The sequence below is a fragment of the Syzygium oleosum genome, unplaced genomic scaffold (genome assembly GCF_021117445.2).
Source record: "Syzygium oleosum isolate NSW1041296 unplaced genomic scaffold, Sole_v2.1 Sole_v2.01, whole genome shotgun sequence".
Classification (NCBI taxonomy): domain Eukaryota; kingdom Viridiplantae; phylum Streptophyta; class Magnoliopsida; order Myrtales; family Myrtaceae; genus Syzygium; species Syzygium oleosum.
In genome coordinates this window covers 24,803,761-24,873,279 of record NW_026607485.1, presented here as the reverse complement: position 1 = coordinate 24,873,279, position 69,519 = coordinate 24,803,761, and the positions used below count along the sequence as shown (strand labels likewise).

At 41.6% G+C, this 69,519-nt stretch overlaps 8 protein-coding genes, 1 long non-coding RNA gene and 2 pseudogenes across 14 annotated transcripts; 3 read left to right on the top strand and 8 right to left on the bottom strand.

Annotated features, from left to right (window-relative positions):
- LOC115663035 (peroxidase 5-like) overlaps nt 1–3,642 on the bottom strand; it is a 6,545-nt pseudogene extending 2,903 nt beyond the window's left edge.
- An 8,802-nt stretch (nt 3,643–12,444) lies between these two features.
- LOC115675973 (peroxidase 5-like) lies at nt 12,445–13,998 on the bottom strand (annotated as a pseudogene).
- A 1,842-nt stretch (nt 13,999–15,840) lies between these two features.
- On the bottom strand, nt 15,841–16,192 carry LOC115676255 (uncharacterized). The gene is made up of 2 exons (XR_008816358.1): nt 16,058–16,192; nt 15,841–15,979 (listed from the first exon to the last, which is right to left on the bottom strand). It is a non-coding gene; the product is annotated as an uncharacterized LOC115676255 (long non-coding RNA).
- An 809-nt stretch (nt 16,193–17,001) lies between these two features.
- On the bottom strand, nt 17,002–22,468 carry LOC115676169 (uncharacterized). The gene is made up of 3 exons (XM_056308267.1): nt 22,311–22,468; nt 19,469–19,692; nt 17,002–17,522 (listed from the first exon to the last, which is right to left on the bottom strand). Exons 1-3 carry the CDS (start codon nt 22,466–22,468, stop codon nt 17,095–17,097), a joined length of 810 nt encoding a protein of 269 aa, XP_056164242.1. The 3' UTR covers nt 17,002–17,094.
- A 2,512-nt stretch (nt 22,469–24,980) lies between these two features.
- On the top strand, nt 24,981–28,552 carry LOC115676241 (uncharacterized). Its single transcript, XM_030599114.2, has 9 exons — nt 24,981–25,140; nt 25,234–25,299; nt 25,442–25,774; nt 25,849–26,107; nt 26,229–26,286; nt 27,109–27,195; nt 27,333–27,455; nt 27,550–27,688; nt 27,811–28,552. Exons 1-9 carry the CDS (start codon nt 25,067–25,069, stop codon nt 28,037–28,039), a joined length of 1,368 nt encoding a protein of 455 aa, XP_030454974.2. The 5' UTR covers nt 24,981–25,066; the 3' UTR covers nt 28,040–28,552.
- A 1,005-nt stretch (nt 28,553–29,557) lies between these two features.
- On the top strand, nt 29,558–31,624 carry LOC115676127 (uncharacterized). Its single transcript, XM_030599001.2, has one exon. It carries the CDS (start codon nt 29,623–29,625, stop codon nt 31,615–31,617), a length of 1,995 nt encoding a protein of 664 aa, XP_030454861.2. The 5' UTR covers nt 29,558–29,622; the 3' UTR covers nt 31,618–31,624.
- A 6,082-nt stretch (nt 31,625–37,706) lies between these two features.
- Nucleotides 37,707–41,703, bottom strand: LOC115676137 (putative protein FAR1-RELATED SEQUENCE 10). Of its 3 annotated transcripts, none has more exons than XM_056312928.1 (4): nt 41,039–41,703; nt 39,358–40,449; nt 38,836–39,279; nt 37,707–38,746 (listed from the first exon to the last, which is right to left on the bottom strand). In XM_056312928.1, exons 2-4 carry the CDS (start codon nt 40,378–40,380, stop codon nt 38,132–38,134), a joined length of 2,082 nt encoding a protein of 693 aa, XP_056168903.1. In that variant the 5' UTR covers nt 40,381–40,449; nt 41,039–41,703; the 3' UTR covers nt 37,707–38,131. The 3 variants fall into 3 exon arrangements, with proteins under 3 accessions (XP_056168903.1, XP_030454876.1, XP_030454875.1); XM_030599016.2 differs by having other exon boundaries at nt 41,302–41,703; XM_030599015.2 differs by having other exon boundaries at nt 41,372–41,703.
- A 480-nt stretch (nt 41,704–42,183) lies between these two features.
- LOC115676275 (putative pentatricopeptide repeat-containing protein At5g09950) lies at nt 42,184–45,825 on the bottom strand. The gene has a single exon (XM_030599160.2). It carries the CDS (start codon nt 45,787–45,789, stop codon nt 42,571–42,573), a length of 3,219 nt encoding a protein of 1,072 aa, XP_030455020.2. The 5' UTR covers nt 45,790–45,825; the 3' UTR covers nt 42,184–42,570.
- Nucleotides 45,826–48,041: 2,216 nt separating this feature from the next.
- On the bottom strand, nt 48,042–50,166 carry LOC115676098 (alpha-1,6-mannosyl-glycoprotein 2-beta-N-acetylglucosaminyltransferase). Its single transcript, XM_056316193.1, has one exon. The coding sequence runs from the start codon at nt 49,483–49,485 to the stop codon at nt 48,199–48,201; it is 1,287 nt and encodes a 428-aa protein (XP_056172168.1). The 5' UTR covers nt 49,486–50,166; the 3' UTR covers nt 48,042–48,198.
- A 2,906-nt stretch (nt 50,167–53,072) lies between these two features.
- On the top strand, nt 53,073–54,154 carry LOC115676087 (uncharacterized). The gene is made up of 3 exons (XM_030598955.2): nt 53,073–53,422; nt 53,532–53,601; nt 53,705–54,154. Exons 1-3 carry the CDS (start codon nt 53,272–53,274, stop codon nt 53,847–53,849), a joined length of 366 nt encoding a protein of 121 aa, XP_030454815.1. The 5' UTR covers nt 53,073–53,271; the 3' UTR covers nt 53,850–54,154.
- A 373-nt stretch (nt 54,155–54,527) lies between these two features.
- Nucleotides 54,528–59,081, bottom strand: LOC115676085 (SNF1-related protein kinase regulatory subunit beta-2-like). Of its 4 annotated transcripts, XM_056316497.1 has the most exons (6): nt 58,892–59,081; nt 58,393–58,499; nt 58,106–58,201; nt 57,296–57,474; nt 57,041–57,203; nt 54,528–55,084 (listed from the first exon to the last, which is right to left on the bottom strand). In XM_056316497.1, the coding sequence occupies exons 1-6, from the start codon at nt 58,893–58,895 to the stop codon at nt 54,749–54,751; spliced, it is 885 nt and encodes a 294-aa protein (XP_056172472.1). In that variant the 5' UTR covers nt 58,896–59,081; the 3' UTR covers nt 54,528–54,748. The 4 variants fall into 4 exon arrangements, with proteins under 4 accessions (XP_056172472.1, XP_030454813.1, XP_030454814.1 ...); XM_030598953.2 differs by lacking the exon at nt 58,106–58,201 and having other exon boundaries at nt 58,892–59,078; XM_030598954.2 differs by lacking the exons at nt 58,106–58,201; nt 58,393–58,499 and having other exon boundaries at nt 58,892–59,077.
- Nucleotides 59,082–69,519: the final 10,438 nt, after the last annotated feature.

The window sequence follows — 69,519 nt, the reverse complement described above, 5'->3', positions numbered from 1 at the left end:
TTCAACATTAATCTAAAACCGAGTCTAGAATCAAGATTACATCTCCCACAAACACAACATCGCTTTCTTGTTATTTCCCACAGTGAGTCTTGACTCATCCCGATTTGGCTTCCTCCGGTTTATGAATCCTGTATGGTAAACGCAACATGATTAGTTGCACCGCTATCGAGCCACCAAGAACTGGATGGTGCTTCGATAGGTTGGATTCACAAACAAGTGCCAAAGAATCATTACACTGTAGGCTCACGTTTGGACAACCAAGCTTTAAACTTTCCACAGTCCTTCTTTATGTGACCTTTCTTCTTACAAAAGAAGCAAGTGGCCACCATCCCTTTGAAGGATGTTTTCTTTGGACCCATATTGTCGATTGACCGGTAGTTTCATGAGTACCTTTATGAGTACGATTTCCGAACTTCTTATCCTTCTTTTTGTGGGAACCGAAACATATAAGGCTAGATGCCCTTTTTCCTTCTTAAGTTTCTCTTCCTCGCCACCACCCTTGCTATCAAGTCATTCATCGACTGTCTCATCTTGGGAATTATAATTTGTCTTTATAATCCCAAAATCGATGGAAGGGTATTCAAGGCTTGATGCACAATACAAGCATCGGAATGGAAACATTAAGAGCTTGAAGCTTCGTCTTTAGGTCTACCATCCTAAGGACATAATCTCTAACCCCAAGAAGCATCCATCATACTTCATATTGAAGAGCTTTTTGAAGAAGTGTACCAACCTCGATTAGATGAAATGCGGTTTCTAGCCTCTAAGGCCGCCATCATTTCCTTAGCAAGATGGGGCCACCGGCAAACCACTTTTCAAGTGTTCTTGAATGGATTTCTTCATTGTCAATAAGCAAATCCGATTGCTCTTTTCCCAGCAAAGATAGTCTCGTTTTCTCGCCTGATCTTGGTGGCCATGATATCTGCCGCTTATCCTTTGTAAGAGCAATGTGAACATCCGCCGACTCCATTCCAAATAGAAAATCCTCTTTCCATTTCTTAAAGTTCAAACCAAGAAGGACCTCAATGGAAATGGAATTGCCGTTCTAAAAGGTGACTGGAAAACAAACAAACAATACAATCAAGCATCATGTGAGTACTTATACAGAGAGTTACATACATCATCACATAATCACCTTTGGGCGAAAAATATGACATGCGGTTGTACACTCTCCACATGACAATGCCATGAGAACATATTCTAATCTTTCGTAAAATCACCACCTTTGGGTGTATGAACCACTAAGATCAGTCATTTTTCAAGCACATGCTATACATGTACCCTCCATGAACTAGTACGGATCACCTCCTTTGGGAGTATGATCACGCAATAGAACAGGAGACATCCCACCACAATATGAGACCGATATTTCTCAAACCCAATCAAGTGTGCCACTTTGGCGGTCACAACCCAACCGAATTCTTGAAAATCTCTCATACCAGGGATATGAGCTTTATGTATCACATTTACTATATGCATGTAATGCCGACGTAAAGACAGGGGCGTATGTCTTTGAAATTACATGCCATGCTAATTATACTGTTCCATTCATTGATAGACAATGAATTACACTCTACACATCCTTATGTGGTGATATATATGTGAGCTACCATATGTATTTCCGAAACCATAGAGAAATACAAGAAAATACGCAAAATACCCTAAAAATACGCGTATATAGGGTTCTATACGTATTTTCACATCTGTAAAAGCTTCAAACATGCAAAATAAATACACCACAATGTAGAGCATCTCGATACGAGCGCGTCGGTACTCAAGATCGTCCAAAACGGACATCGGACACGCCCGCACGCGCCGTCGGAAGACGCGGCGCGTGCGCGCGTGTCAAAACCGGTCACACCGGCCGCCAAGCCGGTCCGACCGGCGACCGGTCCAACCGGTCAACGGTCAACGTACCGGTCCGACCGGTCACGGTCAACGGAGATCCGACCGGTTGACCGGCCGGGTCGAGATCCGGGTCGGGTCAACGGTCGGGTCGGGACCCGGTCAAGCCGGATCCGCGCCTCGCGACGTCATGCCGACGCCATGCGGTTTACGGCGGAAAGACGCGCCGGTTGGCACGACGCGTGTCAGCCGTCACGCGCGCCGCGCCTAGGGCGCGTGAAGGCGCGTGAAGGCGCGTCCGGCTCGTCCGGCGACGTTCCGCCCACCATTTTCTCGCCTCGACGAGTAGATTCCAAATATATAATAAAATTTAAATTTCATCCGACAAAAATTTTCGAACCTGGGCAAAAACCTCTCGGACAAAACGAAAACGGTCTTAATCCGCATGTTTCGCTAATCTATATGGCTCGATACCACATGTAGGCCATGAAAATGGCATGCCCAGGGATCACCATAATCGAAACCGAAACACGATAATGGAGAAATTGTCGGTTCGCGTACAGTTTGGAATCCATCGGACTTGACGCGAATTGGCGACGGTTTCCGAACACGAACTCAAGATCTTCTCCCTATACCCTTCGTTAGAACACCGGCCTAATGAGATTGCCACTCACGAGAAGAAATTTCTCTCTAGATCCGTATGTGAGTCAAATTGTGCATCATCGGTTAGGGGAGGACTTGAGCGCTATTTATAGAGTCTTCGACCACGGCCCTCTCATTACGGGCCGGGCCGTACTCGGCCCACACCAGCCAGCCCCATATTAGACTTATTAAGAACCCATATATCTTACCTTTATTAGACCAAACTAATTCAGTTAATTTCAATTAATGAAGCCCACATTAGGAAATTCTTACAGAATATGCCCCCGGTCTTGTGGGCACTGTCACGGGCTGCAAAAGCGATGATGTCGGCGCACGAGACAGTCATGGGGCACAAGGCTTCGAGCCGGGCCTTGGCCTGATTGATGATTTCAAACCCTCGGAGGCTAGGGTTGTTTGCGGGGTGATCTCTTTCCGCCGGGTTTCCTGGGGTTGATTTTAAGAGCACTGAAGCATCACAGCCCTGAGATAAGTCTAATGAGTCAGTAATAGTATAGAAATCACAAAATGACTATCAACTTACCTAAAAGCAAAAACCTATATATGTCACTTGGTATAATATTCGAATGCTCGAACAAATAGAAAGATAAGTTCAAAAAAGAACAAATACAAAGAAAATACACTGAAGCATGAATTTCGGATTTTAAAAGCTAAATCAATAAGACTAATTGTGTAGCTAACATCTCTTATTACGTATACACAATACAAAAGAAACTATAAGCCTCATTATAGAAAACTTACATTTCCAATACATATTTTATGAGCCTTAGCAAATTCTCTTAGCACACCTTTAGCATTTTCCTTTTAATCATTGCAAGTAGGAAGCAAAGGGAATTACTGAAAAGAGAAGAGCTGGAAATTTAAAGAAAGCGAAATAAGTTGATCAAGCCTAAACTTTTGAGCATAAACACTTCGTCGTACCCTAACGAAGCAGTCGTGAAAATGCATGCGAACCAGACCGGCCGCCATCCCAGGGTTCCTCGAGACGGCATCGGACACAGTTTTGCTGATGATAAGCTCTGCCAACGGGCAAGTATATAGGTAGTATCCCACCTTTAGGGGCGGAGCCGCCATTGCAGAAACCGATACAAAGAGAACCAACGCGAGTGCATGAAACCCTGCCGCAACGGAAGCCATGTTGCTGGAGAGGGGCAGAGTTGAAGCAGTTTAATTGAAATGGAGATGTTTCTGACGGAGTACTTAATATGATGAGGGGTAGAAGGAGAGATATGCAGAGATGATGAGAATCCGTATAGTTCTGTGCCAGTATTTATAGATGAGTTGACGGAGTGTGTATAAGCAAAAGGTTTGACTTCTGTTATTCGGAAGACAAAGGAATGTGTGGCGCTGCACTATGGAAGACTACACGTTCTTTTTTGTTTTCTCGTTTATTTCTATAAAGAGATGCGTATATATTGTGACAAGATTATGCTGAACAGTTCATGCAGGAATAGTTCTTTCTTTGCTCCGCTCACGTTGTTTCCCCCCTTCCATTTGTAGTTGCTCTTTTCCCAGCTCACTTCCTTCCTAATTCTTCCGTCGTTCTTCGACTTTTCTCGTAGGGTCAGCTTTTGCCAAGTCAGAAGCTAATAATGACAAATCTACCACTATCTTTTCTTTTCTTTTTGGCATTAAAAACGCTAATAATGCCCACTGTCACATATTTACCCTAAACTTTTTTTTTGTGACGTAAAACACCTCAAACTTATACATATGTGACACATTTACCTTCGGTCAAAATTCCATTAGATGATTTTTCAGCCGAAATAATGTCGTTTTTATTTCTCTTAAGCCACGTAGGCACTATATCAATACTGTTTGCTTTTTAATTTTCATGTAAGCAGATTTTTGACAATTCTCATTAATAGAATTTTGATATGGGATAAATGTATCACACAAGTACAAGTTTGGAATTTTTAGTATCACAGAAAAAATTTATGATAAATATATTACAGTAGGTATAATTTAAAGTGTTTTGTGGCTTTTTCCCTTTTAATAATTTGGAGAAAATTTAATTGGCTGATGTGGGAACACAACCGTCCAAGCATCCTCGTCTTGCTCCTGTTTGTCCTTGAGCAGCACATGGGCTTAAACAAGCTTAATAGGGATATGGTACGGCAAATCAAAACCTGGTAAAAGATCCGATACTTGTTATTTTGTTAATGATTTGACAACTAAATCAAATTTTATACGCAACAAAATCATTGAGATAATATAGCAAAATGAAGCCCCTTCGCGGTCTCTCTTCTTCCGCGTACCATTCATGAAGACTAGTTCAAAGTTTGAATAAGCTCGATTATTGTCAAGGAGATACCAATTTTTTATTATCATTTAAGACGAAAGCGATAGCTCATTGGGCAAAAGTACACCACAAGTGCCATAACTTGTGTACGGCGATCACTTTGATGCCATAACTTTTTTTCGGATCACTTTGGTGCCAACTTTTTTGAAAATCGATCACTTTAGTGTCAATGCTGACGTGGCTCACCGGAAATCCGATATGGCGCTGACACGGCTCGCCGGAGAGGTCCAGTCAGCATTAAAAACAAAAAACGACGCCGTTTAGCCCGCTGACGTGTATTTTTTAAAAATATTATATTATATTTAATTAATTAATTCAAAAAAAAAGCCCTGCAGCAGCGACGAGGGAGCCCTCGCCGCCAAGCCACCACCGCCGGGAAGGGCCGGCGGTGGTGGGCGCAGTGGTCGGTGAGGTCGCCGGCCCCTGCCCGGGGCCCGATAACCCTCGCCGACCCCCGGCGACCCTCGCCTCGCCTGGCGAGGGCCGGATCCGGCGAGGCAAGACCTCGCCGTCGCCCGGGTCGCGACGGCGAGGTCTCGCCTCACCCGGCGAAAGGCGAGGCCGCGCCTCACCGATGGGGCGAGGCCGCGCCGCCGTCGCGACCCAGCGACGGCGAGGTCGGCCTCGCCTTCACCGGGCGAGGCGGGACCTCGCCGTCGCAACCCAGAGATGGCGAGGTCCGCCTCGCCGTCCGCGACCCCAAGCGACGGCAAGGTCCGGCCTCGCCTTCGCCGGGCGAGGCGGGACCTCGCACGGGTCGCGACGGCGAGGTCTCGCCTTGCCTGGAAGGTGAGGCGGACCTGCCGTCGCCTCAGGTTCGACGGCGGCGCGGCCTCGCCCAGCGAAGGCGAGGCGGGGCCTCGCCGTCGCGACCCAGGCGACGGCGAGGTCTCGCCTCGCCGGATCCGACCCTCGCCGGGCGAGAAGAGGGTCGCCGGGCCCCGGCCAAGGGCCGGCGACCCTTGCCGACCACTGCGCCCACCACCGCCGGCCCTTCCCGGCGGTGGTGGCTTGGCGGCAGCAGCGGCGAGCCGCTGTTGCAACACCTTTTTTGTTTTTTTGTAAATTATTTTAATTATTATTTTTTTTCTAAAAATTAAAAAATTCGAAAAAAAGCCACGTAATTTCCACCATGTACAAGTCAGACCATTTTTTTTAATATAAATGTCATGTCAGCTTTTTGGCCGGAGTCACTAAAGTGATCGATTTTCCTCCGACTTGGCACCAAAGTGATCCGAAAAAAAGTTGTGGCACCAAAGTGATCGCCGTACACAAGTTATGGCACTTGTGGTGTACTTTTGCCTAGCTCATTGATAAAAGTCAATTACTTTTCCTGAAACTTTATTTGCTTCGTCAAAAACATTTTTCAAAAAAACGTTTTCCTCGTTTTTCGGTATTTGCTTCACTTAGGAAAATAAGTCAATGAAAAATATTTTTCTAATCAACGGAGAAATTATACTTAAATTCAGAAAAATAATTTTCTCTTTAAAAAATCGAAAATCATTTTCCAAAATATGACTAGGTATCGCCGCTTAGACCCGCAACTTTACGCTTTAGCACAGAAACCTCAACGATGGTTCCCAAGTCCTTGGCGTCTAGGACTAGGTTTCCAGCACTTGGGCCCAGGTCCATCGAGACTGGGCCCGTGACCCCAGTGCCCATGCTCGAACCACGGCGCCCGTGCTCGAGTCCACCGAGGTCGACCCCGATGCCCATGCCCGGGCCCTCGACACCAACACTTGGGTCCATCGAGGCTGAACCCGATGCCTCAATGCTGTGCCTGACGCCTTAATACCCGAGCCCGGGTCTACAAAGACCAAGTGCGGTATTCCGGTACTCGAGTTTGGATCCCCAACATTTGGGACTAGGTTCATAAAGGCCGTGCCTGGGTCATTGATGCTCAAGCTCTCATCCCCGGCACTTGGGCTTGGGTCCACAAAGGCCTTGTCCTAAGTCCTTGGCATTTGAGCTTGGGTCCCTAGTGCTTGAGCCAAGGTCTATCGAGGCTGAGGCCAAGACCTCGGTGCCCGTGCTCAAGTCCATCAAGGCTGGGCTCGGGACCTTGATACCCACGCTCAAGTCATCAAAGTTGGGCCCGATACCCCGGCACTCACGCCTGAGTCCATCAAGGCCGAGCCTGTGACCTAAGTGCCCGTGCCTTAATCCCTGGTGCTTAGGTCGAGGTTCAACAAGGCTGGACTCGGTGCCCTTACCTAGTTCCCCAACTACCATGCGCAAATTGCTAGCACCCGAATAGTGTATGTCTATTACAGAAAATCAAATCGGATTTTCCATATTAAACGACAGAATACCATACAAGCTGCAGGTCTTGAACATGTTTGTAAATCAGCATATAGTCACTTGTCCTCTTTAAATACCTCAAAATCTTCTTGGCAGCAACCCAGTAATCTTGTCCTGTATTTGACTGATATATACCTAGAAGTCATGTTGCAAAAGTCGTGTCTGGTCTGGTGTAAGCATGAGCATACATAATACTTTCGAGTGCACTAGCATAAGGTATATCTTTCATTTGAGCTTTCTCAATATCTTAATGAAGACACTGTGACAGACTCAATTTATCACCTTCATGACAGGAACAATTCATGCCGTGCAATGCTGCATACTGAATCTTTTCAAAATACGATCAATACATGCCCTTTGAGACAAACCCAATACACGGCGATAACGATCTCTATGGATCTCAATGCCAACGACTAAAGACGCCTCACCAAGGTCCTTCATATCAAAATTCTTTGACAACATCCACTTTGTCTTATGTAGTAATCCAATATCACTGCTTGCAAGCAAGATATCGTCTACCTAGAGTACAAGAAAAATAAATTTCCTCCCACTGACCTTGCCGTATATATATCTTAATCGACGTTATTCTTAACAAAATTGAATGAAGTGACAACACTATGAAACTTCAAGTACCATTGTCTATGTAACATCCGGAAATCTCGTAATAATATGTATGTGACGTTAGAAGTTTTTCATGTTCGAAAATGATACTGAGATAATAAAGCTAAGTATTATTTAAGTTAGTATTCGTGCGGACGCGTAGAAATCGTTGTTGGACCATAAATTGCGAGACGCGAATTCGGGAACGTAATCGTTCCGAGCTCGACGTGTTTAAAATTGTAAACGTTGCTGTGTACATTAATAGTAGTGCGGTATTAATTAATTTACCGTTATCTCGGTAATTAGTGAGTAATATTATTGGTTGATTTTTGGTTAAGTAGTGTTAATCATTTTATTAATTTCTAAATTGTGTTAAAAAGGGGGGAGATATTCTCACCAAAATATCTCTTTAGACTCTCCTCTCACGTGGCTTATGAAGGAGTAAGCTTGGCCGCATGCCACTTGTCCTCATAAGCCAAGCTTCTTATTCTAGTTTAACACCTAACTTTAAGCAATCATTTTCCTTGGCCGTCACTCCTTCCGATTAAGCTCTTGATTTCTTACACCTGGCCATGATGGAAAGAGTAAGTGCCACCTATGAGTGCAATGTATTTGTTCAGCTCAACGTCTACTCCTCTGGCTCATTTTCATCTTAGTAAATACCGAAGGGAATTTTCACCCAAACCCAAACCGTAATTCCCTTCTTCACTTTCTACTTTCACCATCACCGATCCAAAATCTACGGAAGAGCTTTAATTTTTGGGTGTTCAGATTTTACACAAGGTAAGTGAAGACTCTAGAGTTATGCTAGTTAAATCTACTTGACACTTTTTAACTTAGTTGCTTGAGAAATGCTTTTTCTGATGTGTGATAATAATGAAGATATGATGATGGTTGGATATGCTTTACTGGTTCTGTACATGTTCAAATGGATGTGATTTGTTTCCTTAAAGTGTGTTGAAAATCGGCAAGTGCAATGGTTAAATCTGAACTTGTAAATGTCATCTTTGTGGTGATTGTGGAAATTGTCTTGCTAGTTTTATGTATATTTTAAAAGGGTAGAAGATCGGTTTACTCAAAGTGGAGTCTATTAGGTGAGTGTAAATGATGATTCTATTTACTTCTGAACTGAACAGATTTTAAACTCAAATTTTGATTCTGTTTACTTTTGAGCTGAACAGATTTTAAACTCAAATTCTGATTCTATTTACTTCTGAATTGAGCAGATTTTAGCCTCAAATTCTGGTTCCGACTACTTTTAAAACTACATAGATTTTATGGTCAGAATCTGGACAAGTCTATTTTTAAAACTATTCAGAACTTACTTTCAAAGTCTGGACATATGTATTTTGAATCCGAGTAGACTTTATTTCCAAAGTTTGAACGTATGTATTTCTGAACCCGAGTAGACTTTATTTCAAAGTCTGAACGTATGTATTCCTGAACCCGAGTAGTCTTTATTTTCAAAGTCTGAATATATGTGTACTTTCTGAACTTGAGTAGACTTTGGCCTTTTGAGTCAGAATCCGTATTGCTTCATACTTATTTGCTTGAATGATGTATTTCATTTCTTTAAAGGATATGTGATGTGAAAAGAATGTGAGTATATGCATGCAAACACTTGGTTGTCATGGCTTGCATGAGAATAATATAAATTCCGTCACCCACAATTCAACGGTGACAATGCCCCATGTGTCAGGATGCCTCGGGAGTGTTCGGGATGCCTCGGTAGTCAAGATGCCCCGTTGATGAGGATGCCCTGGAGGATGTACCGGGATGCCTCAGAGTTGGGATGTCTCGTTGGTCGAGATGCTCCGGGAGTGTTCGGGAGAAGAAGTAATGAACCTAACGCATGAGCATGAATGTTTTACATCATATGCTTGCGTATGAGTAAAGTATTGTGAAATGTTGAATTGCTCAAATTTTGTAGCACATCCAGATGGAGAAAGGTATAACATTTATTCAAGTTTTATGCATATTGTTTGTTATGCATGTATGTTGTTTGTACCAAGTAAAGTGGTAAGTTAATTTTCCTAACTTAAAATTAGAGATTTCAATTACTGAGCCTCGACTCATTTCTTTATTTTCCAGACATATAGGATGGATGTTCCACGGCCTCTGCATTTTGGAGTTCCCATGTATCATGAAACTATCTATGAAAATGTGTTTGTGCATGAGTCTGAAGCAGTATATACTAAATGTAGCTCTACAGTCTGGGTTAACGTGGGTTTGGCAGAATGGGTTCCTTATATTTTTGTTGCATGGTACTTTAACCTTGAAGGCGAGTTAGTTGGCCCGTTGAGGGGCTTCGACTTAGATGATAGTGGTTCCGCAACGGAGGGTGAAGTCATCGATCCATGACGTCACCAGACTTTTGTTCAGACAGACTTTTGGGGTATAGTCTAGTATGGAGATAGGCAACCTCGACTTACCCAGAATTTTATTTTTTGTACTTATATGATGTTTTGTCTAGGCTTGTAAATCTGACAAGTGTTGTTAACAATAAGCATAAGTTTGTTGAAAACTTGTTTAGACTTTAACTTTCGCTAGCCAAATTATTAATAAAGATTAGTAACAATAAAAGACTCGTGTCACGCGTGACATTCTGGGGCGTCACAGTCTAAAAGCTTGCTTGAGGCCATAAATTGACTTTTTTAGTCTATACACAAGCTTACGTAAATCATCTGTTGTAAGGCCTTCGAGTTCCACCATATGGACATCTTCATCAAGGTCTTTATTTAGAAAGGCAGTTTTAACATCCATCTAGTGCAACTCCATATCAAAATGAGCTACTTATACCATGATCACTCTCAAAGAATCTTTAGAATAGACTAGGAAAAATATTGCTTCATAGTTTACTCCTTCTCTTTGAGTGAAACCATTGGCTATCGGTCTAGTTTTAAACTTCTCAATCTTTCCTTTGGAGTCTTTTTTAGTCTTATAAACCAATTTGCAGCTGATGGGCTTGTAATCTTCAGGCAATTCAACAAGCTCCCTAATATCATTATGTTTCATAAACTGCATCTTGTCTTTCATTACATCCAACCACATATCTAATTGAGGACAAGAAACAACATTTGCATAAGTTGATGGATCAACCACACAGCTGATATCATAATCATGCTCGTCCAGATAGACTATATAGTCTGGTGGTATAGCTAATCGTTTCTCCCTGATGGATATCCTGAGTGGAGCTTCTACAACCGCATCGTACAATTGAGGGGCTTGAGGAACTTCATCAGGAACTACCTCAACAATAAGATCCTAGACCTCAATAGGCTTTGTCTATGGTGTAGGAAACACCACAATCATTTGTATAGGTAGAGAAAAAGACATAGTGGTCCCCACCGTGCCGTTATTCTTAATAGTTTGTGCGTAGCTACCCTTTTCAACCACATTAAACTTCAGAAACTTCGCTATCTGTGATTCCACAATTCATGTTCCCTTCATTGGGATTATAAAACTGATACCCCTTCGAATAATTTGGGTAAGATACGGAGTAATACCAAGTAGTTCTTGAGTCCAACTTACTTAATGTTGGAAAGGTTTAGGACTCAGTTGGCAAAATTGAAATGTATAGAGCTGAATTAGCAAAAGTACAATAGGTTCAAGACTTTTTAGGCAATTTTCCCCTGCACTTCCTCCCCATTGTCGGGTCTTTGTGTCTCTCCATCGTCGAATTCAATTTGTTGCGGGGGCAGAGCCGGCATGTATACGTTGTTGTCGGGGAACTCACCGAACAAGACCTATATCAAACGCACGATGAAGTCCAGATTGAATTGGGATGATTGGACATAATAGTCATTACATTTTTTTCTCTTTTGCGATATTTAGAACTCGATTGAATCATTGTGAGGAGAATGGAAATAATTGAAGCGATTTAGAAGAGTAAGAGCATTTGGAAGCATACGTGAGTGAAGATTAAGATTCGATGAAAAATGAGAGAAGGGGCCTATTTATAGAGGTAAAAAAAAAATGGCCCGGTGATATGTAGTTTTATAGTTAGGGCCCAAAGGTCGACCATTGAGCCGAATTGGATCACTGGATCAGTGAACCACATGGACTCAACCATTGTCTTGTCGGAGTCGATCTATGTCAGAATTGAGAAATTTGATGAGGTTCAATGCAATTGCCAAAGTGGGTCTACTTCTAATGCTTCAAACAAAGCATTCTTGGTGGTTTCGGCCTTGATGCAAAATCTGTATGCGAGTGAACCTGGTGATTCAACCTGCCATGCCGAATCTACCGCATCCCTACCATTTGGATCTGACCTTCTGTGTTAAGGATGAGTGGGCAATGAAGGGAGGCAATTGCTAGAAGGTGAGGCATTGTTCATCGCGGGAAAAGCTTGCGCAATCGAGTTATTCACCTAATGTGTTGGCCCCGTGTGCAAGTGTCTGGGCAATTCTTGGCCTCGTGCTCGATCCTGATGTGTTCGGACCTGTGCTCGGCTTTGTATTTCGGAAGAGCTCAGGATTGTTTTTGGAACGAGAAATCTTGTATTGTTTGCTCCTCATAGACACCAACGCACAAATGCTTACGGGTCACAATACCTTTTCACTCGATTATTTCCGTCCCTTTGGATACATCACAATAAATTACAATCAAGAAACCTTCGAAATCACAAGCACCCGATTCGGAATAACCTCACAAGTTCAGAAACAAATGAAACAACTGACTCTGCGCGACATGGAAAAGTAGGCATGCATGGAGGAAGCCACTTCGCTTGCATTATCTCAGTTCACCACACTACACAGCTTCCTGATCTCTCCCTGTGCACCGGGGAGCAAGTCGAGCGAGCCCATCTTCACCATCGCCTCGGCAAACTTCGCTCTCCAAGCAGTGCCATTCACCACATTGTTCACGACCATCCAGGAAGTCGAGGGACTTGTGTACAGCGTCTCGTCGGAAGCCAACACGCCACGGAGCTTCAACTGCTGAAGGTAGTACTGGTTGTCCAAAGTGTCGGGCGTGATGCTATCAAGCGGCACCGTTGGGTCTGCTTTAGTCACATTGCTTGGGGGTGGGCATTTGGTCTTCAAGAAGGCGGCATACGCCGGATCCAATGAAGGATCTTGGGCAAGCGTGGCATTGAACGCGTAGAGCCGGGGCGAGAAGGACAAGCAGTGCGAGATGCCGATGGAGTGCGCTCCTGAGAGGGTCACCATCTCATCCGCCGATGGCCCTTTCCTGGCAAAATTAGTGATCAATTGTTGGGCGTTGAAGTTAGGTGGCGGGAGGTTTTGGGTCACTTGGGGGAGGCGAAAGACTCGGCCGTCGCGGTGGCTGGCAGGGACGTCGTAGTATATGCCTCCGGCTTTGTAGATGCTGTCGCGGGCCGCGAAGCGACAATGTCGGCACACGAGACCGTCTTGGGACACACAGCCTCGAGTCGGGCCTTGGCCTGGTCGATGATCTCGAAGCCTCTCAAGCAAGGGTTATTGACCGGATGGTCTCTCTCTGCCGGGTTTTGGGGAGTCCATTTCAAGAGCACCAAAGAATCGCAACCATAATCAAAATTCAATGGTCAGAAATAGAAACATTTCTCAATAATATTATAATATCTGAAAAAGTTAGCTTAACGATATCCGACCCGGATTTTCTTCTTCTTTTTCAAATTTCGACTTGTTAAATTTACTTAACTAAGTCTCCTGTTTCATTATTTAATGGTTTTTTTTTATAATCTAGGCCATGAGTGCAGAGACCCTGCTGCCTTTGAATCACGTGGAATGCCCTACAAGCCCAATGAACCTATTAAGTCTAGGCATTTGGTCTATACAGATGATCCTACCCTGAGTAATTTGCACTTAAGTTATAAAGTTTGAATAGATGATCTTCAGTTGTGGACCTGAAAAAACCCCAACGCTCCAACCAATTGTGTCAACCCTGAGGTGTTGAATAATTATGGAGCTTCCAAATGGATGGTGAATGACAAAGTATACGTGTTGAAGTACGCATGCGCACGGCCACACACACGTATATGTATAGTGAAACAAGCTAGTAAATTAAAGGAGTTGTCAAAAGGAGCTAGAGATGTGTTCATGTACCCGAGCAAAGCAATCGTGAAAATGCATGCGGAGGAGTCCTGCCGCCATTCCCGGATTCTTGGAGACGGCGTCAAACACAGTCTTCCTAACGATAGACTCCACAGTTGGACAGGTGTTCTTGTAGAATCCGACCTTGAACTTGGACGATGTCGAGCACGGCTTCGCAGCCACAGTAGACACGACGCTGCAGGCTAGAATTAAGACGAAAGCCCATGCAACATCTCGGAACATCGAAGCCGCCATTGCCAATTAGTGTCGCACTTTGGCTACTTGATTCGATTTCTGTTTTGTGCTATTTTCCTTGTAGAGTTGAGTTTGAAGTTGGGGATGTATTTATAGGCAAAGCATGAGCCCATAGAAAATTGGAAGTGTAATTATTAATCTTGTTTTGGAACAAGAACGTGAGTAGATGTAAGAAGAGAACATTGCTGCATCCCTGAAGGTCTCTTAACGTGGAGGAGTTCATTTACTCCAATTCTTTATTTACATGATTAGCAATTAATTATTTTCTTAAGATCCATAAAGAGACGAGAAAATTAACAAAATTTGGCAGAACTCCTTAACAAAATTTATACACTAGTCTAATTGGTTGATGGTCAAGCACCACCATCCCATCATGTTGTTTTTTTATCAGGTGAATTTATTCCTTTGGCGGTGGATATGCCCAGAAATTGTCTTCTTGATATGACAAATTGCCAAAAAAAGAAAGGAGTGTTGACGAAGGCCCCGTTTAGTTCAGCATTTGGGAAAAGTCTTTGGCTAAATGCAAAGGCCTTTAGCTTAAAGGACTTTGGGAAAATGTAAGACTGTTTGGTAAACTGTAACTGAAAAGTGTTTTGAGGAAATGCTAGACTGTTTGGTAAACATAAATTTGTAAAGCTTTTTGGTGTGACCAAATTAAATTTTTAATTTTAATATTTTTAATATTGAAAAAAAGAAACAATGACCGTAACTTTGAGTTGGGCTTGACATTTTGCACGATCTGTACCCCATCAGGTTTCAAACGTATGTAGGCTTACATTTTGCGAATGGGCAGAGGGATTATGAATCATCCCAAGCCTTAAAGGTTTCTACGGATTTGAATGGCGAGAGGAGTGGAGCACTTTCAAAATCAAATTTCTTTGATATGGAGCACTTTCTGTTCATCAATTTATTTGCAGATTTCGTATGCTATCTGACCTTTTATGCATACATGCGTATTTTTCAATTGTGTATATTTGGCTGAATGTTTATCTTCTCCATTCTCGGGATATCATACGTCTTCCTAGGCTATTCCGATTCTTACATTGACCCCTTGCGCAGCTAATATCTGTAATCTGGGGCTCCCAAAAGTAGAGAATGATATGCTGCCATCGGAGGCGGCTCACCTTTGCGTAAAATAACTGATGAGCTGGTAAAGTAGTGTACTGCATGCCTTTTTCAGTCTTGTTATGTGCCTAATATCTCTTTCAAAGATGTTATCTACTTTCTTCTTTCTATATATACTGCATTAAAATGATATCTTTAGTTTACATAGCTAGGTGTGAATGTTATGTCGCACTTTTTGCAGGCACAGGCACTCAAAGGGGCTTTGGAAGCAAAGAACATGTCTGCAAATGTCTATGTTGGCATGCGCTATTGGTATCCCTTCACCGAGGAGGCAGCTCAGCAGGTTGTTGCCAATTCTTAAGAGGATATCTAACATTCTTAAGAGGTTATCATTTCACTATAATAAATATGGTCACATATGTCCGCAAAAAAGAAGTACGTTATCCTTAATATTATAAATCTCCTCAATGACTTTGTAAGCTCATGGCTATTTCATCACGTAAACGCGTCATGTCGGAAGATGCATTATTGTTTGAAGCACCGACCCCCTCACTTGAATCATCATGGTCAACTGAATATCCATAATCGAGATCTAATTTTGCTTGTTCAAAATCCATATCAGTCACAGCATTTCTTCATATATAATTGTGCAAAGCCATTGTCGCTGCAACAATTTGAACTTGCTTTTCATATGGATAACTGGGCATACGAGTTAGAATTCCCCACTTCTGTTTTAATACTCCAAAGGCTCGCTCAATTGTTGAGCGTAGTGAGGAATGGGCACGATTGAATACTTCTCGATAACCCGTAGGCAAAGAACCTTCTTGAAATTCTGGTAAATTATATCTAACTTCTTTATATGGCCCCAAATAACCCATGTGATTTGGATATCCAGCATTTACCAAGTAATATTTACCTACACCAATATATTGTAAATCTAATCAACATATGCCACATAGATATATGGATGTAACTAAACCATTAAATAACAAACCTGGAGGAGGATGGGGAAAATGTGCATAAGGTCTTCCAATGGCTTCATAGAAGATGCATGTATTATGAGCTTGTCCCTCCCAACCGGCCCAAACATAGACAAATTCCATATTAAAATTACATATGGCTATCACATTTTGAGTCGTCATTCCTTTTCGACCAATAAAATGAATTTGATCGTACATAGGTACCATCGCTGGGATATGTGTACCATCAATAGCTCCAATGCAATCCTTAAAATATAGAAAAAATCGTCAATCTTTCTTGATTTTCTCTAGAACTTCCCAATACTGTCGATCGGTTGGTTGGATCAAATCTTTTCCCATATCACATACTTTATCTAAAACTAAGCTAAAGTGTCTACTTATGGTTTCCCCAGATCGCTGAAAGCGCTCTTGTGCTAACCTATTGCCTATACTGTGTCCCAAAATATAAAGAAACATACCAACCATTTCTGCAACATCAGTATTCCTAGATCCTTCAAGACCATAACGTGTTACTAATTCACAGGTTAAATTATTAAATACAACCTTATACATTCTAAACATACTATAGCACCTTATAGGATTGGCATCTTCGCCCATTAACTCTTTTAATCATGCATAACCTGTATATGTCGAGGTCATGCAAGGTTGTCTTCAAAGGTATGTTGCTTGATAAAAAAATTGCAATTCCTGTGATTGACACAAGATCCCAGTAGTCATTTTCCTCTTGTTCACGATTTTCCCTTGCATGTGAATCATCCATAACTGCTTCAAGTAACAAAATATAAAGGCTGTAAGAGAAATAATGAATAAGCTTGATCATCCATCGAGAGAAACAATGTAATAACCACATAAAGAGAACACCAACTGAAAACAATTCTCACATTAAAACATTAATAGAAATTGGGTTCACAGGAATGCAAATCAAGATCCATCAATAGAAACAAAGTAACATCACACTCATCAACAGAAACAAAGTAACATTACTCTCTTCAAATAGGAAAAAAAGTAGCATGACTCCGTTCAAACATAAAAACAATAAGATGCCAACATCTTATCTACGAAAACCTGACTCTCTTCCAAACTCATACTTGAGATACTTGACTCCTTTTGCATCATCCTTTAAGCTCATAAAAACCTGTCTATTGTCAATCTTTTCCTTCAAATGAGAGATTGCAAAATAGTACAACATTTCGTCTTCCACAATCTCAAGTATGGTATCCAATATATCTATGAGGTCCTTGTAAGGACCGACTACATTGGTGGTTGCTTGAGATGTGGCTGTGGCATTGCCCCTACTTTCAACAGCTGCAACTAGCCTGTTAATTTGTGTCCCAAGCTCTTCTCTTGTGCTCAATTTCTTATCTTTTTTTCCTCGAGCTTGCCTCGTTGAAGTTTGCGCGGCTCTTTTCCGGCTTTGAGTTCCAATTGGTTCAACAATGGTTTCATCTACATGACACTCCAAATTTTCATCAACAGACCCTGCAACATCATCGATAACAAGTTGTGTGACCTAAACATCATTATTAATACATAAGCCTTGCTGAGGATTCCATGTAACTCCCCCAGTAGCAACTGTATCTCTAAACATCATATCTAACTTCTCTCCAAGATCAGGATGCATGCCTTTCGTTCTAAAAGCCTTAAACTTTGGATTGACCTGTTATAATAAAGCATTTGTGTAAGTTATATCATTGAGGGTGATCCTAACGCAAAAGTAAAAAAAAGAAGTGATGAAAACCTGAATTTTATTCTCCCACCATTCGTCACTCGCATCAATGGTTTTCTTCCTTGAATCCCAACCTAGCCCTATTTCATTATAAAGCAATGACTTCCATCTTTTCCATTCTTCCTTGAGATTATCCCACTTACTCTTCATTTTATTCTTATCATACTTTTTTCTTGTTAGCTCCTCAAACTTGTTAATTATGACTATCCATCCATCCCTTTTGTTGCTTGCAGGACGATTGCCTTTTTCAATTTGTTCAATGCACAACTTACAAAAGGTTTCTACATCTTTAGAGCTCCAAAATGCTTTTTCCTTTGATGAACTTGCCATCTGCTAGTATAGTAACATGAACAAATTTAGGAAGCAAAAACAAATAAGATTAACCATGAACAAATTCGAATGAAGACATACATTTCGTAACACACAGATAACCAATCAACTCCCATATGTTCATTACATAACTAATTGAACATAATTAGTGAATAACATAACCAATTGAACAAAAAAAGGCAACATGCTGTGTTATTCATACTCAGAGGGATTACTCTCGCTATGAATCCAACTGTAATGAATGCAACTGTAAATCACAAAAAAAAGGTCAATGACTACAAGAAACAATCATACTTTTCGACAAATTTACACCTATTGAATTTGTTCTGTTATGAGTACAACCCCAAATACTGTGTTATGAGAGTCGAGTCATTATGAACTTTGAGAATAAAATCCTGGATCAATTAGCAAAAGAAATAGAAGACAAAATCTTGGTGGTACAACATAACTGCCCTAATCTAGGAAATGCGAGAAACAAGCCACTATACATCCACTAGATATGCCCCCAAGTGCATGCTTTGTTCTGGGTAAGGCCCATACTCTGTTCAGAGAGCCGAGTCATCATGGACATCGAGAACAAAAACCTGGATCAATTCACAAAAAGCAAAAAAGAACAAAGGAAAAAATTTGGATAGCAAAATTGGTGTTCCAATCTGACTCTCACAATTGGGCTCTGGGCTCTTAAGTGGGGAACAACACAAATTCAGAATGCCGTAACAAGTTTGCCCACAAAATGCGAAAATCAAATGCTTATGTTGAAAATTCTCTCTGCTAATTAATAAAACTAATTTATGAGTCAAGTGACTTGAGGTGGAAATAGACATTAAACCCAGCAAGATCATACTGATAATAGGATGCTTGTGTTGTAATTATTAATTTTTCCCCCCAAAACCCAGCAAAATCATACTAAAAATAGGATGCTTGTGCTCTAATTATTAATTTTTCCCCCAAAAACCCAGCAAAAAATATTCAAATTGAAGCTAAAATGAGGGCAGCTTTCAAGAGAGAGATCACCAAAGGAACAAGAAGCACTACAAACAAGTCGTACATAAACCCCTTGAGCGACCGCACGTATAATCAAGTGTTCAGGGACAAAGAAAACATTTTCGAAATGAATAAGAAGCAATGCATAACAGTATATGAGTACTCCTTATCTAAGAATTGAATGTGCCTCAAATTACCTCTTTGGCAAAACAAAACAGAAAAGCCTAAAAACATATTTAAGACGATACAAGCACCAAAATCACGAAATGCACAAATTCCATGGTGAAATCACCATGGAAGAAAGGATAAAACCTCAAGGATGACCACAAAATGCACAGATTTAAGCAATCAAAAGCACATCCACCGGGGAGAGAGAGAGACGAACTTGTAGTTGAGCGAGGGAACGAGCGAAGCGAACCACCGAAGCGAACGAGCGAGCGATTTGTCCGAAAGAGAGCGAAGCAACCAAAGCGAGCGAGAGAGGCGAGCGATCTGTCCGAAGGAAAGCGAAGCAACTGAAGCGAATGAGAGAGGCGAGCAATTCCGCACGAGAGTGAGACAACAGTCGAGAGCGACGAAAGGAAAATGGGACAGCGAAGAAGCGGAACGCTAGAGATAGTGTTTTGTGTTTTTTAAATGGGCAAAATTGGACTTTCAACAAAATTTTGAGGGCAAAATAGGCAACTGACCAAAATTCATTAACGAAGGAAGTAGCATCCCGAAAATGCTGAAAAGCCCAAAACACCTCCCCATCTGCTTTGGGCTTTCAGCATCCCAAATGCTAGCTTTGGGCTTTCCGCATCCTAAAAGCACTTGCCAAACGGTTTAGCATTTTGGGAAGGGGCTTTCGGCCTCGAAAGCCCCTTCCCAAAGTTGAACCAAACGGGGCCGAAATCCAATCATACGCTGCCCATACGAATGGGCGTACTCTCCACCCACCTTTTGGTCGTGGGGACAACAAGTACATAACCTATTAGGGGTGAGTATGATCTGAGTAGGCGGTTCCCACCATGAAACCGGGAACCGCCCATTAAAGACCGGTTCCAAAAAATTAGAACCGGGAATAGCATGTTGGTTCCATGGATTCATTCGAGAATCAGTCTGCCGGTCTGGTCCGATTTCCGAATGGGTCCATGAAACCGATCCCACCAAGTTTCACGTAAATGGAGGTGACTGAGAGCGAGAGAGGGAGGCAATGAATAGCCGAAGGTACGGCCGTGAGTCGATGGACGCTGAGCTTGAGAGTCGAGACCTTGAGCGAGAGATAAAGAGACGACTCAAACAAGGTGAGAGTGAGATGAGACGAGCACTCAGTTGATGAGCGTTGAGCTTCAAATTAGGGATTTTAGGATTTTCATTTTTCTTAAATTTTTTTTTGATTGGAAGTTTTTCTTAAAAATTATATATATAAATATATATATTACCGGTCCGGTCCTGTTCCGAGCGGTCCGGGCGGTTCCCAGTTCCTTTACACACTCCTATTGCCTATGGCGTTGAAGAAGTCCATCTTTATTATAATCATAATAGGGAAAATAGATTATGTTGAAAGAGTTGTATCAAAGTTTTGGTCCTAAGCAAGATCTTAAATTGCTTCGTCCAAAGTTTCATCCGGACCTCAGGATCCTCCGGATGTAAAGTAATTAAAGGGTATTCCCTTCTTCTGGAGAAGACAAAAATATAAAGGGAAATTAGGGGATGCGAGCCGTGTGGATCCCACTACGTTAAAATAAGGTATGGATCTGTAGAGCCCGTCACCTCTCGAAGAAGTGGATAAGCCGCAGAGGCCCTCATAGGGAAGCTTGTTTCCCCTCTCTTTGGTGAGGAGCCTTGGAAACAGCTCCAAGGATCCAAGGAGAGTCCCCGATAATTTCTCTCGGTTGATACGAAATTGAGACTCATCTCCACCAAGTGGAGTGCTGTAAAAAGAAATCGATCTTCTGAGAATTACACCGAGTCATCGTCATTTCTTATAATTGAACATTCTCAGTCACGTAGAGATGACTCTTTGTTAATCTGTATAAGACTATTCTAATTGTCTGTCGGGTACAAATTTCCCGTTGAAATTTCAGTTATGAGAAGGGGTGTTGCTACTTTTAAAGGGTGTTTAGCGAGTACCTTTTAGGCGCAAAAGATACACTACACAGCAGCTTCATGTCAATTAATTTTAAGAAGCTAGCCATTCCAATTTTTAGGTGATTAGACTTTGAAATATATATTATTAAACACACAACTCACGACACTACACAATACAGCCACGTCACAACATATTTATAGATCGGTCACAATGATACCAAACTCGGTCCCAATCTGTATGACATGTCTAGATTGAGGATTTACGCTTAGGGGCGTCAAAATTGCTCTCTTTGAAAGGAATTCCTAGTTGGTATAAAAACTGCTATAATCAGAATAAGTTGTTCTAACAATACCATTAAACAGATCTTGCAAACATATCAGATTGTGACAGTTGATCAGGTGATCTTCCTTGCATCAAGTCATCGAAAGTTTGGCAATGCTGAGGCTTGGAAGCTTGTTTGTAGACAGGGGATTAAGGGTTTTGCTGGCACAAATCAGTGGGGTTCAACCTCAATGTCCCAAAACTTGCTTTCGTTGTGTGGTTATGTCTTCATTATAGGTTGCAGACGTTTGAAAGATCAAAGATATGGTGTGACATTGATACTGCTAGTCTACTGTGAGGTCAACAAGTGGAGTCTCGTAGTCATCTCTTTTTACTTCGCTCATTATCGAGTCAAGTTCGGACAAGAATTGTTTCAGATTTGCTGCAGCTCGGGATCGAGAATTTTCATGGTGTTTACGTAGTCTCAAGGGTTGCAGCTTATGGATAAGAATGATGAGGCTTGCCTAGAATGCCTCTATCTTAGCATATTTGGAAAGAAAGGAATCGTGTCTTGCATGATAATGTTCTCCTCTGGCTAATAGAGTTATAGTTGATGTTATGTTTGCTGTTGAGATTGCTTCTGAGGCACTTCTTTGCAATGGAAAGAGAGTCCTATCAGCTGAAGTTCAAGCTTCATTTCAGCACATAAATAGCATGAATCTTTAGAAAAGGTGGCAATGCCATCAAACAGTCAACACCAAATCAGGCATACCAAATTAGCAAAGCCTCTGAAATCAATTTCAAAGCAATGAAACAATTTGGCTTTGACTCCATGTGATAATGGCAAGAAGAAATAGAGGCCAGCCACTTTTAGGCTTCAACAGAGGCCAACTTCATCACTTGTGTCTGCATCTCATCGTTCACGACACTGCACAACTTCCTGATCTCTCCCTTGTTTACCAGGGTAGCACGTCCATCGTGCCTGTCTTCAGTCACCTTAGTGAACTTTGCGCGCCACATGACGCCATTCTTTGCGTTTTTCATGACCATCCGCGAAATCCTCGGGCTTGCGTACAACGTTTCGTCCGAGGACAACAAGCCACGGAACCTCAACAACCGGATGCAGTACGGATGCTATCAAGTGATCCTATTGGGTCTACTTCAGCAGTCATATTACTCGGTGTCAGGGTGGACTTGGCCCTCAGGAAAGCCGCATATGCAAGGTGGAGCGACGGGTCTCGAGCCAGCGTGGCGCTGAATGTGTAGAGCCGGCGGCGCCCGAGGAATGAGAACTGCGAGATGCTGATGGAGAGAAGGAAACTTGCAGATGAGCTAAAAATGAACACTTTAGATGTTGAAGTGCACATGTGAGTTGTGTTAAAAAAGTTCAACAGCAGATAAGTGGTGTGGTGTGGAGCAATTAAATAACCAAGTTGGCCCATTAACTCATTAGCTTAAACTTTTGAGTGAAAGTGGTTCCAACTGGATATAATAACGGGCTCAAACTTGGGCTCTCTCTTGGCGATCTTTCCAAATGAAGGTATCAGGCTTCTGCTGTCTAAATTAAGGAGGAGCAGACCTAACACTAAGCTCACATGTGATAAGGCTGCGTTTGGTCGTCCGGATTTCTAAATAGAATAGGACTGGATAGGATAGGATAAGAAATCCTTGGATTTTTTCATATCCTTTCCACTGTTTGGTGGACTACGGATTTAAAGTCGGATAGGATAATTTTTATTTTTATTTTTTGCTATTCATGGGTCCGGAGGAGTCAGTGAAGGAAAAAAAGCCGAGAAATTTTTTTGATGAAAGCGCACAAGGTGTGGGGATGAAGATGACGGCGAGTGGAGTGTAGGGTTTCTTGAAAAATAGGCACTAGAAATCCTATCCAGGTCTATCCCACCCCCTCCCCCGGATTTTTTTATCCGGGCTATATCCGATCTATATCCGACCTTATCCTATACCAAACACAGGATAGGATAAAACATATCCTATCCTGATTTTTATCCAGTCGACCAAACGCAGCCTAAGTGGTGTGGAGCAATTAATATATCCAAGTTTGCTCATAACTCATTTGGCAACCTCCCCGGATGAAAGTATCGAACTTCTGGTGTGTGCTCCCAACAACAGAGGAAGAAATTTTGAAGGACAAATGACACAGATAGACTGGGAATTTTAACCCAACGTGTGATGTCATCTTTGAACTTTTAATTTGTTCAACATGGTACATGAATTATTGGTAAATGTTCAACGTAGTCATTCCGTTTGCTCGAACAATAAATTAGACATTGTTTATTGATGTTGATTATTATATACTAAGTTGTACTTCTGAAAATGATGAGTTAACATGTCTATTTTTTTATCGATCTATTTTAGAAAAGAAAAAAAATTAGGACGCTAATGTGTAGATAATTATTTGATGACATGAATTATTATATCATAATTTGAAATGAATATCTTACTTGGATAATCTAAGTGTAACTTTTTTTTGTTGCCCACCGTTTAAACTTAACAAATTGGAAGTCACATCAGCATATTCCGTTAACTTAAATTAACGGAAATATGACATTGATCAATTTCATATAATTTAGAAACTAGATTGAACATTTACTAATAATTTAGGGACGATCTTAAATAAATTAAAAGTTCAGGAAAAACATTATACATTTGATCAAAGTTTAAAGACTGTTTGTATTATTTTTCCAAATTTGAATTATTTTATGTTTTGATTTTGAATTTTTTGAAAAGTAAGATTATGGTATGCCCAATGACATGATTAAGTTGTCGATTGATTTTTTTTTCCAAAGTTGTCTATTGATTTATATTACCATTTTGTCCATTATTTGGTATTGTATGATTATTATTTTTCTTTCAATTTTTAAATTTTTACAAGAATTTTGACAATGCTTATAGGAAAGACACATGGTTGAAGTGACTAATAAAAATAGGGAAATGACACAAATGGTCCATAAATTTTGACTCAATGTGCAATGTGATACCCGAACTTTTAATTTGTTCAATGTGGTCCTTGAACTTTTGGTATATGTTCAATTTAATTCTTGGACTATGTGATAATAAAAGGACAATATTGAATATTTTCATGCTATATTCAAAACAAGATTTTAACAAATGCAGGTATTTAGTCCCATCGTGATGTCTCTCTTAGGCCTTACCTTGTAGGGACCGACTTTGAACATTTAACTAAACCCTTATTTCGAACATAAGGCCTTCTGGCCCTCAGTTTTTTACGCACAAGATCTTCGTAGAGGCGAGTACATAGCATACTACTAAGATAAGGTGCTATTTTACCATTTAAAATTCACGGATCATATTAAATAAATTAAAAGTTTAGGGATCACATCACAGATTGAGATAAAGTTCAAGGATAGTATTGAATAAATTAAAAGTTCATGGACCATATTGCATATTGAACAAAAATTCGTGGATAATTTGTGTCGCACACGTAGCGCCAAATAGCACGAAATTTACATAACGAGCGAAATGGTAATTGAGTGTTTACCTTCGTCATGTAACTAAAGCGTGTTTTACCCACAGCACAAGATGCTTCCTTCAAATCGGGAGCTTAAATGACGCAGGGGACTCGCTAAACTATCCCGAGAGTCGCCGAAACCCACCCAGAAAGCTCCGATGGAGGCTCGCTGCAAGTTCTGGCTGCCCAAGAAGAGCAGATTCTGCGCCAACTCCCCTCTCCACGATTCACCGTGAGCTCAGAATCTTCTTTTCTTTGTTGGGTTTCTCTTCAATTTGAACTACTTTTTGTTAGATTGAACTCGCCAAGAAATGCTCGTCACCAGGTTCTGCGGCAATCACACCCCGAGGTCTGATGCTCAGTGGGTACCGTGCCCCCTCGACCCATCTCAGTAAATCTTCCATACCCTTTTGCCCTTTTGTGTCGTTGCGACGAGTGTATGTGCAAGTTCTCCTTTTTTGTGTTTTCGGCTTTTGATTCTTGTTTGGGTTTGTTTTCGCTTTCTTTCTTGTGTCTGTGCTTGGTTTGAGAAGCTCTGTGCTTCAAGATAACTTGGAAGGGCACGTGAAGAGATGCCCACTTCTCAAACAAACGCAGTCCTTGTCCCTCCAGCCTTTTTACCAGAAGGGTATCAATGCTGGTCACGAGGACGAGGATGGTGTGCCGTTGAGTAATTTGCCGCCGGGGTTTCCGGATAATGTTACGTCGGAGATGAAGAGGAATGCGGTGTATGGTCTGAGTGTGCCAGAGTTTTGTAGTCTGATCGACAGGATCAAGTCTGTGCACGAGTCGATGTGCGGGGATATTAGAGACTCATTCAAGGTTACGGATGTTTGTGACATCTGGATTAAGGGACAAGTTGATAGGTATCTTAAGATGTTCCAAGTGATTTTTGTTATCGTACGTGTGCTCCGTTGGTGATAGGAGTTGTTGTTTGCAGTAAATTGCCATTTCAGGAGAAACATGTGATGCAACAGGCATCGATTCTGGGGAACATGGAAGAACATGGGGTTTTGAAGAGATTTGATATGAGGGAGAAGTCTGATAATGAGGGACAATGTGTGGATGATGAAAATAAGAATGATGTTCCTGCCGTTGTTGAGTTTGGAGCAGGGAGAGGTTATTTGACACAAATGCTTGCGGACTGTTATGGGATCAAGAGAGTCTTCTTGGTGGAGCGGAAGTCTTACAAGCTTAAGGTGAGTATTGAGTTTTAGAACAATACATTGTCCATTGAAACTTAACTAACTTTTTTCAGATTCTGCCTAGTCTTGAGCTGCATTTTGTTTATTGTTTATGTCATTCAAATGCCACTCGTAGGCTGATCGATCCTTGCGACAAAAAGAGAGCTTGTTATTAGAGCGCTTGAGAATTGACAGTAAGGTTTTCAAGTTCTTCAGTATTCTGGATTGCATTATTCAAATTGTGCTTTCATGTTTTGGTCGGGTAGGAATACTGATTCATTAAAAGTGTTATTAAAGTGTAGTGTTTCATATATGTAGCGGAGCATCAAATTCTCTCTTGATATACACTTTGCTCGTATAGAAGCCAAAACTTAAAGCATGTAAATTGCAAATCTATTCTTTCATGACAGGGAGATGTCTTCATATCGTGAGGGATTGTTTTGCTTCGTTAACGTTTGCTAGATAGGATATAGCCAATGTTGGTGACGGTGAGATGTCCACAAATTGTGAGGGATTGTTGTGCTTCTTTAGCCTTTGCTAGTTAGGCTATAGCTATGGAAAGACATGTTCCTGCTGGCAAATGTTACCTTCATTGAAGAAGTATTACACTCTAAGGCTACGGGGAAGTTCTGTTGAGAAGGACTTCAAGTTGAAGTCTGCCATATATTTTTCTGCACCTAACTCTAGAGTGGTAGTAGTTCTGGTCCGGGCTGATTTACAAGAGATGATAATTATCTACCAGTCAGAAAGGAGAGGCCTCTACCATTCTGTAGTTCATTTTAGAGAGACAAGGGCCAATTCTGAATGCTAATAATGTGACGAGAGTTGTTTCGTTGTTAACTTGCTAAGATTCTGTGACCTAGTATAGGACTCTACAGACATGATGACCATGTAGGCAATTTCTTAAATTTTCAGTGTGTAGTTTGAGAGAGATGTAAAATTTAGCTTCAATTGTCGTTAATAGTGCATTGAAATGTGAACTGGAAAAGGCTACATTGGAGTTGCTCCTTTTGCAGTTGAGGATCTAAATTTGCATGCTGTTGAGTCTTTACGAGGATCTCCATTCTTGGCTGTTGGCAAGCATCTCTGCGGTCCGGCAACAGGTGATTAGAACGCTTGCTCAGATTATGCCAGCCCAAGAAACGTGAAGATGGATTCACAGTCACTTTTCATCTTTATCAGCTTCTTTTAAAGGAAACAACGTTTCTACACAATAAACCCGAGCTAACTCTTGGTGCAGATTTGACTCTAAGATGTTGCTTATCAGAAAGAACTATTGTTGATGATGTTCAGAAATGCCCTATACAAGGCCTAGCTATTGCAACATGTTGCCATCATATTTGCCAGTGGAAACACTACATAAGTAATCTATCATCCTGCTTCAGATCGTTCATTTTTAAGAAGGTTGTTTTTGCACGACGACCAGTTGAAGCTGACCTTGCAATTTTTCTCTCCAGATAAGAAATATTTCTCGAATTTGGGTATCAAGAAGGAAGAATTCCATGCCATCACGTGGTTTACCAGCTGGGCAGTGGATGCTGATCATGGTTCAGATCTTTCTGATGTCAAGGATCCAGGATCGCATCTTCCAACTATGTAATCATCTAAAACTCTTACCTTTCAATTGCTCAATTGTGATTAAAAAACATCCTTGATTGTGACATTGACCCCATGAATCCGATGCTCTCGTTTTGAACGTCACTTTACATCTGCCTCAGTGAGAAGGAAGAAGATGGAGAGGATGCGACCCCTGTTAAAGACATTATCGGAAATATGGAAGCAGTAGAAAGGGCTGTGTTGGGCTTTATGTGCAAGCAGATCATCGACATCGGGAGACTGATGTGGCTTAAGGAACACAGACTGGACGCACAACTTGTCAAATACGTTCCCCCAAGCATCTCGCCGGAAAACCATCTGTTGATTGCCAAGAGGGAAACTCGATTATGATAAAGTCCTGTCTGCATCTCAATTTTGGAAACACGGTAGTATCTTCTACATCTTCATTTTGGTCGAGGGATTTGCGTGGATTTGCCGGGGAACGTGTGAACTTTTGGTCTGAGAATAGATACTGTTAGAGTTTGAAGTTTTGAATGTGAACGTGGTTTCAAGGAGATAGATGCCCTCCCTGATACTGAGTGTGATGGACCAGTGTATCTGGGGTCAAGTCCAACTTGAACACCTCAGCTTAGACTAAGTGGAGGGTAATCCTAGGTTTGAGCAATGGATCTTCAGACACAGAAATGCAAGGAAAAAGAACAGGTGCTCCCTTTGTACTTGATGGGTATCATGTTTCTCGTTGGTAACAAAGGAGATTCACTTGGTCCTCAGGATAACTTTCTCAACGTTTTTAACTGCTGGGGATAGTTTTATGTTCTTCCGGGGACGCATCTTCCGATCATAATTTGTCGTAACTGCCTTACATTTTTTCGTAAATTCAAAGGCTTTATGATTATCGAGCGAGATTTACTCTATTTTTTTGTCCGACAATCATTAAGGAGTTTGGAGATCCGTTGCCTGAAAATCCATTAGAAACTCCTTGAAGAGCAAGGTACAATTCCAATTTAAAAGTGCATAATCTATTGACTTGCTTTTTCATTCTTTTCGCAATCGGTACTAAAGCAAAAAAGCAAACATCAATCATATTGTCCCACGACACGATCAATCTCCCACAAATCATTTCGCCCCACAATCTAATCTCGAGTGCCCATGTGATTTTTTACCTTTTAAAGTACATACCGGACCACCAAATCGCGAAGTAATATACCATCATCTGGTTACACTTTATTTTAAAACTAGAATAGAAATGTACACCGTACATTCGGTGCAATGTAATATGATTCCTCGAATCGTGTAGATCCGACGTGGATCCAATCCGGCCCACATTACCCAACGGATCACGTAAACCGAGCCGATATGGCTTTGGACGCAAGTAATACTTCTCCCTCGTCAAGATCGCGTTACGGCCGCCAGTGCTTCTTTTTTTCAATTTAGCGGTTAGGTGATGCTCAGACCAAGACTCGGGTAGGCTCGTTCCGCCTACCGGAGATTCAAACGACGCCGCTTTCCCAACTTGGGTAGGCTCCAACGCATCCCTGGAGTGTGAACTCGACAAGATTCCTTGGCCAACAGCAGCTCTATCTCCCCTCTCTTGTCCGTAAATCTTTCCCAAGAAACGCTTGCAGACAGCAGATGCAGGGTCCGACCATAATCACAATACCATCTGTTTCTTGTATCCTAGTCCGATTTTGCTTTCCCCAGATCATTAAACTATACGATAAGATCTTCATTTCTTTTGGATTTGATCAAACCCCAAGGTCTCCCGAGTGACGCAGATCGCGTCAAACAGAGCCATGTCATGATCAAACCTATCCACTATCCTTTCACTGTCGCCACTCCTTTATGTGCCCTCCCCTCCACCACCAGGTCCACCACCACCATCTTCACTGCTTTCCTTTTTCTTTACTCGCTCTCTCGCTCGATCGCTTTGCTTGCTCCCTCGTTGATTCCGTCAGCTCGCCTTGCTCCGTCGGATGGACGAGCCCAGAGGAACCGTCCTCTTCACCACCGTCGGCCGCCCCTACTACGGCTTCGACGTGTTCTCCCTCGACCTGAACTCCCGCCGCGAGCGCCGCCTCACCGACGGCCTCTCCATCAACTTCAACGCCCAGTTCGCATCCGCCACCGCCGCCGGCGAGGGCGACGGAGGCGACGACCCGGAAGCCGTCGTCTTCGTCTCCGAGCGGACCGGCTGCCCCCGGGTCTACCTCGCCCGGTCCGGCTCCTCCCGGCCCGACCCGCTGCCTTCCGCGCCGGGCAGCCTCTTCCACGACCGGCCCGTCCTCAGGAACGGCCGGCTCTACTTCGTCTCGGCTCACGAGGACCCGGGCCGGCCGTTCGCGAGCTGGTCCGCTCTCTACTCGGCCGACCTGGAGGGTAGCGCAGTTGCCAGGTTGACCCCGTACGGCTCCGTCGACTACAGCCCGGCGGTCTCGCCGTCGGGGAAGTTCGTCGCCGTCGCGTCCTACGGGTCGCGCCCTTGGGGCGGCGAGTTCCACGCCCTGAACACGGACATCGTCGTGTTCCGGGAATCCGACCCGAAGGAGCGGGTCGTCGTGGCGGAGTCCGGCGGCTGGCCCACCTGGTCCGGCGACTCCGTCGTCTACTTCCACCGGAAGGCGGACGACGGGTGGTGGAGCATCTTCCGGGTCGACGAATTCGAGTTCCCCTCGGGCACGGGCTCCTCCGGGTTCCCGCTGGCTCCGACCCGGGTCACTCCTCCGGGTGTCCACTGCTTCACTCCGGCCGCCATGCCCGGCACCGACAGAATCGCCGTCGCGACCCGACGGCGGGGCAAGACCTACCGGCAAATCGAGATTTTCGACGCCGGGTCGGAGTCCTTCGTCCCCGTCACCGAACCGTTGAACCCGAACTTCCACCACTACAACCCTTTCGTGTCTCCCGGGTCACGGCACATCGGGTACCACCGGTTCCGGGGCGGGTCGACCGGGGGCGGCGGGTCGAGGGTCCCGAATCTCGAACCGGTCGCGTCGCCCGTCGAGGGGCTCCGGATGCTGAGGCTGAACGGATCGTTCCCTTCTTCTTCCCCCGACGGCGAGTTCGTAGCCATCAACCACGACTTCGAGGCCGCCGTCAACGGCGGAGTGAAGATCGTCCGGTCGGACGGCTCGAGGCGGTGGACGCTGATCAAGGGTCGGACCGCTTTCTACAACTCGTGGAGCCCCGCCGAGAAGAACGTCATTTACACCTCCATCGGGCCGATCTTCGAATCGCCCAAAACGACGGTCCAGATCGCTCGGATCGAGTTCGATTTATCCGGTCCGGAGGGCGTCGCCACGACCGACGTGAAGGTGCTCACGAGGGAGGGCACTGGGAACAACGCCTTCCCCTCGTGCTCTCCCGATGGCAAGTGGCTCGTGTTCCGGTCCGGTCGGACCGGCCACAAGAACTTGTACATCGTGGATGCTGCCAACGGCGAGTTCGACGGCGGGATCCGCCAACTGACGGACGGGCCGTGGATCGACACGATGCCGTCGTGGTCGCCCAACGGGGACCTCATAGCCTTCTCTTCGAACCGGCACAACCCGGACAATGTGGACGCTTTTAGCATCTATCTCATCAGACCGGACGGGTCGGGTCTGAGGAGGGTGCACGTGGCGGGGCCGGAGGGGTCTCCCGAGGTCGACCGGGAGAGGATCAATCACGTGTGCTTCAGCAGGGACGGGGAGTGGCTGCTGTTCACGGCGAACTTGGGCGGCGTGACGGCGGAGCCCGTGTCGTGGCCCAACCAGTTCCAGCCGTACGGGGAGCTATACGTGGCGAGACCGGATGGGAGCGGGCTCCGGAGGCTGACGTGGAACGGGTTCGAGAACGGGACGCCCGCGTGGCACTCGACGGACGACGCGGGCCCCGGCGACCCGAGATCGGGGACGACCGGCGAGGGTTGGGACGGGGATGAGTTGAGCGGGCAGTTTGAGGAGCCCCTATGGATATCTTGCGATGTTTGAAGACAAATTCTAATATGGGGCCAATGCCGTATGGTGTGGAGAAAAATAAAGAAAAGAAAGAGAAAATGAAAAAAAAAATGGCTTAAATTATAATTTTATCTTTTTTTGTGGATTTTGGGTTGGGATTGTGAAAGAATAAAGACTTCAATTTATGAAATTTATATGAGCTTTTGATGTGTGATTAATGCCGCTTTAACTTAGGCCCATGCGCATCTGAATATTTTTCTTTGAAGTTAGAACTTAATATTTGCATTTCGAGTTGATTTTGGACAGGAAAGTCGAGGTGTATTTGATTTTGGACAGGAAAGTCGAGGTGTATTGTTGAAATATTCAGCGGCTCGATGAAAATTCGAAGATAAGTGGCGCTTTTACAACGTGAAAAAAAGGCAATATTAGTTTGGTCCGTGGGTTTATATGTTGCACGTCCACTGCACTAGACATTAGGTCTAGAGGCACTTATATGGTACGCTGCTTGTAGTGCGCAAATACAAGATACGAGGCCGTAACTAAGTATAAAATAAATATCTTAACGTGTCGTAAAACTATTTCATAACACATAAATCATGCATAGCCTAGTCACGTCGAGTTGCAAGCTGGAAGAGTCGGGATGGGGCTTTCAATTCACAGTGAGTGGTGCCTCCAATAACGTTACGACATATTAACGAAAACAAAAATTAGACCATGGACTCTACATTTATATTAAGAGAGTCATAGTCTCGTTTTTATTAAGATGAAGACCTTGTCAAGAATTGATTTTGTGGTCACCAGGAACTCGATGGATTCAATTAGTAATTAAAGTTCTAATTGAGAATGATCCATGACCAATTGAAATGACTTTGAATCAAAAGTAAATGCATTCTACCATGCCTTGACGTATCAAGGGCTCTTTTTTTTTTAAAATATTCTAAACGGGCCCCTTCCATTATGCATTATGATCTTTCTACCAATCCCCCAACTACCGCTTATCCCTCAATTGATGGATCCTTCTTGATTCAGTCTTCAACCTCCATGCATGTTTCGAGTCGATTGATGATTGTCACTTGTCACGCGCTTCGCTTCAATTTTGCCCATTTGAAACTCATGATCGATGAACTTACCGGGGCATTCCACTGATGGGCCTTGCGAGTCAATCGTATTGCTACGTTAATCACTGAGTCTTATCAGACGTTTGATCGATTAGGCCTTTATGGATTAAATGTATCGTCATGACCTGATATGGACGGTTAGCTTTTTAACGTTTTGACCCAAGTTTTGGGGGCTGGTGTCAACACTTACGCACTTCAATTTCATGAAGTATCATTGCAATTTGTGTTTGGACAGTGATCACCAGCCCCTTAAAGCTGGCAACAATTTTGCATGATGTAATTCTTGGTGCGATACACTCTCTTGCGATTATTTGAAGAGAGATACTAAAGTGGGCCAAAATGCCATGTGGTGTGGAGAAAAATCAAGAAAGAAAGATAAAAAAGGAAAATAAATTTTGCTTAATTTTCCTTCACGTATTTTGAGGAATTTGGGTTGGGATTATGAAGGAATAAAGGGCGTCGATTTATGAAATTTATATGAACTTCGATGTGTGATTAATGGTGCTTTACTTAGGCCCATGCACATCATAATATATTTCTTTGAGGTTAGAACTTAATTTTCTTTTCGAGTTGATTTTGGACAGAAAAGTTGAAGTGTATTGCCAAAATATTCAGCATTCGATAAAAGTTCGAGGATAAGAGGTCCTTTTATCATGCAAAAAAAGGCAATAATAGCTTTTTTTTTTTGGGTCGAAAAATGCAATAATAGTTTGCTCCCTCGTTCCGAGTCGATTTCTAATAAGAAGTAACGTTCCAACAGCTAATTTTATTGCGATTTGTTATGTAAAGCTCTTGACTTTCTGTATGCGTAAGTTGCACTGTACACTCACAAGGCACATCGCCGTAGATTGCCGTAAAATGGTTTCACGGCACGGAAACCCTACGTATAGCCCTGTGATGCCGGGTCACACGCCGGAAGAGCCGGGTTTGGAGGTTTTCGGGTGGTGCGTGCAGCGAAGTCACGTACCACGCATTGTCGTCATCGATAGTGAAAATACCGAAAGAACGTAGCTGTACGGGACGCCGTTGCTCCTCGGAAGCGTCCTCTCGAGCCGGGGACGGCTGACCCGGGTCCGATTCCAGCCGAACCGCGTGAAATTTGTAGCTAACAGAAGAGAGATTAGGCCATTGGACTCTACATTGACTCGTTCTTTCTACATGTACAACCTTGTCAAAAGCGCTCATTTCGCTCCACAGGAATTTTTTCTTGGTCAATTTTCAAGAATGGGAAATTTCCCCCCTTTCGATCTCAGAAACCAGCTTTGTCACGGCCAAATCAACTTTACTGTTTATGGTAAAAAAATGCGCGCGTATTTTTCTTCTCTATAAATGATTTCGATTAGCAATTAAAGTCCGATCGAGGACGATTGATGACCGATTCAACTGTCAAAGTCAATTTCGATTTCGAAAGCAAAATGAATTATAACATGGCTTGAATCCCGGCGGACTTTGTAAAATCCAAATTACCAAATAATGCCCCTGATATATGATTGAGATCAGCGAGGGAATTGCTTGTAACTTTATTGAATTGGAACGGACAGCTTACGTTCTCGGAGGTCGAAATATTAATGGAGATGACTTGAGTGCGTAGCGAAAGTAAAATCTTACGAGATACCATTAGGGAAAATTTTCCAAAAAGTCATAAACCTATTACACTTTTGCCAATTCAGTCCTAAACCTTTTAATTTTGCCAATTGAGTCCATCCGGCCAATTTTAGCCAGAATTTGTTAGCGTAGACACCGGTTATCGTACATGGCGTAGCTGACGCTGACGCTAACGTGGACAATTTTTAATAATATTTTAATATTTTTTTTAAAAAAATTTATTTATTTATTTTTCTTTTCTTCTTGCTCTTCTAGCCAATTACCGGCCTCTGACGAAGCTCACCCTCACCGGCCCTCGCCTCTGGCCGGTCGTTGGCCATCACTGATGCCTGGTGACCGGCTAGAGGAGGAAAAAGGAAAGAAAAAGAAACTAAATAAATAAATTTTAAAAAATATATTAAAGTATTATTTAAAATTGTCCACGTCAACGCCGACCCTCTTACGTGATACGGCCGGCGTCCACGTCAGCAATTTCCAGCCAAAATTGGCCGGATAAACTCAATTGGCAAAATTGAAAGGATTATGACTAAATTGAAGTTTATGACTAAATTGGCAAATATGCAATAGGTTTAGAACTTTTTAGACAAATTTTCCGATTCCATTAAAAAGCTTTTATGAATAGGGATGAAGTATTGGAATTAGGAAACCTAATCTAATTTAAATTTCGTATTCAACTTAAGCAAAATCTAATCAATCTATTACGAGCGACCTCCTTCTTCGTATTTTCAAGGCCAAAGCCTGACGTGTGTTGTCATCTCTGATAGTATCTTAATTGCTCGCGATCGCGCGTATGTATTGTTTAAATTTTTGTTTTATCTCTCCGTGTCTTTAAACGGTCCCTTTTGTTATCTATTTCAATATTTCTTCGCAAGAACCTCTAAATGTTTTGACTTACCGACGAGCAACCGGCATGCCCGGCGAGCGGCCGGCATGCCGCCGGCGAGCGGCCTTCCGGGGATTACAATTTTAAAACCTCTTGCGGCCAACTGATCGATCATGCCTTGCGGTTTGGAACCTTCTATGCAACTTCTCGGAGGAATCATGGCTACTCCAGTAACATGATTTAAATTGTCCTGTCATGGTCCGATGTGGACCATTAGCTTTTAACATTTTTTTTTTTGTATGGTTGTTGTAGGGGAATAACAGCCAGAACATGCCGCAAAAATCACGCAATGTTAGATATGTAAAATCAGCTAATCTTCAATTGACCGGTTCTTCTATTTCGCTTTATTTTTCAAGATTGACCTGACGACTTTGAGTTCTATATAATGCACTGTCTAGTGCACTCAAATGTAATTGTAAGCCAAAAAGCCAGTCACTTTCTCCATCAGCTCTTCCTTTCCAATTTGGAAAGTAGCAAATCCAATCCTTCTTCTCATCATGGAGCTTGTGAAGCTGCATCACCACCAAGATCACAACCCATGTCTGAGCCTGTCCACTGGTTCCAAATTTCAGAGGCGAACCATCCAAATTATAGCCTTAGTCTCGATCTTTTTTGGGATGTTGCTGTTCCGCTTCTCGTCTCTTATCGTCCCTCTTTGCTTCCGCTTCTTCCAGAGCTTCCATTTCTCTGCATATTTCGTGGAGCTGCAGTCTCTCAGCACAAGCAAGAGCTATATGTTCTTGCTCTGCAATGGGATCTTGGTGATCCTTGTCGGGAGCTCCGGCCTGATCGAGACTGGACGGTATGGTATCGCTCCCTCTGGTCCGCAGACCGCAGATAACGATCCTCGGTTCGATGGACGTGGTCGTGATTCCTCGAATGAACAGACAGAGAACAGAAGAACAACAGATGCCGAAGAAAGGCTTCCGGTGGCTGTTAAAGAAGAGTTCTTGATTCAGAAAGATGAAATTCAAGAACAAGGAAGGGAGCTGGCGATCACTGTGGTGAGTCATCATGACGATGAATTTGAGGATCAGTTGAGCAGAGATGAATGCATGATCACTGAACAGGCAATGCAAGAGCAACCAAGTGAGCTCTGGCTGATCACTGATCAAGCAGTTATCGATGACAACGACAATGGTAACGACGACGAAGCAGATGGGGAGTTGAGCATAGAGGAATTGAACAGGAAATGCGATGAATTCATAAAGAAAATGAAAGGAGAACTTTGATGTTGAAGTTTTGTAGCTCCCTAATATCAGATATATTTTGGAAGTTCCAACAATAGAATAGTTTTTTTGCCTAGATTTTTTTTCTTCTAAGAGGACTGAAGCTCACGAGTATTCTTAGTTGTCTTGTAATGCTCCTATCTTGAACCATTGTGGGTCTAATCGGGATATTCTGCAATATATCTACAGAGAAGCTTCTACATTACAACTATGATTTAGCTTTGCTTTGGACTGACATTTTATCTCTTTATCAACATCGAACCATGGCTAACAAGTGATCTTAACCGAGTACTAACATGCATAGTTTGGTTAATCCGGTATTACGATAAGCATCCACGAAAACTTGCCCTCGTGCATGAGATCGTTGAGCACATGTTATACTATACCATGTAATCTCATTCTTTCTTTCATGAGATATGCTCTAAAGCATTTCTTTTCATTGGTGAATAGGCAGAGCACCTTGGAAACCAACTTTACCGTGCGCGCTTTTTAGACAGTTGTATTTCACAGCTGCTTTTAAGAACATTTCCATAAAGAAATAAGTTTGAGAAATAATAAAGCGGTAAAAGAGAATTATTGAATTTCTATATGTTTCGATGTATATATTAATTAAGAATACTTCAGCCTATTTATACGCTTTATCAGATAACTATTTTATGATAATATCACAATCAAGATATTATCAACGATTAAAGGGAGATGTATGTACAATCTTAAGAGATACGAATAATCAACAGAATTATCAAAATATCTCTAGCGATGGAAATCATTTTAGAGAAATTCCTGATTGTCTCTAACAAAAATAAATTGTCGAATCTATACGCGTCCTCAAAAATTCTTCTTTTTTGTTTTGTGCTTCAGACAAAAAATTTGTCCTCTTCTTAGATGTCTTTTGGTCTTGGTCTCCCCTGAATTATATACGTAGTAAAGGTCCCCCCCAACGTGCTCTTTTCTGCCGTGTGAACGCAGAGATTTTTCGCTATGCTTACTCACTCCGCGAAATGAGACAGAACCTTCGATGCAATTTCTGTGTTGACTTGCAGGTCTTCCGGTTAGCGACAATTTAGATTTCTTTTGACTCTCTGCTACCCGCCAGACCATCTTTCATTCAATGAGCCTGTATTTTGATTACTCACGTTCAAACTCTGCGACTTGACGCGTAATGGGTATGTACGATTTATGCCATACTTATCTCTTTTGATCGCCTGAAGTTCATGAACCCGTATCTGATAGTCGCCGCCGCCCCTTGAAGCATCCGCGATATGCATCGACGAAAAGGCTTCAGTAAAACTAAGAATTCCGATATATTGTCATAACAAGTATAGTCATGTACAATTCAGTAGGCCGTTTTAGATCCACCGTCTCGCCGCCACTTTCTTTCTCTATTCCCCGCTACGTTCGCACGTACAATGTACGAGCGCATTTACACCGACTAGTGTAAGACAGTCGCCTCGTCGACCCGGAGATTACCAGTTCTAACTGCACAAAGAGACTTTTCACAGTGGAGGCCCCCCTAGAAATTCTCTTTGAATGGTAACTCTGTACAGTGATAAAAACTACAATTTGCCAAATCAATTCCTTCAACCAGCCTCAAAAGAGAATGTTGCCCATCCTTTTCTCTCCTGCGCCTTCACAGCTTTCCGCTTAGAATTTGATTAGGCCTTCGCACGGATTGAGCCGGTAATTTATATCATCAACTGTACCAGGCACGATTAACATTGAAAAGACTCGCTCACATTGTTCGGTGCCGTATTTGCAGCAGAGTCATCAACAGCCGGCACATCCCTAACCCGATCAACCAGACTAGTGAGTTCTTGGTTAACATAATCGAACCGTTCCTTGGATGTTAAGGATTCGGTCAATAAAGACGCAGCTAATGAATGGAAGGCTTGAATGCAGTCATTGCTGCTTCTCGAAACATTGTCATCGTCCAGTGGGACTAAAGAACTCTCCAGTCGCCAACGAAACGGAAAATACTTTTCGGGGAGTTGGAAGAAGTTCTTTGCCACAAGAACTCGAATCGAGTGCCTGCATAGTATTCCAGAGTGCTCGAATTCCTTGCAGGAACAACGTATGAGCTCATCTTCCGGTGTCCAAATTACGAGGGACTCTCTATCCAGTTTTTTGTAGTGCCGCACAAGATATGATCCGTTGGCCATTTCGGTCATCGCGTATTGCAGAGAGAGAACCATTTCATTCTGCAAGACGATAAATGCGTAAGGAGTGAGAATACTCTCGGCATGTTCTTCGATGGGCAAGCATGTTTTCATATGCACGTACTGCAGATTTTCAGCACCTTGATTTACAGACCTAGAAGCTACTCCAACCTGAAAAAGTCCAGAAATTAGAACAACCGATTTAAATAAGTAAATTAGAAAGCGAGAAAATAAAAAGGACAAAGAGCATGAAACCGTACCTGCTCAAAGAACACATGCAAGCAAGTCTGCGAAGTCAGTATCTCTTTCACGAAAGTATCCACTGATTTTGAATACTCTTCTGTCATTGCGCGAGCAACAAAATATCCTCTAATCAATGACAATGGCCATGAAGCCCGATAAGAGAAGAGCAGAGCAATGTGCTTATCAGCAACAAGTCCAAACTGAGATATGACATGATTCCATTTAAGTTCAAATTCATCCATGCTCTCCAGATGGCATAATGTATCCAATTCAGCTTTGAACTCTGCGTACTGTGATCCAAGTGTCATAGAGAACCAACTAGATAATTTGGACTGGACATGCCATATACTTATGACGTGCTTGGTGTTGGGTAACTCCCTAGCAATGGCATCCCTGAGCCCAGAATCTAGATCAGTCAAAATTGTTTGTGGACGTCTTCCCCTCATAAACCGAACAAATGTCTGCCCAAAACAAGAAATCATGAGGAGACATGTGAAAACAGCGTGCTTATGTATCACTAGGATTTATGTTCCACAAACCTGTAAGGCCCATGAATATGAGTTGGCACTTTCCTCCTGCAGCAACACGCACCCCAAGAAAATCGCCTTACCATGATTATCCATACCAAACCAGATACCAAGTAGCAATCCATAGGTAATCGATCGATAAGAGGTATCAAAAGTAATAACATCTCCAAAAGAAGCGAAAGCACGTGCAGAATGTCCATATGACCACGCCATATTTTCAACTTTTTCATTCTCATCGGTAGTATAACCATACACAAAATCGGCATCCTTCTCTGCCATACGTTTGCATGCCTCAAGAAGTTCCATAGCATCACTCTCCCTCTTCTCATTAAGCAAAGCGTCATTTTCTTGGACGGTCTTCTTACAAGTTCGAACAAAATTTCTGACGTCCTTTTCAATAAAGGGCAATTGCCCAGGTTGCAGCCCTTTTTCTATTTCCAGGAGCTTCACTATTCGATTCACAGGAAACCCAGCTTTGGATAGAAGGAGGATGCGTTCCTGATCGGCCTCTTGTATCTTCCGATAAGCTGGAAGCAGACGAACTTGGTCATCCTCCAATAATTCATGATTATGAACATTACTGAACTGTGAAACATACCATTGTGTGGCATTGTTGACAATTTCTTTTGTCAGATACAATTTCGCATCACATCCACACCTTACTGATTTTCTATCCCTGGGGTGCTCGACGTTCGCCTTCTTCCTTGGCTGGTTAAACCCAGACCGATAACAAACAAAATCTCGCCTATAAACTCCTAAATTTTGGCTCTCTGTTGAGCGCGCTTTTCTAATTGAAAATCCATTTTTCCGAGCAAAATTACTGTAGTATTCAAATGCTTCATCATCAGTCTTGAAAATTTGGCCTACATAAGGAGTAAAGACAGCTTCTGATGTTGGCAATGATAGTGTCTTCTCCTTCTTGGCTGGCTGGGGGCTCACCGATGGCTGATCATCTCCATCAGATATGACGTAGCACTTCCAATCTCCACATGGACACTGTTGGCGCCGAATCCATATATTACTTGATGGCTTCATTTCCCATCAACTGGGAGGTCTTCCGCAACCTCCCAGTTTCACTTCGTTGTCTCTCACTTCCTTTCTCACCTGAAATTAGTCAAATGGGAGAAAAAGAGACGAGGCTTGAAATCACTCGAATGTCTTCAAAATAGATACTCTTAATAACAGCTGCCACTACATCTGATCGTTATCACAATTTCACGTCAAGAACAAAAGGTAAACCCTCTATTTAACTGCCAACATATATATATATCCGTAAACCTCTGCTCTTTTGCACCTTAAATAGTTTATCATTCATTCAACCCAGAATAGCATGATGGAAGTGATACCGTCTATAAGCACCTCACTTTTAGAAAAAATCTGACCAAAAAACACTATCACTTACACAACATACACTTGGAAAAAATAAAAACAATACACAAGGAAAATAATTGGTTTTGAAAATCTGGAATTAGTTGCACTTACTACTGGAGACGTACATCACAGACAAGAGGGACCACAGAGTAGGCATTTATTCAGCAAGAGAACAATCGTACAGATTCCAATGCAAAAGAATGAAAAAGAGCACCAGACACAAATGAAAGTAACCCATATCAAGAACTTGGCGTAACACATTTGCTGCACTATGCTCAAGATAAATCACTTACTTTAATGGACTTGCTAAGAAATTGATTACCGAACAGGAGCTACAGCCATGGAGAATTTAAATCGGAGAGAGCAAGCCATTCTTTTCCAAACACAATTGAGATGAACAACTTAGTTTCAACAGGGTATGATCGAGCTTGGAAGCAGCTGCCCAATGCCATACATAGAACCCAACATGCTTGACAAAAATGCGAAACAAAAGTACCCAGTTCCCATCCGTATCATAATTCTAACACCAGCATTGAGCGAATTTCCATCCATCATCGACAAACATAATGGGGGAAAGACACTGACTTTAGCTTCATCAAATCGCTACATTGAACAGTAACGAAGCAGCAGCGATTTCTCTCGAGCTTCCACGTACCGGCGAAAGGGAATTTGCCCAACTCCAATCCTTCAACTCTCCCCTCCTCAGAATCCGGAATTTGGATGCCACCCGAATCGTCAGAATTCAGAAAGCGGACCCATCACGGGCCCGACGCAGAATTCAGAACCAAGTCCGCCGCTTTCGCCCACTCGAGCTCACGAACTCAAGCACCCAGATGAAGAAAGGAAGGAATCGATTCGGACAACGCCGCCCGGAATCGTTATGCGCGAGGCGTACTGCGGTTCCAAAGGTGGGAACGGACTTCAGCTGCTTCCATCATCTGCTCCACTAATTCGTCGTCTTCCTCGAACAAAAAGTTGCTTCGGGTTGTCGTTCGTCACGCCGTCCCACCCCGTGGAAGTACGAGGAGAGACGTCGATGGCGCGCAGGCCCAACTTTGCTTTACCGGCCCAGCCTCAGGCCCAATGCTGAGCTGGCTCGAGCAGGGCCGACAAGATGACGTGGACAAATATGTATGGGAAGTATTTCACTTGTTGGATCCAAAATCTAGCTAATTAAGCAAAAGGGCAACAGCATCTTAGCATATTAAGTATGAATTTCTGAAGCGTGACGACTGATCGATACACGGAGAGACACGGTGTCTCGGGAAATGGATCACGTGAAGGACCAATCGGGCATTCGAGCCTCGAAAAAACACCGGTTCCAACTGGGAACTGGACTAGTGCTCCAGAGAACTGGGCAGTTCGGTTCGATTCGGGTGATTCCTTTTGTACACCCCTAATTCGAGAGGTCCGATCTACTAGATTGTCTAAAATCGGAGATAACAAAGTACGATAATTAAGAATGGATTGTGAAAACAATGGCTATGATGTAAATGAATTTTTATGTGTTGAGCCTAGTTGCCTATTTCTCACAACTCTGGTTCTCATTGTGGTAAGTATAGGTAGACATCTATCGTTAGTAAGCAGGTCAGAGTCTCACTGGATTTTGCAACATGTATATTCTGAGGAGCATCTTCCATCCCCAGTAAATACTGATCAAGCTGAGAAGAACAACTCTGCTCATTTTGGCTTTGCAAACTTCTTCAAATGTTGCATCTATCATGCCCTCTATCTGGGCTTAAGAGGCCAGAGACAATCTGCAATGAACTAATCTTCATTTTTTCTTGAGTCCAGAAAACTCCGGGTAGATTCGTACGACAAGAAGGCTTGCTTCTGTATCGATCTGCAACTGAATCACCAGTAATCCCTGCATGAGCATGCGCCGTCTTCGAAATGATGGAACCTGTTCGAGTCCCGCAACACTATGATCCGCCCGACTATTTTCGAGATGTATTTGAATGCAGAGTGACAATCGCCGCAGACGCGAAGGTTCTTCATGATCCTTATAGGCTTTTCCGATTTTCTCGTGAGGACAAACGCGACTGCGATTTTCTCGCTGTGATGGCTCAACAACTCTTCCTTGTTCTCCACTTCAAGATCGTATAGAGCAAAGCTCGTCTGGGGCACGTAACCGGCATCCCTCATTTTCCTATTAAGTTCAGCGAGCTTCTCATAGATCAGATCTTTCTCTGGGTGCGATCTGTCTCCAGACACAAAGACATGAACACCGTCTTTCATCGTGACCCAACTGCACCCAGCATCCTTTTTCGCTGCAGCTTGCCTCATCGCTCTTCTAGCCTTTGCCATATCATCCCATTTCCCTCCAGAAGCATACATATTCGAGAGGAGGACATAGTTCACAGCATTTTGCGGCTCCATCTCAAAGAGCATATGAGCCGCCCTTTGACCAAGCTCGCTATTACGACCATTGGCTCGGCAACAGGCTCCTAACACTGTTCTCCAAATAAGAATGTTAGGTTCCATAGGCATCTTATTGACAAAATGCTCTATTTTGCTGAGTTCACCTGCCCTGCCGAGCAGATCCACCATACATGAGTAGTGTTCCATCCTAGGAGCCAAACCGAACTCTTCTTGCATGGCTTTGAAATGCGTAAAACCTTCCTCAACCAAACCCACGTGGCTACAAGCTGAAAGTACTCCGACAAAAGTCACATGATCTGGTGGTTGTCCACTTAGCTTCATTTGTCTGAAAAGATTTAGAGCGTCTTCTCCGTGTCCATGGCGTGCAAAGCCAGATATCATGGAATTCCATGAATAAACATTTCTTACGGGCATGTTTTGGAAAAATCGGGAGGCATAATCTACTCTTCCACATTTCGAGTACATGTCAAGCAATGCGCTACCTACTACAACATCGGATTGCAAGTGGGCCCTAATCCCACAAGCATGAACTTCCATGCCACGTTCTAGTGTTGCAACAGAAGCGCAAGCACTAAGAATGGTGGCAAAGGTGAAAGAGTCCAACCTCTGACCTCTCTGCAACATATACCAAACCATATCCATGGCTTTGGACAAGAACTCATTGTGGATGTACCCAGAGATCATAGCATTCCAACTGACTTCATCCCTTCTTTCAGACATTCTGGAAAAGATTTGTTCACACTCATCCATCTCTCCGCACTTCCCATAGCAGGCCAAAAGTGCATTCTCAATGACAATGTCCTCTGCAAGATTATATTTTAATGCTAGAGCATGAATTTGGTGATTAAATCGCTGAAGTGATAGCAATGAGACAGCTGCAAGAATGTTTATAAAGGTTACTCTGTTCAGACTCCATCCCGCTCGCATCATGCCCAAGAGATACTTCACTGCCCCAGAAACTAATGCTTCTGAATCAGAAAATGTCCCGATGATCGAATTCCATGAAACTTGATCATACTCCGGCATGAAGGAGAAAACTTTCTCGCATTCAGCAAGACACCCAACTTCAGCATATAAAGCGAGAAGAGCATTTGCAACCGAAACATCTAAATCAAGCCCTAATTTCATCCCTTCTCCATGAATTTGCCAGCCAAGCCAAATCCATCCTAAGCTAGCACATGAACTCAATGTACTTATCAAAGTGAAATTAGAAGGTACCAGTCCACTTCTCCGCATCATTGAGAAGCTAATAACCGTATCCTCAAAACAGCCATTTTGATCTAAGGCGGAAATCAAGGAATTCCATGAAACCAAATCTTTCTCATTCATCAATGCAAAAACTGATTTAGCATCATTAACAGAACCACATTTAGCATACATAGTTACTAGCCCATTTTCCACAGCAACCTTATTATTAATTAAGCCAGTCCTGATAAGATATGCATGGATTTCTCTTCCACTTCTCTTCCCTTCATCAGGCACAGCGAATTCAGCGACAGCACTTAAAAGAACTATATATGAATCGACATTTATGTCAACTAACTCTCTCGTCTCGCTAAAAATTTTAAAAGCTTCTTCTCCCTTCTTTTGTCTCACTAATCCAACCATCAAACCATTCATGGAGACCACATTCCTCTCAGTCATCTGCCCAAATATATTTCTTGCATGATCAGTCAATCCTAATCTTGCAAATCCACTTACTAGAGCACTACCTACATACAGATCATAAAGAAAGCCAGATTTGGTAACTCTGGCGAACATCTGCTCAAGCAAAGAACTTGAATCACTCGAAGAACAAGTCGCTGTAATTAAGCTACCGAAAGTATACTCATTAGGTTTTAAACTGGACCCCGAACCACCATTCCTTTGCATTCTTGCAAATAATTCGAATGCCAAATCCGCGTTTCCTCTTTGAGAACATACCGACATGATCGAGTTCCATGATATTGAATTTCTCAAATTTATCTCATCAAAAACGCCGAAAGCATCGTCGATGGAGCCCAAACAACCTCCATACATCGATATCAGCACATTTGACACCACCACATCCCCAGCATACGTAGTCTTCGAAACCATTCCATGAATTTGCATCCCGAGCCTGAGCCCTGATGGCCCGTACTCTTGGCAAGCCCGGAGAACACTACCAAACACATAGTGATTCGGCATCAACCCTTCCCTGACCATGCATCTAAAAAGCACCCACGCCTTCTCCGGCATGCCACTCTGCGCGTAGCCGGAAACCAAGCAAGCCCAAGTGACAGAATTCCTGCTCGGCATATCATCAAACAGCTTCTGCGCAGAACCCAGATCGCCAACTCTAGCATAGATACTGACAAGGGTATTGCAAAGAAACAAGTCATTGTCGAACCCGGATTTGAGCAACTGCAAATGAAGCTCCTTGGCATCGTTCGGGCAACGAGAGCCGCAGTAACGAGAGACCAAATGGTCGTGGAGTCGGGAGTTTGCAGGGAAAGAAACGTCCGGTGACGACTGCGGAGGGTGCGGCACGCGGTCCCGAGATGGTTCCGACGGGACGAGAGGTCGATGAGGTGGGCAGGCGAATTGAGCGAAGCTAAAAGAGTCGTCTTTGGGACAAATTGCAGCTGACGTACCGATGTTGCGGGGTGAAGAGATGGTGCCGCTCCGGGAGTTTCTATAGGAGTGAGTTCGTGTCAGCAAACAGCGAAACATGGCATTCTGTATTCAAGAACCGTTCGGTCTTGTTCATGCACCGCTTTTGGTCATTCACTCTATGTTTTGTCACGTCGGGTTAGTTTAGAAAAAAAGGACACAAATGGTTCATGAATTTTGATTCAACGTGCAATTGATTCCCGACCTTTTAATATATTCAATGTGGTTCTTGAATTTTAGCCCAATGTGTAATATTATCCCCGGACTTTCAATTTGTTCGATGTGATCCTGAACTTTTGAAATATGTTCAATCCAGTCCCTGGACTATATATATGTTGTCCCTCAACTTGAATTAATGGAAGGATAACATTAAACATTTTCATATAATTCAGGGACTAACTTAAATATGTATCAAAAGTTTGGGGATCACATTAAACAAATTAAAAATTTAGAACATTAGGCTAAAGTTCAGGAACTGGATTGAACAAATTAAAAGTTCAAACACCACATTGCACATTCCGCTAAATTTTAGGGACTATTTGTGTCATTATCCCTACATTTTATCAAGATTGAAGAGCAGCGATGTTTTCGATTATACTTAAGTCAGGTATACATAGCATCTCCAACACCAGAATAAGGTCATCTGTATCAAGATTAGAGATTCACTTTAGATAAGTTACTTTGTTAAACTCAAGAAACTACATCAAACAAGTTTTGGAATCAAGATTTCACCTTTACAACACGAAACGGCACCCATTTTACCAACTCAATCGACCCTTAAGATGGACCGATTCGAAATGCATTTCCCTTGACTGATCGCAAGCGTTGTATGCAGCCCTTCGACTGAAGTCATCGATCCATATTCAATAAGTAAAACGAAGTGTGCTTATATTTAAAACAAGGGATACTTCAAGAACTTATGGAGTGCTCAATGAATTTAACAACAGGATTCAGCTGTTTGATGAACAAGCACAAGCTTTCTTGTGGGAAAGAAGTTGCAGTTACGACAATGATATGAGGAGCTCAAAATACAATACAAATGGAACAGAATACGAGCAAATATTGAGTTCTGAACCAACAAATCTTTGTCCTGAGAGACAACAACGTAGTGAATCTAGAACAGCATCAGAAGTTGCTCGCTCACGATTCACAAAACCTCACTTGACAGATGAAGCAACACTGGAGATTCAATATTCACAAAAAGAGGATTAATGGCTCTTTGTAAATCACTTTTCCACTTGATCTATGCTACAAAACAGCGAGCCTCACACAAGCCATCAGCCTGAGAAGTCGAGAGATTTCTTCTGCCACACAAGAAGATTCCATAGGCCGTCATTCTGCGCATGATCGGTTTTGACATATACTTACATCTCCAAAATACGAAACATAATATATTGTCATGGCGAATATCAGAGAGCAAAAGACGCTGCAACTGCAATCATGAGCAAAACAAGATGCAAGCAAAAGTTTCCACAACCGCCCATATACAACTTCCTCAGCAACATAGACTGATCGTAACAAATTCAGGAAAAGCACATCTTTCGAATTATATAGCCAGAATAAGAACCAACAGTCATAACTTCAGAGCTGTAATGCTCATCAAGATTCGAAATGATCCCAAATAATATGCTTTTCCTCAATAAACCATGGGACAACCTTATTCAGCTCCAATGGCATTATTCCAAGTAACTGAGAATGAAGATCAAGTACTGCAACTGATCCAACATACCCTAGTTATCCATCATAGTTGGATGCAACAGAAATGCAAGTCCAAGTGAATTTCCCACAGCAAAGTACGAGGGCCACCAAGTTTTCAGTTAAACTTGAACCTCAGAAATGAAGCTGGAAAAGGAAAATCTGACTTCAATATGGACAAACGTTCAATGCAAATGATCAGGCAAAACTCTGGATGCAGTAAGCAAAATTTCCTAGAGAACCAAAGAAACATGTTCACAAGTCAACCACTACACGATGAAACAGGCACAATTAGGATATTCCGGTCCATTTCCTGATCACATGGACCACATGAGCCATCCTTGCTTACAGTAGTATTCTTCTGCCTCTCCTTAACGAAAATTCCCATAACTACTTTTCCTTTCCCTTTTCTCTGAAAGGAAAAACCTGCATTTATAAGTAATGCATCGCAACAGATCCTTAGAGAAAGAGCCTTCTCTTGAAAGCATTTCTGATGTCCTGGTGACTTATATTGAGATGATAGAGATGAGCTTCAAATGCCACGTAGACTGAACATTAGGTACAGACGACCAAAGAAAAGCGAAAGGGACACAAAAGATTGGTACATGCCAAGAAGCTAATACAAAAAGCCGATCAATTTGAGAAAATTTATTACCGAATAATTGAAGTATCTATTAGATACACAGAAATGCTATGCGTATTTCTATTGATAACTCATCTAGAATAATTGGAGCCTCATGCTACAGCAACAGGATAAATCAAAAGATTGGCTATTCAGGAGGAAGCTGTCTCTGTGATTTTATACATGCGAGCAAACTCCAAGCATAACTGACGGTCCCTCTCATCACCCCAGCCTCCCCAACCCTTGAACCCGGCCTTATAACCTGGTTGATGCTTATGGACATGCACATTCCATTCAGATTTGATATTTGCAACCTTATCTTCATCATTTACTTCAACGTTCACAACCCCATTATCAACACAAGCAGTTTGCTCGCCCTGGCCTTGATGTAACCCACACTTCCCAAAGTGAACAGCACTAGTCCTAGGTCCTCGCAATGAATACACTGGAGCCCCGAAGGAGGGATAAACTGTACTCCACATCGTAATGTCCCAGTTGTAATCATCAAAGTAGCAGAACTCTTTAGCCTTTTTATGGATTTTCCTCCAGACAGTTCGGTTGAAGGAATAACCTACATTACCCATCCTCTCGGCGATCAAACTTTCCCCACCTTCCCCCTTCGACTTCACATCAGAAGGTGCTAAGTTTGCAGCATAGCAATCAGGACATTTCTTAGACTTCAGTGATGTGAGGATCTGCAAGTTGCGGTATGCATTTGGGAAAATAAAATGGTCCTCTTCTATGAAAAGAATATGGCCAGAATGCCCCCGAGTTTCCTTCAGTCCATCCCACACCGCATTCATCATCCACCACCAATGATGCTTCAGTGAGACAACTTTTGGCGATCGGTGATTTCCATACTGATCAGGATTTCCTTCACAATGCTTCTTCGCTGCATCCTTCTTACCCTTACAGTCTTTAGGTGATACACCAGGGAAGCCACTTGGAAAAATGTGAGGCGAATAAGGAGAGAAAATTTGTTTCACTTGGCAAAATCTTATACCTTCCACAATCTTGTTCATCTCGTCAAAGTACCCATCATGACTAACCATCAGCAGAGTCTCACCTATACCTTTTACTTGCGATAAGCTCTTCACGACTACTTGGAGGTACTGAGGCCGATTATGAACGTACAACACTATAGTTATGTGATCCTTTGCCAAAGTGGGATACAGATCTCTGTTTCTGGGAGGCAACAAGTTGCGCATTTCCAATTGAATCGACAGCTCATTTTGCTTAGGGAGGTTGAGATTCCCCCCCAAATGAGAATAACTATAAGTATGATTCGTATCGTCGGCAGGCTCCATGGCGATGTTTGAAACCGGATTTGCTCTCAGGCAAAAAACCACAACAGAGACAAACATGAACGTAAATACAACTACAAACACGAATCGGCAACGACCCGCCTCCTTGGTGCGGGGTTTCTTGCAAGTGGCCATCAATTCGCGAGCTAATTGAAAACCAAACACCTTGCGGGACAGCTAAAATACAATAACCGTGGTTTCAATCCGTAACCAGAAGCACACTAAATCTCCAAGTCTACAAGTCAATGTCTAATACCAATGATCAGATAAGCATCAGCCCAACGAATTGCATCTAACCACTGAGCAGCACACTGAAACAGCAATTGGGTCAAGCACCAGAACCTCCCAAAATGATCTTGAACTCAAGATTTGGGGGGCGGGGGGGGGGGCATCCACACCAACCCCAAGAGCTCCCGAGCCTTCACATGAAGTAAAGAAAGACAGCTTTTTGGAGCTCAAACCGGCGAAGACCAGCCACGAGAGTCACAAGCTCACGCGAGAGGAGATCAAAGGGGAAAAGGGTAGTTCAGCCCGAGCGAACCAGATCAGAAATTTCGAACCTTTGAGACGAAAGCCGAGCTCGGTCGACAGTTTGACCGACTTGGAAGACACGGGACGAACGCAAGAGGAGATCAGAAGGGAAAGGTGGGGAAGCTGGCGCCCCTGTGGCAAGAGCAGGCGTGGAACGAGGAAAGGTAATGGTGGACAGAAGTGGCTAGCAAAAGTCTTCGATCTTTGCTTCCATTGACTGACACATCAAGGCAGAGAGAGAATCCGACCGAGAGAGAGAGAGAACTGCAATTTGTTCCAACTTCCAGCACTTAATTTCCCTTTTGACATTCGTGGAATTTTTTTAAAAAATTATTAATAGTAGCTTGCATTTTACATTTCCTTTCGTGACTTTTGTATAGAGGACTTAATTTCCCTTTCTGTCGATCGTAAATTCTGTGGATCTATAACTCGTAATTTCCTTAAAAAGAAAAGGCAAACTATGTAGGCCAATAAGTGATTTTTTTTTCCTAATTTCATTTGGCGTACATAATTGTCTTTTCTTATAGTAGCTCACACTGTATAAGGATGGTTCCATGGTAGAACTTAAAACTGGAGAACCGAACCGATGGGAACCTGTTCGATTTTAGGTTCCAAAGTTTGTAAGGTATGTTTCAGGTTCCTGATTTCAAAAATTGAGAAACCTGTTTTGACAGGTAGGTTCCAGGTTCTAGGTAAGTGAAACCTGAAAACTGGAACAAGTTTTTGTGTTTTTCTCGGTCTATATCTTTGCAAAATCCCGCGGTATTTCATGGCGCCCGGTAATAAGTGTCTAATCTTGAAACATTAGTTTGAACTTCCATCATATGACTAAGACTTTTAATTTGTTAATGTTTTATATTCTTCGTGTGTATAAATATAAATTATAGTTAATGGATTGTAGTAGCAAGTGGTGGTCATTAAATGTGATAATTCACTACAATCATTCAATTAATAATACGGGTGGAACTTGGGTAGACCCTAAAATCTGTGGCAAGGTAGGCTTCAGGTTCCAAACAATGAGGACCATGTTCCAATAGTAGGTTCCACGTGGAACTTATTCAGAACCTGGAACCACTCTCCCCTACTTATATATAAAATTTCCTTTTGTAATTTTTCCTTAGAGGGCGCAATTCCTTATGATGGTCACAAATTCTCCACTCCAATGATTCGTAATATTCTAGAAAAAATAATAACCTATATAAACTGATAGTAAAAATTTATATGTTATTGGTAGTTATATATCTAATTAACTTTCATTTTAAGGTTCATAAAATTCTACAACCTATTTTCCAGTAATTTTCCTTAAATTCATCATAACTTTTTCTTAATCAAGGGTAAATTTGATCATCTTTGCGTCCGTAACTTGTCCTTAAAGTTAGTAAGTTACGACATAAATCGGTTTTTATAAAGCAGGTCTAATGAGACACATTTTTGCCCTTTTTACCCAACGATCCACGTTGAGGATCGGTCCCGTAAAAACACTTACGGACCATAGAATTTCCAGTAGGACTAGTATCCAAGTCTAATCAAACGTATTTACAATTAGTCAAAGACAATGATTGGACGGTCTAATTAATGAGTGTCATTACTTCAAAATAAAGGAAAAACCCGTGCAAGTTAGAGGAATGATTATGGATTTATATAATTTTTCTATCGTCTTAACACATCTATAAAAATAGATGATGAAAGGAGTGTTTTTGAAAAATGTATGGCGGGGAGACTAGTGAGAGTATAAATTTTTAGTGCGGGAGGGCTTTCATTCTTGTTACCTACTCCCCATTTTCATAGTACCACTCTTTCTAATGTATTCTTATCATAATACCATTTCATATATCTATTTGAAGTTTACTTTTGGAACTTTTATTACTTTGATTTTCAATTTTTTTGGTTTGAGGTCTTTTATCTTTAATGCACCCCTATAATATTGGTTCATCTATCTATCTTAATTATCTTTCCATCAATTTGTTTTTACTTTTGTTTTTGTTTTTATGGTTATTTTGATTTTCACATTTCAATATGTAATATGTTTTATAAGAGGATATGATTCAACTTGAGTCGAATCAATATGTGTTATGTATCTACTATTTAGTTAACATTGATCATTCATCCATCAGATTTATTATCTTTACTCTTTTTCAATTCTCATTAGATGTTTTTTATTTATGTATACTGCGGATGGAATAGAAACAAATACCTTAGCAAAATCCATATCTACTTGTATGGGTAAATAATATATATGAAATTTTTTTTTAAAGTTTAGTATTTTCACATAACACGCCACGCTGCAATATATACTACGTTTGGTTCCGCAACACTTGGTGTGCACAAATTGGTATTGTATAGGCCTATTTGGTTTTAGCTTTTGGGAAATGTATTTGGCAAAATGCAAAGATCTTTGAGCTAAAAGGGTTTTCCGAAATGCAAGTAGTGTTTGGTAATGTGTATTTTAAAATCACATTTGAAAGCAACTTTGGCTTAAATACCGTTTGGTAAAAATTATTTGTAAAAAGGCTTTTGCTGATATTTAAAAAAAAAAAAGCTGGCGACCGACCACCACCGTCGGTGACCACTGCTGGCCAGCCTCGCCTGACCTCAGGCGGCGGTCACCGTGGTCGCGCGACCCTCAGGTGACCACCACCTGGGGGTTGCGCGACCGCAACCTGGGGTCGCCGGGCCTCGAGTGGTCGCTTGGGTTGCGCAACCCAGGCCAAGAGTTGCCTGGGTCGCACAACCCCGGCGATGCCCGAGGTCCGGCAACCCCAGGCGGCGGTCGTCGGGGTCGCGCAACCCCCAGGCGGCGGTCGCCGGGGTCGGGCTAGCCCTCAGGTGGCGGTCGCCGGACCTCGGTTTGGGGAAGATGAACAGTGTCGATGATCAGTGTCGATGAACAGTGCAAGTTGCATTCCGAAAATGTAATTTCCCAAAGCACCTCCGGTGGAGCATTAGCCAAAGATCCCTTGGGGAGCATTTCAAATGAAATTGCATCTCTCCAAAGTGAGTAAAAAAAATTGCCAAATACTATTTGTATTTGGTCAAGGAATTTTAGAGCCCAAATGAGCATTCTAAATGCTGAATCAAACGGGGCCATAATTAGGTATATACAGAGTCGAGAGAGGAGAAAAATTGGGAATGCAAGTTACAAACTTGGAGTCACAAACTGAAAATGCCATTTGTTGTCTGTTTCAGACTGGTGACAGCAAACGCGCCACTTAGGCAACTCCCATATCACTTATAGATAAGGTCAAATAAATATCAAGAATTATCAAGAAACCAGATATCGTGCAACTGCAAGAACAAGCACAACCACACCCATAACCAGTGACATGTATATCATGCGATGAAGGCAAAGAGATATATGAGATTGACTCAGAAGCTTTTGATTCCTCAGAAATGGCAGCTCAGGCAGCTTCATGTACTTCGCTCAGCACCAAGATCTCACTCCCGTTGAAGCCGTCGTTCACCATCGCTCTCCCTCGCTCTCTCGCTCCATCGGATGCGAGAAGGGCGCAGCGCAAGAGATTCCAGATTCATGCCGAGTTAGGTAAGAAAGAATGGTGGTGAAGAAGGAATCCTTTTCTGTGGTATTCTCTTTGTTTCTCCAGATGGGTACTAAGATATTTGCTTCTTGACGTGTTCTTGGTGCTTTTTAGGGGGAGGTGAGGGTGAAATCAAGAAAGGAGGGAAGAAAAAGTTCATAACCAGAGAGGAAGAGCCTCAACAGTGAGAATTATGCCATTGTTTGCGTTTGTCTTTGTCGCTCTAAAATCTTTGACTTTGAATCCATTGAGATGAGATTTTTAGTGCTGCTGAAAAAATGCTGCAGATACTGGCAGACGGCAGGAGAGAGGAAGGGCGAGAATCCTATGAAGACGCCCTTACCGTACATCATCATTTTCGGCATGGCGACGCCCTTCGTCATCTTGGCCATTGCTTTCGCCAATGGTTGGATTAAGGTACCTGTCCGATGATCTCGCTGGACACCGTGTCCACCTCTGTGATTCCCACGGCTGGAGTTCTTAATGCTACTTGACATCCTTGTTAAATGTTTGAAGACCATCTTGCTTTTTCTCTGAGGATCCGTTTTGTCCAGGGTTTTATTTCACATAGTCAAACAGTTTGTTTCTCCATGATATGTTTCAGATGTAAGAGTATTTGGATGTAGAAATTGCAGCAGCAGCCAAACATTGTCGTAGGCTTAACCCTGGTTGAGCGGAATTGTATATCAGAAGAGAGTGAAATGAAATTAAATAAGACAATTTCTGCTTCATCCTTACATTGCTTCCGCAAGCTTATTGTCGTGCTCAGCTTAAGTAGAAAGTATTTGCACTTCTAAAATCCAAGGAAGTAGTTACGTAGCTTTATTCGTCAAGTTGCGAAGAAATTATACAAGCTGTCAAATGCTTTGTAAGCACTTTCCCTCACAAACTAAACAGCTTATCAGGTTAGTATTTCGCCAAAAAAATGTAAATATGTGAAAGAATCCGGCCGTCTCTTTCATTCGTAATCACTTGTCAAATTGAACGTAGCAACTGAATCACCTAAACGCACCATGAAATTTGTAGACAACAAAACTATGTCAACTTCTTGAAAATCTGCATAATGCAGATTAGTTGGAAGAGCCACATAAGTGAATTGCTAATCCAAAGTTGAATTGGCGAAAAGAAGAGCATAAACTAGAATGGAAATGCATTCATAAATACGCGTACACACGACACAGCAAATGCTTTCTAATGATCAATGCACCCGGCTGTTGTGATTTTTACCTAAAAGCACTTGTTCATCCTTAAACATAATCCATGACTGTAAAAATTTTATCAACAAAACTCAGACGCCTCTATCCAGGTCCTGAAATAAAAGGAGGAAGGTTTCATCTTTCTTTCACCTGTCTATAGGAGGGCTTGTAAAGAATCACTGTCACATACTTTTCAAGAAAACGGTGTGTGGACCCAAAGGCAATGGCCTGACCCCGGTCGCAGCTTTTCATGTACAGATGGTTCAATGCAACATGCCTAGGCCTTGTCGGAAATTGATAACAATCTGTATTCGACGACTCGTTCAACAGAGTTCTATGCAATTGAGGAGGTAGATCGGGCGGAGGCTTGCTAAATTCGAGGTCAATTATGGAATTTCTGCTGTAGCTTGCATCAGGGGAAGGAGGATGCATGACCTCAGATTCGCTTTGACAGGCTTCAGCTGCATACTCCTGCATGGGGACTATGAGTGAGAAGCCGCAAGGGATGAACCAGAGTATAATTGAAACACATGAACAGAGAATCAATTTACCATTGACGAACATTAGTAAGTAAAAGCATAAGAAACACGCAAAGAGCTCCTCAATAACGAGCATGTCCGCAAAGAAGAAGATGAAGCCTCATGCAAGCCCCCAAGAGACGAATTGAAAAGATGAAAAGAACTTCTAAGAGGGAAATCCTTCTCATGTTTAGGTTTATCACAAATGCTCATTCCTCACATACTATTAAAAGCAATATAAGTTAAAGGGAGAAACGATCAAGCTGATGCCTTCATATTCCGAGCAAATCTTTTCAATGGCATTGCATACTAAAAGGCTAATAATTTTGTATTAGCTTAGCTTTTCAATTTTCAAGTCAACTGTTTCAAACAGGAACCACATTTAATCTCATAAATGTTTCAATGCCAGTTATCCGGGGTCTTCTTTCGTATTGCAATCATAGAAAACCGATCATCTATAGTCTCCGACTCTGATGGAGAGGATGATTCAGTACACAAAATGTTTGTCAACGTGAAATTCAATTCAAGTGTAAAACGAGAATATTCAAGCAAGAAACAGTGTTCAAATTGTTTTATCAACATGTGTGTAAATCACATCTGAGTTTTATGGTCACTAGAATACATGTTTGTTCCCAAACCTTTATATATCTCATACTTTGGTCCTCATCATTGAATTTCAACATCGTTATCCTTCAACTACTGAAATAGTTGAGAAAATTAACGTCTTTAATACTTTTTTTGGACTATCCTTTCACAAATGTCACTCCAATCAGGCTGATCATGTCTTTAAACTTTCCTCAATGAAGAATGGTCCACGTCAAGAGTCTGCTTATTCTTCATGGACAATTTATTCACAAACCTTAATCCATAACATGTTTGAGTGTGGAAATATATTGTGAGATAACAATAATATCACTTTCCGATTCAGTTGCGAAAAACCCTCAAAATGAAATGATAACATGTAGAACCAATCAGATTGTTCGGTCAGGCGCATTGAAAACTCGAGGATCAAAATGTCTACAATTCAATTCAAGGTAATGAAGTACTTCGTGGGAAAAAATGTGAACCGAAAATTATCTACCCTAGTAGCTGCTATTATTGAAAAATGTACTAGATCAAATATAAGGCTTTAAGGCGACATCCAATGAGGCCCCCTGAAACCATAAAACCAACTACAGTTACTTAAGAAGCAGTCATCTGGCGTGAAAAGGAAGACTTGAACATGAAGCGTTGTCCTTTAAGAAGAAAAAAATTGTATTGCCAGTTGAAGAGACTGCATTTATTTTTCTGAAATTACTTGCAATTAGCTTAGCCAGAACTTCTGCAACTTTTATATACTTTATGCATATACACAGGAAAAATTTGGAGACCATTCTTTGGTTATTCCAATATTGCTTCAGTCAACATTTTGGCAAAGATATTAGATCTTCTTTGGTCAAAACCTAAAAGATGTCATCTTATGTTTGCTGATGAAAAATTGCAGAAGGCATAAGGAAGGAATGTCTGTTAATAAAGCTAAGATATTAGGAGTATTTTCCTTTTTCATTTGTCATATGCTCTATCGCTGGGCAACCACAAGTCAAATTTTGAGTTTATTGGTTAAAACCCTTTCACCATCTGCAAATCATGACCTGTTTCAGAACTGTCATGACTGATTTGTGCAAATAAGACAGTACTGCAAGATATGTAACTGGAAGATTCATGGAGCATAAAAAGATAATCATGTGCTTCTAATCATACTTGACCGATTAATGATAGCGAAGACTCTCCATTTCCTTCTAAAGGTAAGCTTTGTCATTTATATGTAAATTTCAAATGCTTCTAAGCATTGCGAGCATAGAGTGGGTTAAAAGACCGTGACATATCATCAATTAAAAGTGAAAGTCGTGGTTAAGTATGTAAACCGTACCTTCACATCCAATATATTGTAGGCTGCCCGTGGTTCATGAAAATCGCAAGGCAAATCTGGTGCACACTTGACCTGTCCATCTACAACGAAGTGATAGTGGTAAACACCACAAGGAAGAACCTTCAAGATGATGAAATCTTGGCCTGATCTCTGCATCGGTTCACTGATAGAAACAGAACTTTTCCATTAGACAAGAATTAAAAAGCATGAGACCAATTAAATCAATAAAGAGAAACATCTAAACCAACTGAATACGTTTTCTCCCAGTTGTCCCATGATCCCTTAACCGCCACTTGCTTCCCTCCATGATTCCAAGTAATCATTACCGGAGTTCGTCTCTCATGGCAGGTAGCCTCATAATTCATTTTCCAAAGCAAATCAAGACTTTGATTTGCCATCATGTCAGCAGGCTTGGGAAAAGGAACCGCCGGGACCTAAAATAATCAGTTCTTTTTTTCAATGTGGGAAATATGCATCTCTTCAATAGACCTCAAAAGATGCAGGCAATTAATGACCTAGAGGAATGCAAATTCCAGCTTTTTCCCTGAAAACACGCTCTGCAGGAGAGTAACTTTGACTTAACATACACATTCTTCTTGATGTAGATACTTAACAATTAGGTGATGATTTTCCAAAATGCAGATCGCCATGCTTCATATAGTTTGTAATAATAAATGACCCCATACTTGCAGAAAAGAACAGAGCAATATAAAATAACTTGCAAAAGTGACCAAGTGAACATACTTATTTCTTCCCTGTAAGACAAGTAATCAATAATTGAAAGGCTTGTATAAGAAGGATCTCGAGCTAAGGAGTAGATATGTTCGAACGTCTTGTCAAACAAAATGCAAAGCTCAGATGATTTTCAAAGCTCAAAAAACAATATTGATCATACTAACCTGATTCTTTTGCTAACTAACTAATGACCTTATCCGTCACAACGAACGACTCTATCTATCCTATCCGCAAAAGGAATAGGAAAGCTCCCTCGCAAGCGATATATGCAGTGATTGGCCCTCTAGAGAGAAGATTTCAAGAGAGGAGATCTCCTTTCTATGTATGAACCTCGGTAGAGGCATCAGCTGCCGTTGAGTCAGTAGATGGAAAAACTAACAATCTATCAATTTTTGCTCGATAAGGATGACAGCCAATTTTTCCAACCTGCTAGGCATGAAATCCAGGAAACATAAACAGATCATGCAAGATAAGCCAATTTGAAGATTCCCCGAATTCTCCAAAGAAGAACACAACCCAAAAAGAAAGAAAGGTGCAATAAATAGAGAATCACTGGATCCCGAAGTAAACATGAAAGTGGGTTCAAACAGTAAAGCGCTACAAGGAGGTGCTCGTACCGAGTGCTCGGGATAAACGTGACTTCCACCATGTGAACTCTCCACATACTGTTCATATCCTCCAGAAGTTCCTTCTCCATCACTTTTACCACTAACATTGCCCATCACTACTGATTGAAGGAAAATAACAAAAAAAAACTAACAGCTATCATGCCAAATATGAGTGTAAAGATTGCTGCTCTATGAAACGCACAAACAAATAAATGGCCAACCAAATGCCAAAGAAAATAGAAAAACCCCATTAGAATGTCAGACACCACAGATTAACCGACACCAACAGAAGAAAATCAGAGGAATGAAGTAGCAGTAGAGAAGAGTGAAGAAAACAAACAAGAAAAAAAAAGCAGCTTTGTGGAGTTACATAATGACCAAAAACCATCAGTTTCTTCAAGCACGGTGTCTGAAAGAAACAGTGACCCATCGGTTGAAACACAAAACAGGACAAAACCCATATTGGAAAAGAAAATAAAGATTGAAACTTGAAGCAAAGCGGGCATACCCATCACCGTGAATCAGAATCGGAAGAAGCCACCAGCAGAAACTAGCTGAAGAGGAGTCACCATTGCTCTCCCTGCAGCCTTTGAAATTTACAGACTACTTCTGTCTTCTGTCTCTCCCTCTCAGGAGGGGGAAAAAGAAAAGGGAGAAAAAAACAGGTCCCTCTCTCTCTCTCTCTGTGAAAAGTGTAATTTTATTCTCCAATGAGTTTGGAAGATCCTGCAGTGGACAAATCATGTCGGTTCAGCAGGGGGACCGCGGATGTTGTCATCGCCACCAGTAACATAACTTCTCTATATACAGTTAATACTCTTGATAAAAAAAAATACAGTTAATACTGAATAACATCATTTTTCCACGGTCCATACATTATTTACCGACTTTTTCAAGCTCTCCTACTCATACTTTTCAGATCCAGCCATTAGAAAACTGTCAACCAATGTGCCTAAACCCTTCCCTTTACTGGACCGTCCAGCAAAATTTAGAAATAATATGCAGAAGACAAGAGAATGCGTCGTCGACACTAAAATTGATTCTCTAATGGGGCCAACCGTCTTAAGTCTTGATCAATAAAAGTAGAGGTTGCATATAAAACCGCTTGGCGCGTGAGCACCTACCCGAGTTTAATCTGCTCAAAAGTCTCGCCGCAACCAAGTAGGCCTAGATGATGGGCCGAGCAATCTTATTTACTTAGATGTGTAGACCTCATGAGGGATTTATCCCGATTTATATCGTGAGATTTCCATCGATATTTGCCGGTGGCTTTGTTTTTCAAACTTGAGATGCACGGATTTCGTAAAAACTCGCTAATTGTCAAAGTCAGAGGGATGAATACAAGTGCTCATTTTCCGGGCACGTCAAAATCTGATAGAAATTTGTTGTCAGCTTGGAGTTCATGTCAAGGCACGGGACACAGACCAATCTCTCCAAATCGATCATGATTGGACAATGGCTTGACTAAACGATCACACAACCTGTACCCCAAAAGAATAATCACATAAGCTTGTCAATTGAGTGCGATCGGTTCACCAAAATGAGAAGGAATATAAATTTCTCGAATCTCATTTTCACTTAGTACTTTCTTTTCCTTGAATAATCATAAATTAGACCTGACGGGCATCGTAACATAAACAGAAGAAAATAAAAAACATAAAAAATAGAATTTTTTACGCATACTGTTATTTTAGACAAAATATAAGCACATATTTTTCGCTTTTTCCATATTAGCAAAAAATTCTTTTTTTCCTTTCTTTTTTTATTTTCTTTTCCCTTTTTCTTCTTTCTTGCTCAACTAGCATTGATTGGCATCTTTGGTATCGCTCATCGCCGCCATCTCAACATCGATGCTCGACAAGTCTCCCCTTGCCATCACGAGCATCGTAGCCGCCCCTCGATGCAGTAACCAATCACCGTTTTTCCTGCCAATATATCTATATTGTTAAGTCAAAACATTCTTTTGTCTCACTTTTCATAAGTTTAAGTAATGTCCATGACACTTCCCTAGGATGACGACGAATTAGGAACATTGTTACCATGAGATAAGTGATTAATCTATGCTCTTTTAGCCAAATAAAAATGATTAATCTATACTCCTGACTATTACTCACATTTTCCGTAACCGCTTTTCTCCACCTATACGCGATGTTCGCATTTCATCCATAATATGGTAATGCTAAATAAATTTAATAAGGGTTACTATCACGAAAAAACCCCAAACTGGTACACCTGTAATAATTTTACCTCAAACTAATTTTTTGACCACGAAAAACACCAAACTGGTACACCTGTGACAAATTTACCATAAACTAATTTTTTAACCATAAAAAACCCCGAAATGGTACATTTGTGACAAATTTACCCTCTTTTAGTTTCCTTTAAATTGAATTAACACCACAAAAAATCATAAACTAATACGCCTATGACAAACGGAGGGTGAAACATAAAATTGGTACATCCGTCAATTACCGCGTGTCATTTAACAAAGCAATTTGATAGTAAAATTTAATGGAAATAAATTGAGGGTAAATTTGTCGCCGGTGTACCAGTTTGAGGTTTTTTATGATCAAAAAATTAATTTGGGGTAAAATTGTTACAAGTGTACCAGTTTGGGGTTTTTCACGGTATTAATCCATTTAATAAATAGAACTTATGATATTAATGCAAAAGTACTTGCATATGCATGCGCAGCAGGAGAACTGCTCTAATTATTCTAAAATAGAAACCAAAAGTATGAGGAAATTCATTCAGAAGCACCGTGTCTGACTTTGAAGCATGTGAATATTCATCATCTTAGTATATATATGAAAAAAAGGGCAATTGTCCAATCAATCCAAAACTTATTATGCATATATCAATTCAGTATTAAATTTTTAAATTTTGTCAATTTAGTCCTAAAATTGTTTCGCGGAAAATGTGACATTTTATGAAAAATGTTTTCTAGGAAGTTATTTTCCGAGTAAAATAACAATATTTTACAATGTTTGGCTGAAACTTAAAAATGAACTGAAATTTTTTTTTCATTGTTTGGTAAGGAAAATCAAATCAGATTTTCCTAAATAAGCATACATTTTTCGGGGGTTAGTGACTTGCAGATAGGCAAATGGAAATCCGGGTACGAGCACTAGGTTCCCGAGTCCAGCCTCCATGGGCCCTAACCTACGCGTTGGGGACTTGAGCCTAGCCCGAGCATGGGCTCTGGGGTCTTGATCCCTGCCTCGATGGGCCCGGGTCTGGAGCATCGAAGTCCCGGGCCTGATCTCGATGGACCTGAGTGTGGGCGCCTGGGTCTCGAGCTTGGCCTTGATTGATCCGAGCGAGCGCTAGTGTTCCAGACCCATCCCCGTGGCGCTAAGGACCCCTGCATGGGCGCTGGGATCTTAGGCATGGGCTCTGGGTTCTCTGACATGGGCACCGAGGCCTCGAGCCTGGCCTTGATGGACACAAGCACGGGTGCCAAGGACTCGGGCTTGGCCTCGATAGACCCTAGCTCGGGCGTCATGGTCTGAGGCTCGGCCTCGATAGACATGGGCGTGACCTGGATGGATACGGGCCTGGGCGTCAAGGACCCGAGCACTAGCACCAAAGTCGCAGTCCTCACCTTGATAATCCCAGTCCTAGGTGCAGGGTCTCGGGCTAGGCATTAGAGGTCAGGGTACGAGTATCAGAGTCTCGGGCTCGACTTATATGGACCTGGATCAGGGTGCAATGGAGTTGGGCAACGGTACCGAAGTCCTAGGTCCAACCAAGGGGACTGGTGTCCCGAGCCCAACCTCTTTGAACCCGAGCCCAAGCACTGGGGTTCCGGGCCTTGCATCTTTGGACCAAAGCTCGGCCTCGATGGACCTCGGTGGACCTAGCCCTAGCCTAAGGTTGTTGTTAAGGGCCCGAGAACAAGCGTTAAGGTTCCTATGCCCAAATGTACTGTTTCTGATCCGAGCATTGATATCTAGTCATATTTTGGAAAATGATTTCCAATTTTTTAAAGAGGATATCAATTTCTTGAATTTAAGTATAGATTTTTCGGTGACTAGGAAAATATTTTCCATTAACTCATTTTCCTAAAGGATCTAAACGCCAGAAAATGAGGATTTTCCAGGAAAATGTTTTCTGCAAAACAAATGAAACCCAGACCTTTGCACGAAATTCCAATATAATCGTTCCGGCCAATTTTCGTGGGAAATTGCTAACATGGTTGAGTGCCACGTAGGACAATTAGTGATGATGGATCGCAATGTCAGGAATTTCCAAAAAAAATTAACCGAAATTAATTTATGTAATTTCCCATCTTCATCTCGTTTCTGTTCCTTCATGTCTGAACCAGTCTAATGAACCATGAATAACACCTGTTTCTCGAGAGCCAAAACTAATTTATGTAATTTCCCTTCTACTTCTCGCGTCTGTTCCTTCATATCTGGACCAATCCAGTGAACCGTGAATAGCACTTGAGAATATTGCTAATTTTTTTTTTTGCAATAAAAAGGAAATCTGTAGCACATTATAGGAGTGATTAGTTCTAGGGTGGATGCGTTCTCACCTTGGAATCGGAAACCAGATTAGTAGGATTGGTTCCCAATTTGTGGAACCAAGAACTAACCCACCTGGTCCTAAAATTGGACCGGACTGAAATCGGCCGGTCAAGTTTTCAAGTGGATTTGGGAACTGGCATTACTTAATTTTTTTTTTCTATTCCCCGCAAGACTGCTGCCGCTGAGAGAGTTGAGAGAGAAGAAGAAAGAAAGTTTCATCTCTGGGTGTTTTTGATTAACTCTAAATAGAAAGTAAGAGAAGAAAAGCAACAGAGTGTGACCACTTTGACATTTTGGCATTGCAATATGGACTCCAAGGACATGCTCCTTCACACCATACTCTGTACCTATTGTGAGGCGAGAGTCGAGACTCGAGATGGTGTCGAGTAAGAGGGATAGAGGGAGGTTTCGAGCTCGAGAGGGATTGAGAATGGGCGAGATAGAGCAAGATTGAGAGGGACTGAGCGTGAGGCTTGAGCGGTAAGATGAGAATAGGCAATTAGGGTTTTGAGAAGAATGCGAAATTACACACACAACCCCCAGTATTTTATAATAATAAATATTATAAAATAAAATATAAAAAAGCTATCGGTCCGGGTTGTTCGGTTCACACTTGGAACAAGGAATAGGACCGATTTTCACTTATTCCACATTTTAGGAATCGGAAACCACCTAAAATCTGCCAGTTTGGTCCAATTCCGATGCTCACCCCTAGCACATAATATAGCATGTTCACAAGGAAATATGGAAATTGACCTTAAAAAAAGAAAAGAAAACTACAACACTTTTGTTAAATTAAGATGTTATATCGTGAATCGAATCAAATCTTACGATTTGATAAAATATTAAAAACTAGTATTTTGATTTATATATAGTTAAATACTTTGTAAATAATATCATAAAATATGTAATGTTGAGTAAGATTTATGATCTATAAAAAGGAAACCTTAATTTCGAGTACATGTGATAATTTCTAGGTATAAAAAGATATAATTTTTTTTATTTTTTATTAACATGTATTTAAATATAAATTACAAATCTTTATGAAATTTTATTTGTTATCTTGTTATAAATGGCAGAATTTATTATCAATTATTTCGTAACTGTAAATAACTTAGCATGCGTCGTAAAACATGACAAAAGTGAAATCATTTGATAAATAAACAAAAAAGAATTGAACTGCTTGAATCGTTAAGGTTTGAATCGTGGATTCGTTAGCGAATCAATAGACTCACTCGCGATTCAGGAGATCATGCTATGCATACCGCTCAGACCTCGAGTGGAACAGAGAATCGCACCATACAAGCCGAGGGTCGACCGATCGCGATAATTATGAACCAAGGAAGGTAAGAAACTACTGGCGATGGAGGGACAAGAAAGCATTTACCACACACATTTTAATTATTAAATTCAAGTCCATCATACCTGAAAAAGCAGAAAAGAAAGAAGAAAAAGAAAAAGGAAACTGCACTGGATCCGCAAAAAAGGTCAATCCAGCAATTTTTGGGTGATAGACCCCACGCCCCACCATGTGACCTGCCATGGAAATTAGGCGAGGAAGTTGTTGACACATTTTGCCGTGGCGCTGTTTTCTTTCCCGTCTTTTTCTGGTTTTTGATATTTGCTTCTTCTCCTCTTTGTGCTGCCAAACTGTCCTCTCTCACTCTCGATTGCTCGCCCATACGTACGCGGGGCGAGCGATAGACGTGTGGTAATAGCAACAAAAGTACAGCTAAAATGGTGGGTTCTCTTTTGGTTCATCCAATCAGCAGCACCCACCAGAGCTCCAAAGCAATCGATGCTCTTAAGCACATAAAATGGAATTTTCGTCTCTGGGGTCATTTGCCCATAGACAAAGAAGAAAAGAAAGATTCAGGAAGAATCTAATGAGTGATTTCTGGCCTTTCAAGAACGCTTAGCAAGGAAGGCACAGAAGCAAATCACGGAGGGAAAACCAAAAGAAATTACCGCCTCGGCTCTTTCTAAGAAGTCGGGCCCTCGCGACCGTGTGTTTCAAGGAACGGCGAGACTCGCACTAGACCCACTAAAAATTGACGCGTTTTAAGGTAAGTTTCGTACTTTCATTGGTTGCGTTCGCCGTATTATCGGTCGAATGAGCCTGACGACTTTCTTTTTCTCTGTTTTTTTTTTCTTTGGGAAAAAGAGAATCTAACATAACCTAAGGGGCCGGTAGTTGTAAGTTGGCATCATCAGAGGCTTGAGGATGTGACAGTAATTGAGAATCTAACATGGGTCAGCTTCCTAGGCCCGCCTTGGACAGCAACATGTGAATGGGAAAAAGCAACAACGAAAGTGGGTAGAAGCATTGCCTTCGCACCATAAGTTGTCCCTTCCTTGCTTTGCCCTAGGCTTTCAGTTAAGTTCCTACGTGTCCAAGGGGTTGAGCTGGGTAAAAGTAGGTTGGGAAGTCTCTTGGGTTGCCCAAAAGATTCTTTCCTAAGAAAAGTTACAAGATTTTTAGATGATACGTCGCATATGTTCGCCGGGTGTTGAAATTGCTGGGGCCCAATTCGTACAATGACTGGCTTACTTAACAATGTATTCTGATACTGCAGCATCACTCGGTACACAGGATTCAATAGGATTTTTCAGTGCCTCTGTTATTTTTGTTCTTGTTTTATAGGGTTGCGTCCTGTTCCACGAGTTTGGTAGGGCACCAGTGTCAATTATTTTGAAAGATAGAGCTGGAGGAACCTAGGTAGCTATGGTACATAGGGCAGCAAAAGTTTAAACAGTGAGATGGACATCTCGTAACAGTACATAAATTTTTATGTCATTTTCGCCAGAATAGATCGCGCCTCTAACCTAAAATAAAGTCCGAGATTTTAAGAATTCTCTCCGAATGATTGAGACCCTAATTCCGAAAGACTGCCCTTTTTTTCAGTAAAATGGTTATACATATTTCGCCTTCAAATCTAAAATTCCAGGTTCGCCGTTACTTGAATTCCAACTAACTATTGCCCGTATATATACCCTCTAGCATAATACTTTTGTGTGAGGATCATCGCACCCCATATTTTCCTATGCATCGAGCAAGTTGTTTCCAGTGAAAAAAGACATATAAAAAATGGAAAACTACTAAGAAATAGTTGTTCACATTGTAACTTATCTCGATTGGCCAGAAAGAAAAAGCCTAAAAATATGCATCTTCGTCATCTATAGTCCTATTCTTTTTATTTTTTTTCCCTAAAACAAACTTTCTAATCCATCAAAAACCGTCGAAATATATATTACAAAGAGGAATCAGAGCCTACATTAAAATAATAAATCAAAGAAGACTCCATTAACAATATATTTTTAACTATAGATGTAAAGTTATTAAAAAGAAAAGAAGATGGAATTCCTATATGATGAAAAGCCCAATGTGCAAGCACATGAGTAGCGCCATCATTAGGTCTATTGGTCCACTTCAAACTCCATTTTTGGTTATTGCTAAGTAGGAAGCAAGACAAAAGAATGAATACTCTAAGAGCAAAGACCCTTGTGTTGAATAGTATCAATAAAGACCTTACAATCACTTTCAAAAATCACGATGTGAATGCCGAGGGACTGAGTAGCTTTGCAGGGGAGAAAAATAGTTGCAACTTCCACTTCCATTGGCGAGATCCATCTTCCTCGTCTTGTCCATGCTTGGACAATTGAGCTTCTAGTCGATCATGTAAAAATACATATAGCCTCTTTGTTTTCCTTCCATCCACCATCTACATTAAACTTCAACTCTTGATTCAATAGAGGAACCTAGAAGTCTGTACTAACCCTAAGAAAATATGCTTCCTTGCTTAGCTCAACTTTATTCTCCTTCTTGAACATATTCAAATGTTCCATTAAATCTTGGATGACCAGCTCAACCGCCCGGGAAGGATTTGGAATAGTCTGATCATGAAACTCTGCATTTCTATAACATTGCATTCTAGTACAAAGAACTGCTGCATAAAGGGTGAAGAGTTTGCAATCCAACCAATTTTCTATACTATCTTTCTTGGATTAAGAAAGTGGTTCACCATCTACTCTAGCGACTTGAACTTCCAAGCGAGATGATACTCCATGGGCTTCGGCTCCACAAAATCTACGCCGGAGGACATGTTGTAAACAAATGTACCCAGTTTTCCTCCAAATCTTCATACAAGAGGCAAGAAGGATTTGGGATATGAAGCAATTGAAAAGTGTTAACTCGACAAGGTAAGACATCAACCGCTATTCTCCACAACATCATTTTGTGCTACTTGTGAACTCTAGCTTTCCAGATTATGTTCCAAAATCCCAGAGTTGTTGCCATTTTCTGTATGCGACTCACTAGAAGTTTGTAAGTGAATTTAGCAAAAAATTCCTTCAGTGGCTGGCTACTAAATCGGTTTGTCCACCCAAATGGAGTTCAGAACATGAATCTGAAGAATGGCTTGGACTAAGGTTGGGAAAAACGTGTGAGTTAAATTAATTACATCCCAAATTTCTGTCCTCGGGATAAAGAAACTTTCTATCTTTCTTTGCTTAAAAACGGGGTCTCGATCACCAAAACAAGGTAGATAGAATAGCAAAAAGGTAGGCTAGTTACTATCTATGAGACATTTCACCTCAAAATCAATGATTAGGCTTTATTAGATTTGTTCTAGGTTATGATTAAAACGAACGCTAATAATCTTCACGAAGTGACTATATGCAAATAAGAGTCCATACCCTTTTCATTCTATGTCGTCACAACAGTTTCTTTAAGAGAGATTAAGACCAAGTTCCAATTATTTGGTCCTCCCATAAGAAATCGCCATTGCAGTTAAACTTCTACTAGCTTTCTACTTTGTAATCTGACTTATAATACTACACCTAATGTATTAAGTTCGTGTGAGCTATTTAAAGCTATATAACTGCGCTACATATGATTCCCAAGTTTCCATAAAGTTAACTAGAAACTTTTTAACATCAATGCTTGAAAGAGGCAAAATAAAATAGATTTTCATTAGATCCATTGTTGGTGTATAGAACTTTTTACATTTTTGTCGTTGGACGAGAGACGTGTGTACTTTAAGATAGTTGTGTAACCGAATTTATGCATATGTCGCCCGTCCAACAATTAATGAATGTGTAAAGAATCCTTTTATATTGGGAGTCCGACGTCAAAATAATCTTAATAAAACCAAGTATGTTTATTGAGAGTGGTCAAGAATTATCACACGACAGTTCGAGATTAGCAATTAAGAGTCCTACTCCAATGGCCCAAGCCCAAAAACAAAGTTTGCTCCTAATCTTTTGGCCTAAACTCCTAATGCTAAATTGATCACAATTAAATTTGCCTTTTTAAGTAAAGTGATGTAGTTGAAAAACAAGTTGAAGGCGAAAAAAAGAAAAATAAAAAGAAGTATTTCCAATCAATTTGTCATATGGAATTAACTATCTATCACAAGAAATGTGTGTATACGAACTTTGTTGTTTTTCAATTTCTATATGGTTTTATTGACTGAAAGATCCATTGGCAATGATAATTCTTTGTGGGTTTAGAAATTTAGTTCCCCATGTTTAAAGGGGAATCGTAGAAAAGAAAACTCAATCTTCTTCGTCTTATTTTTATGTTTTTATTTTTTGTTGCTAGAACTACAGAAGACGAAAAGCTCAATAATTAAATGTAGGTATTTACTTTGAATTTTCCCACATTCCATTCTAATTTCTAAGGTACGGAGTTCGAATCTCGAGCTCGTCCCTTTAATCTAGAAAGAGGGAAATGCCGCCGAGACAGGTAAAAATATATTAATGAATCAATTTTGTTTATTTGGATGACGGGTGCATCCGATTCTCAACCGCATTAATCTCCATGGATGCATACAAATCGTCCAATCCACATGCATCAAGCAAATTTCCACCCACTGAGCTACTTTGAGCGAGAGACGTTGGGATTCGAACTCCTGCTTTGTTGCATCCGGACGTTATGTTTTGATTGTTGTATGTATATAACTTAATTAGTAACTAAATTTGTAATCTCAAAGAAAAATCCTTACTACTATACAAAATCGATATATTAAATGATGTGTCACACTACAAATGACTCTTTCAATAAGTGAGACATATTAAGCACTCAATAACAATTTATTACATTCCTAGCAGAAAGAAACATCAATATGGACATCTATTTTTCTCATATTGTATGACACTAACGTATGGAACACTATTTTGATAAACAAAAAGAGTGGGAAGTGATAAACAAAAAGAGTGGGAAGTGGCGACGTGAATTGATGACCCTCTTTGACCGTACAATAAAGGTCCCACGACAGCTATGATGCATCATTAGTGACCCAAAAGACCAAGGTTGGCAAGCTCGTCATTGCAGCCTCATTAAGATGTCAGTAGTCAGGAAATCTCTTTATACAATAAATATTGCAGATACGCAACGTAGCAAAAGCCGTTTAGAGACCTGCTCAAGAAGTGAATCCAAGTCATGATTTCACGAAAGATGGGTGACCCATTTACCGCTATACCAACCTCCTCAGTGGAAATATATCTACATTATTATTCTCAAAGTCTGTTGGCAAGTGCCTCGCTAAGTGAAGTAAAATTAGACGAAACAGCAAAAATCATTTAAGTCGGACTATAATATTTT

Coding starts and splice junctions, on each gene's coding strand:
- LOC115676169 (XM_056308267.1), bottom strand. CDS start 22,468: ATGGTCATGAAAAACGCAAAGAATGGCGTCATGTGGCGCGCAAAGTTC. Junction 19,693..22,310: donor ATGCAGACACAAGTGATGAA/GTTGGCCTCTGT, acceptor CACTATCTCTAG/CGTTCCGCTTCTTCGCTGTC. Junction 17,523..19,468: donor GTTCCCTCGCTCAACTACAA/GTTCGTCTCTCT, acceptor ATGATGTTGCAG/GGTCTGTTGATGAAAATTTG.
- LOC115676241 (XM_030599114.2), top strand. CDS start 25,067: ATGGAGGCTCGCTGCAAGTTCTGGCTGCCCAAGAAGAGCAGATTCTGC. Junction 26,287..27,108: donor AGAGCGCTTGAGAATTGACA/GTAAGGTTTTCA, acceptor CTCCTTTTGCAG/TTGAGGATCTAAATTTGCAT. Junction 27,196..27,332: donor TCTCTGCGGTCCGGCAACAG/GTGATTAGAACG, acceptor CTCTTGGTGCAG/ATTTGACTCTAAGATGTTGC.
- LOC115676127 (XM_030599001.2), top strand. CDS start 29,623: ATGGACGAGCCCAGAGGAACCGTCCTCTTCACCACCGTCGGCCGCCCC.
- LOC115676137 (XM_056312928.1), bottom strand. CDS start 40,380: ATGAAGCCATCAAGTAATATATGGATTCGGCGCCAACAGTGTCCATGT. Junction 39,280..39,357: donor CATATTCATGGGCCTTACAG/GTTTGTGGAACA, acceptor TGTTTTGGGCAG/ACATTTGTTCGGTTTATGAG. Junction 38,747..38,835: donor TGCATGTGTTCTTTGAGCAG/GTACGGTTTCAT, acceptor GGACTTTTTCAG/GTTGGAGTAGCTTCTAGGTC.
- LOC115676275 (XM_030599160.2), bottom strand. CDS start 45,789: ATGTTTCGCTGTTTGCTGACACGAACTCACTCCTATAGAAACTCCCGG.
- LOC115676098 (XM_056316193.1), bottom strand. CDS start 49,485: ATGGCCACTTGCAAGAAACCCCGCACCAAGGAGGCGGGTCGTTGCCGA.
- LOC115676087 (XM_030598955.2), top strand. CDS start 53,272: ATGGCAGCTCAGGCAGCTTCATGTACTTCGCTCAGCACCAAGATCTCA. Junction 53,423..53,531: donor CCAGATTCATGCCGAGTTAG/GTAAGAAAGAAT, acceptor GGTGCTTTTTAG/GGGGAGGTGAGGGTGAAATC. Junction 53,602..53,704: donor AGAGAGGAAGAGCCTCAACA/GTGAGAATTATG, acceptor AAAATGCTGCAG/ATACTGGCAGACGGCAGGAG.
- LOC115676085 (XM_056316497.1), bottom strand. Junction 58,202..58,392: donor ACGTTTATCCCGAGCACTCG/GTACGAGCACCT, acceptor CATGCCTAGCAG/GTTGGAAAAATTGGCTGTCA. Junction 57,204..57,295: donor TGGGACAACTGGGAGAAAAC/GTATTCAGTTGG, acceptor TGTTTCTATCAG/TGAACCGATGCAGAGATCAG.